The sequence below is a fragment of the Neltuma alba genome, unplaced genomic scaffold (assembly GCF_004799145.2).
Source record: "Neltuma alba isolate B1F8T4 unplaced genomic scaffold, ASM479914v2 tig00012402_pilon, whole genome shotgun sequence".
Lineage (NCBI taxonomy): Eukaryota > Viridiplantae > Streptophyta > Magnoliopsida > Fabales > Fabaceae > Neltuma > Neltuma alba.
In genome coordinates, this window is record NW_021636895.1 from 385,349 (window position 1) to 448,486 (window position 63,138).

General features: G+C 33.0%; 5 protein-coding genes across 10 annotated transcripts; 3 read left to right on the forward strand and 2 right to left on the reverse strand.

Moving 5' to 3' along the window:
- Positions 1-9,640: 9,640 nt before the first annotated feature.
- On the reverse strand, positions 9,641-14,674 carry LOC114726770 (1-aminocyclopropane-1-carboxylate synthase-like). 2 transcript variants are annotated; one of them, XM_028913469.1, is made up of 5 exons: positions 14,666-14,674; positions 11,708-11,857; positions 11,452-11,583; positions 11,198-11,358; positions 9,641-10,637 (listed from the first exon to the last, which is right to left on the reverse strand). In XM_028913469.1, exons 2-5 carry the CDS (start codon positions 11,834-11,836, stop codon positions 9,641-9,643), a joined length of 1,419 nt encoding a protein of 472 aa, XP_028769302.1. In that variant the 5' UTR covers positions 11,837-11,857; positions 14,666-14,674. The 2 variants fall into 2 exon arrangements, with proteins under 2 accessions (XP_028769302.1, XP_028769301.1); XM_028913468.1 differs by lacking the exon at positions 14,666-14,674 and having other exon boundaries at positions 11,708-11,878.
- Positions 14,675-22,551: 7,877 nt separating this feature from the next.
- Positions 22,552-31,358, forward strand: LOC114726772 (1-aminocyclopropane-1-carboxylate synthase-like). 2 transcript variants are annotated; one of them, XM_028913472.1, is made up of 5 exons: positions 22,552-22,568; positions 28,783-28,930; positions 29,036-29,167; positions 29,266-29,426; positions 30,344-31,358. In XM_028913472.1, exons 1-5 carry the CDS (start codon positions 22,552-22,554, stop codon positions 31,356-31,358), a joined length of 1,473 nt encoding a protein of 490 aa, XP_028769305.1. The 2 variants fall into 2 exon arrangements, with proteins under 2 accessions (XP_028769305.1, XP_028769304.1); XM_028913471.1 differs by lacking the exon at positions 22,552-22,568 and having other exon boundaries at positions 28,763-28,930.
- Positions 31,359-38,533: 7,175 nt separating this feature from the next.
- Positions 38,534-40,737, forward strand: LOC114726771 (1-aminocyclopropane-1-carboxylate synthase 1-like). Its single transcript, XM_028913470.1, has 4 exons — positions 38,534-38,701; positions 38,835-38,966; positions 39,084-39,244; positions 39,738-40,737. Exons 1-4 carry the CDS (start codon positions 38,534-38,536, stop codon positions 40,735-40,737), a joined length of 1,461 nt encoding a protein of 486 aa, XP_028769303.1.
- Positions 40,738-43,117: 2,380 nt separating this feature from the next.
- Positions 43,118-46,982, reverse strand: LOC114726777 (E3 ubiquitin-protein ligase TRAIP). Of its 2 annotated transcripts, XM_028913478.1 has the most exons (9): positions 46,813-46,982; positions 46,346-46,616; positions 45,716-45,817; positions 45,547-45,629; positions 45,335-45,451; positions 45,068-45,170; positions 44,327-44,990; positions 44,035-44,228; positions 43,118-43,551 (listed from the first exon to the last, which is right to left on the reverse strand). In XM_028913478.1, exons 1-9 carry the CDS (start codon positions 46,935-46,937, stop codon positions 43,435-43,437), a joined length of 1,776 nt encoding a protein of 591 aa, XP_028769311.1. In that variant the 5' UTR covers positions 46,938-46,982; the 3' UTR covers positions 43,118-43,434. The 2 variants fall into 2 exon arrangements, with proteins under 2 accessions (XP_028769311.1, XP_028769312.1); XM_028913479.1 differs by lacking the exon at positions 45,716-45,817.
- Positions 46,983-48,033: 1,051 nt separating this feature from the next.
- Positions 48,034-58,428, forward strand: LOC114726763 (exocyst complex component SEC10a). 3 transcript variants are annotated; one of them, XR_003738527.1, is made up of 26 exons: positions 48,034-48,260; positions 48,533-48,836; positions 48,989-49,088; positions 49,164-49,421; positions 49,500-49,574; positions 49,859-49,960; positions 50,205-50,255; positions 50,337-50,442; positions 50,716-50,835; positions 51,499-51,590; positions 53,037-53,205; positions 53,290-53,366; positions 53,478-53,576; positions 53,677-53,767; positions 54,173-54,258; positions 54,341-54,514; positions 55,229-55,282; positions 55,370-55,492; positions 55,614-55,706; positions 55,781-55,927; positions 56,179-56,276; positions 56,458-56,510; positions 56,615-56,679; positions 57,151-57,209; positions 57,383-57,481; positions 57,575-57,593. XR_003738527.1 is itself a non-coding variant. In XM_028913460.1 (26 exons), exons 3-26 carry the CDS (start codon positions 48,993-48,995, stop codon positions 58,025-58,027), a joined length of 2,502 nt encoding a protein of 833 aa, XP_028769293.1. In that variant the 5' UTR covers positions 48,035-48,260; positions 48,533-48,836; positions 48,989-48,992; the 3' UTR covers positions 58,028-58,428. The 3 variants fall into 3 exon arrangements, 2 of the variants coding, with proteins under 2 accessions (XP_028769293.1, XP_028769294.1); XM_028913460.1 differs by lacking the exon at positions 56,615-56,679 and adding an exon at positions 57,958-58,428 and having other exon boundaries at positions 48,035-48,260; positions 56,458-56,542; positions 57,575-57,652; XM_028913461.1 differs by lacking the exon at positions 56,615-56,679 and adding an exon at positions 57,958-58,428 and having other exon boundaries at positions 48,071-48,087; positions 56,458-56,542; positions 57,575-57,652.
- The last annotated feature ends 4,710 nt before the right edge of the window (positions 58,429-63,138 follow it).

The window sequence follows — 63,138 nt, forward strand, 5'->3', positions numbered from 1 at the left end:
GATTAATTTTAAATTTTGCTTACAATTGTTACATGAGTCCACTTAGATTTTAACAATATCTGAAGCTTTTCTCGTATAGATAAGTAGAAAATATGTTTACTGAGGGTAGTATTTTTTTTTTTTTAAAGTGCATTTATCGAATCAGGCAATTTCACCATGCGTCTAATTAACTACAAAATTGACGGCATATCCGTACAAACATAATTACGACAGGGTTTAAAATTCATGCTTTTTCACCAATTACCGGTGAACTGTAAAACTTTGTGAGAAAACCCTTAAGTATACATTTTTTAAGTTGCTTTTTATTTTTATTTATTACTGGGAAGGTAATTGATTCTCATAATTTATTCAAAAAAAAAACACATCGCTGTTTTGCTTTTTAGCTTATATCGTAAATTTGAAGTTTTTAACAATATTTTCTCTTTGTTCTTTTTGGGGGGTGTTGGGCTATACTTTTTATTTCCTGCGGTTTTTTTTTTCTTTGGTTTCTTTGTCCATGTAGATAAGTGGGTTGTGATCTGTTAATTGGCTTTTTACCCATCTTGTTTGGGGCACTCATCATGGACTGGTTATTTAAAACAAGGCACGGTTTCTTTTCATAATTCCTTACGATGTAGTGTGCATGGCCTATTTGTACTTAGAAAAAAAGGCAATTGGTCTCTCCATAATTATATTTACATCGATTACCAAAAAAAAGATAAATATATTAGAAGAATTTTGTCTTATAATATACCTAAAGATGTTTTTTTTATTTCAGAACTCTCCCAAGCTGGCAGTGTAATAATTGATAAATTTTCAAAATATAAATTTATATGTATCGTTAAAAAATTGATGTAATGGGTTGAAAATTGAGAAAAAGGGATGTGTAGATTAATTCAATGTTTTATTTTGACTGGAAAACATTCCAAATGGTCATGACAGTGAGGCGTGCGTGGGCTTACGTTGAATTTTGATATAAAATTAAGTGCCAAGTATTTTAAAAGCTCTCAAAAAGCAAAAATAACCCATAATGCATAAGATTAATTTAAAAGAGGGAACAGTGAAGCCTTTGCTGGATGATTAAGCTAATTAATAGAAATATAATACCTAATGTCGTGTAACTTATCTAATTAAGCCCATGAGGATCACACCTTTTGGCGCGTGTCTCATGAAAATTAATCATCTGCTTTTTAATTAGTCTAAACTTTTCATGTTTAATTTTCTTTTCTTTTCTTTTTCCTGAACCATATTTCCCGTGGTTCACACTTCTTCTTCTTCTTCTTTTTTTGGGACCAGCCCGGGGTTCATACTTTCATCTTCATAGGTCCACTTTTTTTTTTAAGGAAAAAAACTCATTGGAATATACATTAAGAAAGTCAGATACATTTTAATTTTTTATATGTTATTTGATGAACGCAAATTAAGATACATACGTTCATATATTTTAACTATTTAGTCTTCTTTTCGGTCAAAAAAAAAGAAATATTTAGTCTTCTTGACAAGTCTAATTTTGAAAATAATTAATCAAAGTAGGAAAAATACGTACCAAGTGTGTAATATAAGAAATGCTGATGTTTTTATTTGTGCGGCTTTTTTCCCTTCTTTTGAAGGGGAAACGTGCTTTCCGCCAAAATCGGGTCCCAGGAAGTTTCCTGTCTAAAATTAAACCAGTTAATTATTAAAAAATATGGCCTTACCTTTATAAAATTATATATAAACTTATAAAATTAATCGATAAAAGCAAAATCTTGTGCATAACTAAAATGACTGAAAGTGTCACAAATATTGTGTTGGGAAATTTTAGGAAAGGGACAACTAATATTAGGTCCAAAAAAAATATCAGTTACTCAAAAATTTATTAACAATTAAAAAGTTTGTAATAACAAGTTTAGGTGTAAAAAATGACAACACATGTAAATCGCTTACTTGTGATTTGGAATTTTTAGTAATTAAATCTCTTCTTTAAAACTTTATAATAATTCTCTCTTTTATGAAATACCATTGATGTTTATACTAATTAAAAGCTAAGAAATGAAGCATACATATATATTCTCTTTGATCCATAATATAAGATACTGGTTAGAAGAAAATTGTGATTCAAAATACAAGATATTATGCAAATAATTAATATGATTTTTTTTTCATTTTTTACTCCTATTAAATACAGGAGAAAGATGAGAGATAATAAAATTTAACATTAAGGATAACATTGTCATTTTCTAGGAGTAAAACAGATTTTTTTTATTTATTTTAAGACAACTTTAATGATAAGAGAAAAGTTAACCAATTTCACGAGGAGGGAAGGAGTAATAGCACTGGTGTGGGGATTTGCTACGGGGGGCCGTTTCCCAAATCTCTGTGGTTTGAATTTGAAGACATGAGGAGAATTTTTCAGTACATTGGATATAGTGCATGACCACATGAGTGGGCGTTCCCGTCTTGTCGTCTTCCTTTGCACAAAACCGACCAAGATACGGAAATTGAGGATTCATGGCGCCCAGAGTGAGTGACACAGACAAACACGCATGAGACACAAAGTTATGGGCCTCAAGTCCCCCGACTGTTATATAAGGTTTGTCTCATAATGAATATATATGTTGCTATCTTACGAGATTTTATTTGATTTTTATTTTAATTTTAAATATAAGATTCTAATCTATTTTGTCTCTCATATTTATATGTTTTTTTTTGTTAGTTTGTGTGATCTTATTTAAGCTACTAATTAAAAATACTTTTTTTTTTTTTTTTCATTTCTAACATTCCAAAAATTTTGGCTTGTTGTCGGTGAGTTTTTGATCCATTACGCTGGGTATCTACAAACTTCCCGAACATAAGAGTACGTAGTGCCCAACGTTAATCATTGTCTCATTAACTCTTATAAGTTGTCCAAAATAATAATAATAGTAGTAGTAGTAGTAATAATAATGTGACAAGGACACGTAATTATGTACTTTTAACGAGGGGAAAAAAACAGCTATTCAATGCTTACAGATACTCCTCCGGTCCTAATTATAAGACCCAATTGACTTATTTGAGGAGATTAAAGAAGTAAGTTAAGTTGGTTATTTATAATAAATAAGTGTTGTCATTCCTAAAATATCCTTGCTAATTAAGTATATTGGCTAAAACTATCATTATTAAAAGGATTATCTTGGGAAAAAAAAGCATAAATATAAGAGACAAAATGGATTGGGTCTTATAATTAGGACCAAATAAAAAGTCAAATTAGGTCTTATAATAAGGACCGGAGGAGTATATATATTCGTCAAGGTATATGGTAGACAATGATCTTATTATGATATGCCAATTATAGTCAACTAATTATAGTTGCACGCATGTTTTTTCTTTATTTTTAGCTGAAAGTTGCACACATGTTATAACCCAATCTACTTACGGCTCTGGTTTAGTGGAGATACACACACACAGATATATATATATATATATATATGTCGATTTGAAAGATGAGAATTTCACTTGCACTTGAGTTCTCTCCATTTCCAAGTTTGGTTGAATCCATACTTCATTCATTTATGTTATTGTGTGTGTGTGTGTGTGTATTATGTCACGAGATCCATATCCAAAACATGATCCTGCCGCTAATTAAATTAAATTTAAGTTTATATAAACGCATGGTTATTAGCACAGTACAGGACACTTGATGTGTGCGCGTGTGTCAACTTTTTTAGCTGAAAAACTAATTTACCAGAAATAAAAACTACCAAATACAGAGCATTTCGCACGCATTGAAAGAATAAATTAATACACTTGTTCGGTGTTGCAAAGGTTGTCTTTAAGGAGGAAAATATTCCCAACCAAATAAAACTCATTTGAAGAGACACAGCAAAAAGTTTTTGAAGAAGACACCTTAATTATATTATTGTCACATGTTATATATATATAAATGTTATCCCTCCATTTCTTAATATAAGACCTATTTAGCTAATTTGAATAGAATAACAAAATTAGGTAAGTTAGTTAATTATAAAGAATATGACATATTTTTTCTAAAACACTATAATCATCTTCATTAATATTCTACCTTCTTGTCCTACTTAATTACGACTAAGGGACTAGCAATAAAAATAATTTAGAAAAAATTTATAAATATGATAATTAATTTTTATATTTATGATCAAAATCAACTTGAGAATGAAGTCATAAATTAAGAATCGGAAGAGTATTAATCAGTTGATATTTACGTGACTGTGTCACGCGAAGCTCCTTTGTTAATTGGTGAAGCGATGAAGGATGTCACCACAAGGGAAAATAATTTGAGATTAATTATTAAGGGCTGAAAAATACGTTGTGATTGAGAATTTTCCAGGTCAAATACGTAATTAATTAATGGAAGATTATGGTTTAATTTTTCTTTCCACATAATTATGATTAATTCATCTTGTGATATACTATGAATTTTAATTTGCAGATCAAACACATTGAAGTCCCAATACACGCGCGCGCATGCCTGGCTGGCCGCACCCAATCTTCTTCCTCGATACCTAATAATTAGAATCCAATTAAGCTAAGTACTTTTTAATTAATAGTTAATGAAAAATATATCATGTCATTAAAAAAAAGTGCTTAAAGTTATGATATCGCCAAACAAGTTTTCTTCAATACTGACAATAAATAAGCAGAAAAATTGAGTTTTTCCTTTTTAAAATAATCCACAAAATTTTATTTTGGCGGGTCAAACTTTTCAATCCATATAAACTGTTTCAAAATTCATTGATGGCAAGAGCTAACTTAGTCCGAATAAGCCGATAATTTTATAATTTAGTGGCATGAATAGTTTCCTATAAATGAAAATTTGTGAGTTTGATTTTTCTTATTATTCTCAGCCCAGTAATATCTATTCCTCTTATTCAAAATAAATTTTACTTAGCTGACTGAAAAAAATTGGTTTTGGGGACCTGTCTGTATTTAGTTTTTTACTTGAGATGCTTGAGTAATTTTTCAACTATAATATATATAGTCTATAATAGTGTAGGATGGTGGAAGATATATGAGGAAGGTTACAGACATTAATAATTAAAGTTATTCTGAGAAACAAATTTTGCCTATCTCAATCCCTCTGCTAGCCTTACCATAATAATACGTCACTCATTAATATTATTGATTATAGTACTAATTAAAGGCAGGCTTACTCACCTAATTGGAATTTACTCATGTTTTAAAGACAAAACGACTTATTAATTATCCTTATGCATGTATTGAGCAGAGCAGCTTTTTAAGTTGACTAACTTGCGCCCAGCCAGATTATTTTACCTTTTAAGATTTTTTTACCGAGGATTATTTTTTTACTGTTACACACACTCTCACATACAAGAGATAAATAGGAGATTATCATTCTTCACTATTACACTTCGTTCAAATAATATCACTTCAATAGTCAAAATGCCTTCTCTATTAGAATCAAATTTATTTTGATTTATCTGTAAAAGTCTGTGCTCCTTCTAGCTTGATGGTGGAAATTTTAGCCTGTAAGCATGCTCTCTCTTTAGCCTTTGATTTGACGGATTACTCGTTCATTATATTGAACTTGACTGCTTTGAACTCTTTAACTCTATCTCTAGGATGTATCATGGACTTATTGATGAGCTTTTGTCAAGCATAAAATCCCTCACTAATGTGTCTTTCTCTTTCATTAAGCGTTCCAGAAATGCTGCTGCAGATTGGCTTGTTGCCATAACCTCAAAGGAGATGGATTCTCTCATTTGGTTTCACAACCCCCATCCTCCCTTCATCCTATTCTTAAACAGCTACCCTTTTTCCCCCTAAATATATATATATATATATATATATACATATATAGCTCTTCATCATCACCATTTTGAAAATCTACAAATATTTTTCATATATATGTTTGCGCATGGTCAAAAGGAAAGTAATTAAACATGTGTCTGAAATTAAATAAAATAAATAAATGATAGCAAGCCGAAGCGCTGGGTGACAATTAATCAATACATCCTTAGACTTATTGCAACAAGCATATTCTCATCTAAGGCGTTCAAACTCGCGAGTTTAAGCAAATTCATAATAGAAATGTAAACTTGAATCAAAAACTCGTAAATGTTTACTTTATTAATAAATTGGTATTAAAAATACATAATTAAATAATTACAATTTAAAAAATGACAATAATTTTATTTTAATATATTTTAAATCTAAATAATTGAAATTAAATTCATCAATGTTCATAATTTACCATATTCAACTAATAGATTCTTATGAAATTCATATATAAAATCATAAACATAACTGAATCCAAAAATTTAACATGAGTTTAATGGTTAGTTGACATGATTTTGCAAGGTAAAAACATAAAAATGATAAACTTGTTGAGTGAACTCATAAGTACAACCGAATTTATAGCTAGCACGAGTTTAAGAGTGAATCGACACAATTTTAGAAGTTGAAAATATAAAAACATTAACCTACAAAGTCAACTAAGTGATTTTGACAATAATGTTCTCATCACAATTTTTAACGAATACCGACAGATATACCTGATTCTTCTCGTCAAACATGCGTGGGACCCTTTTTCTTTCAAATTAATGAATCTGATCATATAAATATATATATTTTATTCACCAATTATATATTAGACCTAAACTAATAGAGACTAAAGCACTGAAGGAATTAAATATAATTAAAACCGAACAACAGTTGCTGAGTTAACTGAGACACCACCATACCCTTTTTTGTTGTATAATATCAATTCAACATTATTTAGTTGCAGAAGGTTGCGTCTGATGTGTCTGTAAAGTGTATCTAGTGTATTTTAGCGGAAACTTAGAATTTTTTCAAGTCACTTTGAATTTTAGACTAATTAATCTTTGCTAGGTTGGAATCGTTAAGATTAAACCCCTCCCAACAAGTACGTTTCTTAATATTTGAACTTGTATACTCCTTCACACGAGACGAGACCATTTACCATCTCAACCAACAACTTATTGGTAGCTAGCTAGCGTATTTTAATTTGTTAAGCAGTTTTTCTTTTTCATTTAACAGAAAGAACTTACACATCCATCATATTTATAACAGGTCAAACTTACAACCCATACATACTTAGAAAAGATTTGAGAAGATGCTTGGTGTCATTATACTAGAAGACCCTTACATTGTTGAACAAATCTTTGTTCCTATATTAAGATCATAATTAAGGATTAATTAATGCTTGCATGTCGATGGCCTGAAGACCACTATTTGAATTGATAGTTTGAGGAAGGCACACCAAATTTCGATTCTTTGTCTGCTCAAGGAGTTAATTAATTAGTAGAATAATTAACTCATGGTTAATTGAAGCATAACCAAAAAAGTTTGAACATGATTTGAATAAATGATACTCAGCTCTAAGCAATATGCACAATCAGCCTGAAAAGTTCTGGTGGTGGGTTTGATTTGATTAATCAAATCAAACAGCTTCGAGAAAGTTTTGAATAAAACACAACTGATATAAAATACTGAGCAATCAATTATCATGAAAGTGGATCTGACAAAAAGTAATTTTCAAATAATATAATATCGTGCTCATCAGACCTGCCCTAGAATGATTAGTAGTTTAATTCTTTCAGAGAATAATCGGTGGTGTTTGGATTTAATGTATATTCTAAATTCAAATTGGAAAATTTTAAATTATTAATCACTTCATAATAAGTCTTACACATATGTATGAAGTATTCTTGCAACAATACTAGCCTGAAGCACATAATCAGGCAGTAATATTAATTAATCAATCAATCAAAATGCTTTGAGCTATCAGTACTATCAAAGAATCTCTGCCTCTGTCTTCCAATAAAAAATTATTAAATTATTCAAACTTCGACCAAAATGCATATAAAATGCTGATGATAAGCTAACGCACCTGGGCACACACCAATATCACACACACACACACACACACACACACACACACACACACACAAGTGGATACGCTTAATTCTGTCTATAAGCTGGCAAGTAATTATATATGTGCGCGTGTGTGACCCGATATTTCCTGTTTGCATGTACTGTAACTTACAGATAACTATATGATGATCCATATTGAATTTTTTTTATGAATGGTAGATTTTGTTGCCTCTGATCTGTTCTATAAGATTATACTGATTACTTCTTCAACATTAAGAAAGTTAGTTAAATTTAATTAATAATAGTTAATACTACCTCTGGTCCTAATTATAAGAGTCAGTTGACTAATTTGAGGAGATTAAGAAAGTAACTTGAGTTAGCTATTTGTCCTAAATAAGTGTTGTCTTTCCTAAAATATCCTTACTAATCAAGTTTATTGACTAGAACTATCATCGTTAGAAGGGTTATTTTGGCCAAAAAAAATATATAAATATGAGAGACAAAGTGGACTGGGGTTTATACTTAGGACCAAGATAAAAGTCAAATAGGGTCTTATATTAAGAACCGAATGTAGTACTTTTTACAACTTCCCAAAATTATCCTCTAATTCACAAGGGAGAAAAGATGGAAAAGGCATTAGAAAGAGAGAATGGCACTTTCGAGGATAATTTATATGTATGTATGTATGCATGCATGCATGTATATATGTATGTATGTATATATATGTGTGTTTTATTAAATTTGTAAAAAGTCCTGTATTAAAGATTTTTGAAGTTGATGCTCTGGAACACGAATCAAAAGTATTATGAGTATAATAAAGTCACTAAAAAGGTTGTCGTCCAAATAAGGTTGCCTCCGAGAGCGCGACAGATTCATGAATTAATCATAAAGGGAATTCAGAAAATAAAGCCACCATTTAAGTTGAATCACCATCGTGTCATGTAGGGTCTTAGTGGGTTGGCATTAATCATTATAACTAGGTTAATTACCTTATTATTATTATATTAATTGTTTTCGCAATTTGTCCAATAATCCCGGATCAACACACCATCGTGCTTGTAATATCCAACAGTACCGTCGTGGTTAACTAAAATTGTTCCTCTATAACATTCTATTTTTTCACTCCTTTCTGGCTTTATATAATACAAGCACCTTCAGCATGTTTTATAATATAATATATTTTAATTTGTTTAAAGCATTCATTCTTTTTATCTAACATCCTTCACTAATTAACCAAACTCCTCTAATTAATGATTTTATTGAGGATAATTTTGATATTTTACAAAAATTAAAAGAGAAATAGTCTTCACTAACTTATTAAATTATGTAAAGTTATTATTAGGTGTTTATAATCAGAACTGGAAGGATAGTTATAATGTAAAAACCCTTATAAAATTTAATAAAATACTTGTTCCTTTCTTTTCATCCCCCTCTCCCCACAATCAATTATATGAATCAAAGGGTGAATTTGGAAAGGTGCAGAAGTTTTTCGCATTAAACTAATTTTCATTAATTTTCTTAATCTGATCATTAAAAGTTGTTAGTATGGCCTTATTATAAAAAGAACTAGACACGGGAGCACGCAATTGTTAATGATTAATTTCATATAGATACTGAATTATAAAATTAATATTGCTCATACAAAAACTACAATATTAATATAATACTGTTTTTCATATGTTTCATATCGAATAACATTTCAAGCAAATTTAACTAAGAAAACTATATGGAAACTTTATTCAATCTAATTTCCAGTAACAATAGAAATATAAGAAACATGATTTATAATAAATCTGATGTGAGCCTTAAATTAGGCTTTAACATAGGAGGAGTGAGGGATTGGTGAATGTGGAGACCTCAAAGAAGGTGACATAATAAACTCATCGAATCTTGCGGAGAAGTTCGCCCTCAAACTCTTAATAATGTTTTGCATATTTTTCATTACTTCCACTGCTTTCTTCGCTTCTTTCCCCACAAATGCTCTGATCCTTCTCAGTGCTACTTCCATGGTTTCGTCATCCATGTTCGCAAAGCAAACCCTGTACCACCCAGCCTCACTGCAACTGAAAGACGATCCTGGAGATATATTCAGCTTCACTTCATTCACTATCACACGCCATAGCTTCATTTCTCCTTCAACTGTTTGCTCTTTTAACAGACTTCTCAGGTTCATCCAGCAGAACAGGCCCGCGTTGCTTGGAAGGCAAGTGATTCCCATCTTCTCAAGTCCCTCTGTGAATAAATTGTGCCTCTTGGCTAACCTTCTTGAGCTTTCTGCTAGAAATCTGTCCACAAAATCATCATCTGAAAGCATCGAAGCGAGCACGTGTTGAGTCTGTGAAGAGACTAATCCAAAGCTTGACATTTTGCGAGCACAGCTCACCACAGTGTCGTTGTATGAGTAAACTATCCCGACTCTGAAGCCAGGAAACCCCATGTCCTTCGAAAGGCTATAGACTATGTGAATGAGATCTCTGTTGCAGAACTCCATTTCTTGGATGATCTCAGAGACACTTACAAAGCTTGGTGTGCTGAACACAGTGGCTGCATATATTTCATCACACACCAAATGGATGTTCTTTTCATTGATAAAGGTTACTAGGCTTTTCATTGTCTTTCTGTCTAAGGTGGTGCCTAAAGGGTTTGATGGGTTGGTTATAAGCAAGCCCTTCACATTAAGGTTGTCTTCTTGGGCTTTCTTGTAGGCCGTTTCAAGAGCTTCTTTCGTTATTTGGAAGTTGTTGGAGCTGTCAGTGTGGACAGGAATTATTTGTACCCCAGTTCGCCAGCACAAGTCACGGGCATATCTGAAATAGGATTTGAACTACATGTGAGCAAAATCATATATCTTTCTAACGAATAAAATCAAATTGATCGAACATATCCAGGTTTTAGTCGAGCAATATCGACTATATTATATTAATTTGCGGGTCTTAATAATCCACACCACAAATGCAATCCTTGCATGAATGGATGTGATAACAGGACAGGGTTTTAGAATTTTAAGAAATATCAGGTAAGGGAGCGAGGAGTTTAAAGTTAATTGAGCTCCCAAGGTCAACGGCTAGTAGGGTCCACTGGTCAACTGCTCTTTAATAAGTATTTTTCTTTTGATGAAACACTGCTTTAAGTTAATCAGTGATTCATTTGGATTTAAAAAAGAGACTCCATTCACATGCTTGTTGACCTCTTTCTATTGCCCTAATTCATTGAATCAAATGCGATTTGAAATCACTCTTAACAGACATATCGCGTGTCATGACTGCGTAAGTGTCATTCAGTGGAGTTAATAATTGAGGCGCACTGAACATGAATACTGAATATTTATAAAAAGAGAGTGAAAAATGAGGAAAGAGAGGGGACATACGCTGGATAATAAGGAGAGGGAATCAGAAAAGCATCTCCAGGATCAGCCAAACAGAACATGATGACCTCGTTTGCTCCTGTTGCTCCTCCACTCATTACTATCCGATCCGCTTCGAATTTCACCATCCCTCCATTCACTTTCGACATGAATTTTGCCACACCCTGCACATAGCACAAACAATTATTCCTCCACTTCAAGTCATCTCATGTTTCATTCAACATACTGATAATCAGTAATAATTCATGGTCTCATACATTTCGGAAGCGAGGGAGGCCATGATAGTCCTGAAAGATGGCGACATCTCTGAAGTTATGAAGTCCTTGCGGAGTGCAAATGGAGGCCTCTGGATTGTTCCTAATCCACTCTTGTATCAGGTCAAAGCACAGCTGAAAAATAAACCAAATCACACACACACATACACACACGACCGAGTCAGTCGACCAATCCATCAAACACCTTGTAATCAGTTTTGGTGATGGATGGATGTTGGTGAATATATAATATAAAAACCTGATTTTCAGCAAGGCCCATCTGGATGACTCCTTGAGGGTTGTGCGTGGGATGAAACGGGTCTCGGTCGTAAGCCTTCCATCCATCAAAATACGGAGAGTTTTCCCCGTGTTTGTCATTGATGGCCATGTTAGACAGAAGCTGATGGCTCTCCTCATTCCCCAAACCCATTCTTAAATTTACAAGTGAAAAGGAAAAAAAGGAAGCTAAGGTTCAGTTACTAGGAGGTGTTGTAAAATGGCGAGAAAAGAAACAAGAGAGGTGAAGAGCCAGGAATTAATTGTGAGTTGTGGCGATGGGATGCTGATGCACTGATGCAGAGGAGTGGGAGGGAATGGGAGAATTTATAGAGGAGCACTAGTGGTGGATGCTATGTACGGTAAAGTTCACTTTCCAGTCGCCCTTTTGAAAATCTCATCATATACGTCACCGGCCTTCGTGGAAAAGTCTAAATTAAAAATCCAAAATCATGCTGTAAAATTAACAAAAATCACTTGTAATTTTGACATGCACTGAATGATAAATTTACTTAATCCAGTAAAAGTACTGTCAATTTATATATGTTTTTTTATAGGCACATGTATCTTTCTATTGAAGATAAATTTTTTTTGAGGCACCCTCGAACACTAAATATGGACACCACTCTTAGCGAGAATTCAAACTTTAGCTCATCATGTATGAGCACTAAATGCGTGAAGTAAATGTGTGAACCAAAGTTTGAATTCTCACTAGGAGAGGTGTTCACATTTAATATCCAATAATACCTTAAACAGGATTACTTTCAATAGGAACATATTTATACCTACCAAGAAAAAAAAAACGTTCGAGATTTAGAGAACTCTTATCTCATGCGGGCTTGGTCTAATTTCCTCCCTACTGCTTTATCTGTAATTTTGTACTATAAAATATAAGATAATTTTGTTTTATCACTGTAATAAACACCACACACACATATATATAACAATGTTATCAGCAATTTAAAGGTATAATTAATAATGATTTCTCGTCTTACAGGTGACTTTGGTATATTAAAAAAGTACTTAAAAAGTGTTTTCATGCAACTCATCAAAACAAAACTCTTTCCATATAATTATACCTTGTATTTTGTAAAATTATTTTTAAAAAATCTAATAAAAAAAACCCTCTTAGTTGTTTAAGGTGCTAATAGCCGTACAATGCTAAGGTTACAAGCGTGTTAGGTCAAAATTAACGGCACATGTGGTCACAGCAAGTCAGTAAAGCAGAAATTTTTCACTAATTGCAATGATGCACAATTTCTTAATATTCACGGGAGAACACGTACGCGACTACGCGTTAAGAAAATGCATTTGTTTTTTTTATTATTATTTAAATTTTTTGTGAAAAAAATTTAAATATCCGACTAATTACAAATTAAGAAAAAACATATTGTATATCCGAACTAGGTGCTCCCTCCAATTAGCTAGTTCTGATGTTTATTTTGGTATTAGATATATCTTATTAATTTATTTTATCTCCTAAATTTATAATTTTTTTAAATTATTCCTATTAATTACATATATAAATGGAGTTTTTATAAATAGAAACATTTTAGAAAAATTAATATACATTTATTACAAATAATTAACTTAAATAATTTTTTAATATTTATAAATTAATTACCTACCTTCGTATTTTAATTTTTATCAGGCTGCGCATAACAAGCTTAACTGCGAAACTGAATCCCAGAGTGACTTGCCAAACCAAAAAAAGGGGGAAAAAAGAAATGAAAGAAAGAAAAGGTCGCGGATCATCATCGTCTTGGTATTTCTTGATTAGTAATTAGTACGTCCCTTACTTAATATAATAATTAATTAGAGGTTGAATTTGGTCATAGGTATAGGTATAAGATCTTAATCTACTTTGTCTTTTATTTTTTTTCAAAATATCTCTTTTGATTATAAAGGATTTATACTAAGAGGTAATTCTAATAATCTAATACACATGATTGAAGATGATAGTTTAAGAAGATCAACATATATTTATAACGAATAACTAATTTAACTAATTTCTTTTAAATATCTTCAAATTAGTTATTTTATTTTTATATTCAGTATTAAAGGTAGTATATTGAGTTGGAAATTTGGTCGGAGAGATTTTGTAACATTTTAAATAACTTACTGAGGATGACATATAGAGTCGAGAGCTGTACGTCCTGATTATTAAATACTATTAGGTATGATGTGATGATTTTTCTTTTAATTTTACATGAACAAGTTTAGTGTGAACAAGTTTCCTTGATGACCTGAAATATTATTCTTTGAATTTTCAAAATGCAAAGTGGATCTGCAGGCTTGTGAATTGGGAATAAAATTTTCGGTAAAAAAAAAAAAGAATTGGGAATAAAATCGACGATTAAGTACAATACAAGATTATATTTTGAAGGTCAGATTGTAAAAGTCAGATATGGGGAAAAAATGTCAAATGGATGCGTAGGTGATGGATGGACTAGGAATTATTATTCTTCGACAAATCAACATGTTCAGACATAGTCAATGGTTTATATTTTCAACGTCAAAAAGTTTATTTAACTTGCCAGATATGTATCGACCCCATTACATATTTTTTTCCGAAATAAAAATGTACGTATATGACCTGAAAATAAGTATAGCACGTTCTTCATGATTTTGAAAAAAAAATTACACACGGTTCTCCTGTTGCAATTTACCAGGTAAATTTCAAAATAAACTATTATTGTCAAAATATATATATGCATATTACTTCATACTAAAAGAAAAAATTGGGACTATAATTGTGCAATGTGAAACATAAATTCATTTACGATATATTAACCCGTTCTTAATATAAGAGCTAGTTGACTAATTTGAGTAGATTAAAAAAATTAGTTATGTTAGTTATTAGTAATAAATAGGTGTTATCTTTTCTAAAATATCTTTACTAATCAAGTATATTGATTAAAAATTTTATTATTACAAGGACTATCTTGAAAAGAATAAATAAATATGAGAGGTAAAATAAATTAAAAATTTATATTTAAAATTAAAATAAAAATTAAATTAGTTTTTATATTAAATACTCCGGAGTGTGCTGGAGAATATATGGGCGTGACGCGCGTGCGGAAGGTAACGTCTCCCATTTTGTTGGACAACTCGAACGTGTTTCACAGGCTCCCATCACTCCTTGGACTTCAAACCCTTCTCTCTTCTTTCATATTCACCTCCATGTACGGCTAGTTGCAGTGTCTTGATAATGATCCTGACTTTTCATTACTGTCCCGTGCTAATTATAAGACTCTGTTTATAAACTATAAATAGAGTCTTATAATTAAGACTAAAGGTACTAATTAACATCACAAAGTAACTTATGCTACCCTCCTCATTATTAATTTAAAAACTACTTAATTAATTAAATTAAATTAATAAAACTAAACGAATTACTTAGTTCTAACAAATATGATATGATTCTTTTAAAATACCCCATGTCACGCTTAGATTATACCACCTTTAGTTCAAAATATAAGCTAAATTTTGTTAGAAGAGCTTCTTTTTTTTTTTTATAAGATGACGTTCATTTTGGCTAAGCATTTAATATGTTTTTTTTTTCAATTTTACTCCCATATATTCTCTTTCTTTTCTGATTCATTTATTATATCTTTTACGTATTCTCTTCATTAATAAGGGCATATTTTGAAATATATATATATGCATTACATATTTATTGTTTAAAATTGATTTTAACTAATTTTTTTTATAAACATAAATGGATAAAGTTTGGCTTATATTTTGAACCGAAGGAAGTATATAAGTTTATAAATCAATCTAAGTCGCAGACGAAAATTTTTGGGAGACTTTTAACAAGGGAGGGAGGCATGTGCCTTGCCTAATTGACCCTGGTGCTGCTTTTGTGTTAAGCGTGAGCTTGCCTTTGTAATTAAAAAAAAGGTTTATAAATTAAATAAATTAGTTTAAATTTTTTTGATAAATATGAGATATAAAAAGTTGATTATGAGATTTTGTATTTAAAATCAAAAGCAACTCTCCAACTAACTCATACATTCAAAACAGGAGGAATATTGTAGAGATTATGACACTAGCTTCCTTCATTACTCGCTCTTATCAATTACTCCTCCTAGTCCTCTTTATAAGAGCCTAATAACTAAATTATGTGATTTAAAAAATTAGTTAAAATTAATAAATATGTAAGAAATGAACTTTTTTTTCCCAGGCATGCCCGTATTTATAAGGGACAAATTAAAAAAAAAGAAAATATAAAAAGGAACGTAGTAAACATTTTAATTAATATAATACACGAGATTAAGTAGGCGCAAAATAGTACAAACAAATTAAACGCTGAGACAATAACAAGTGCATGGGATCTTATAAAAAGAATCAAGACAACTCAAATTTCAGATTCTTATTTAAAAACCCAGAAGGAATAGGCTTTAAAAGTTACAGTACTAAATCATTAGATGTATTATAATAAATGGATTAAAAGATTTTAAACAGAGCTGGTGAAGCGAGTTGGCTTCAACCCGCACCTTGGTAGCTTGATATTTTTTTCAATCCGAACCCACCTTTTTGGCGGATTGAACTTCCTTGTCCAACCTGTATTACCAGCTATACAGTTTTAAGTATATTTAATAAGGATTTACGAGTCGAAGATAAAAACAAGTCGTAAAGTAAAGCATGAGAGTTTGAGTTGCTCTTGAGTTGCTCGAGTTGAATCAAAAGTTTGAGAATTAGGTGATGGTCAAGTTGGGGCACGCGGTTCATGTACGAACGGAAGTATAAGTCCATATGCATGCGAAACATGATTCTTTAATTTGCATCTTCGTCACCTTCTTTTAACCCAATAGAAATAGGAAAATATAAACATCTCTTTTACACCTCACACCCCATCACTGCTTTAGTTCAGAATTAAACATGTCTATACATAAATTACGTATTTTTCTGATTTTTTTACCTCAATTATACACGTGGACAACGATTATTATGGGCTTGTTTGGTCCTATTCATTCTTTTATGTTCTCAGAAATATTTTTTAAACTGGTTTTGAAAGGAAAAAATTAATTGAAAAATATGTACGAATCATTATCTTGAAAAAAAAATTATAAATAGTAAAGTGGGGAGTGACGCGACAGAATAAGTTTCTATATATTTACATAGTCTTTTAATTAATAAAAATACAATATCCCCGCGTCTTTTCTGATTTGGTAAAATAAAACGTAAACATTTAGATAGAGATATTTTAATATTTTTGTTTTTAAGAACAATTTTTATTTTTTTTAGAATACGTAATAAAAACATATTTTTATTTTTTTAACAAAAACTGTTAAATCTCTTGTTAATTAAAATAGCAAGCAAAGCAGGCCTATTTTTTTTTTTTCACAGCCTATTCTTAAATATATATATGTGTGTGTGTATGTGTGTGTATATATCTCGCTTGCTGTACATTTGTTGTCGCATTATGTCGATGTAAGAAGATATCAAAATAGATGGCGGACGCGTCCTGATTATGGGAATTGGACTGAAAGGAATTATCAGCGAGAGATTAAAATGATCTCATTTTAAATAAATTAATTACTTGTAAAGGATGATCACGCAGTAAAAAGAATAAGATCAAGCACACAAAGTCAGCGTAAAAGATTTGGAAAGAATTTCATATGACTATGAGAAGCATGCAGCACAAAAAATTAAATTACATTGAATTTGAACCGCCGATTTGTGAAGTGACAGAGATCGACTAGGATCTAATTAAAATGACATTATTAGTTACAAACATGTTGCAAATTATAATTATGTTATAATTTACTAAGAGTTAATAAGAACTTTGATCTTTCAAGTTTAACTTTATTTTGTTTTGATCCCTCAAATTTCAAATCATAAGTTTTGGTCCTTTAAGTTTTTTTTTTAATTTAAAACACTTGTCCCTACATTAAAACCTATGATCTGAAACTTGATGAATTAAAATTAAAATGAGTACAACCTTAAAATTATGTTAACCCATTGACTGAAGATTGGAAGATGTAAATTTTGGGGGAAAAAAACAGCTTGTGAAAAAAACTTAACAAAAATGTTTACCGACAAGCTGTAGATTGCAAAAGATTTTTATAATTAATTAAACTTATAAAATTTAAGCAACTTATAGCATATTTTTAATTATTTTTTATACTTATAATTGACGTTAATAGATTTGAAAATAAATTTTTGGAGCTTAAAACAAAACTATTCTGATTACGGGGGTATATTTTTATTTTCCACAAATCCGTGGTTATTGATTGTTAATTAATTCATGGTTTAAGTGATAATTTCATTCCGAGTCATTTTCCGGCAGATTTGATGTGACAAGCCTCAAAAAGGCTAGTAGCTAAGCACGGGGGTTGCTCAAAAACACGCGCCATCGGTTAATGAATGACCCCCCTGGTTTTTTTTTTGGGTCAAAAAATGACCGCCTGATTTGTTTGGTTATTGGCCACGACTTAACAGATACTTGAAAGTCAACGGAGACACAGAGACCGGGGGCGGGGAATAACTTTTGTAATATGTACTACCTACGTTTTAATTATAAAAATCAGTTGATTAATTTGATAAAATAAAAAAATAAATTGAGTTAGTTATTTGTTCTAAATAGACGTTGTTTTTCTTAAAATATCCTTGCTAATCAAGTGTATTGACTATAATTATCATTATTAGAATGATTCTTTTGAAAAAAAATGTATAATAAACAAAGTGAATTTGGGTCTTATATTTAAGACCAAAATAAAGGTTAAATAAAATCTTATATTAAGACCGGAGGTAATATAATATCTTCAATATTTTTAGACAAAATAATGGTCTTAATTATATGCATGCGTAGTGGAAAGCGATTAAAGCACGTGCATAATTAAGAATTTTGTTAGCCAAATTGCATAATTAACATCTAGAAACAACTAAAAATGAGAGAATTAATGCAGAAGCTAAAAGAAAACGAGTTTGAGTTGCACAAAATCGATGATTGTAATTTAGAATTAGAAGCATTGCAACAAATTAAAGAGACTCTCTTATCGAAACTTTGACTGATTAATTAATTAATGTCGACAAATAATAAATATCTTTTTTCAAACTTACAGCGCTATACCTTTTTATTTTTTTGAATGCACTTTGTGAGTCTTCAATTCAACCTAAGCCAACGTTATGACTAAAGCACTCAACAATTAAAATAATCAAAAACAACAAAACCTTAACACTTTGCCGAAGCCACATACATTTGTTGTAGTATATATTAATCCAACAATATTATACTAATAATAAGACCATAGTGATTAATTAATGCTTGCATATCGATGGGCAACACCACAAATACAATTGAATAATTTATAAATACTTTTTTTTTTTAATCTGTAGTGCGTTTGAAAAGGATGCGCCTGGATTTTGTGTCTGCTAGTTATGGTATATATTAGTCAATTATTAATTAGAAAAAGTATGTCAGTTATTGAAGCCAAACTAACACAATTTAATTAAAATACTGAATGATACTCTACTTACATGCCCAGGCAGCCTTAAAAGGAGTAATTTAAAAATAATTTAATCATTAGCTTTATTTGAGAAAGCTTTGAATAAAACACAATTCATAGCAAACGATGAGCAATTGAGTTCATGAAGGTGGATCGGTCATAGACTAATCGTCAAAGTTTTTTGTTTTTGTTCTCGATAGCCTAATCTCGTATTAATTAATGTGTTCTTTAGTAGTCTTCGATTTATGTGAATATTCATATTACATGTTTTTATGAATTGATAATTAATAATTCTAATTGGAAAGCCGAAGTTTTCAATTTGGGGGAAGAGGATAAAACATTGAACATTCCAAAAAAAAAAAAAGCTAACTATTTTTATAGTTTTTAAGAGAAAAATATATATAAAACTGCAGAGGAATGTTAATGTTGAAAAAACCAGCACTATATTGGATGGATAAATTAATAAATCGGTCTTAGGATAAGAAAAGAGAAAAAATGGTCAAAGTGCGGCCGTGAATATCACTACAACCTGAATAAAAATATTTTCATTTGTGCTGCCAGCACGTGGGCAGCTGTGCCATGCACATAATCACTCACGCACGTACTTACGTCAATTACCTAATAAAAATTAAAATTTAATGGCTGCAGTGAGATTTACATAGTTCGAATTAAATTTTCAACAGATAATTTCTCTTTGAGAAAGTGAGAGTTAAAAGATAATTTTTATTTTAGATTATACACATTAAAATATCAAACTCGTCCAATTTTAATACTCATCACTTGAGTGGTAATTAATCCATCAGCTTCTCATTCATTACTCATGAGCTTATGGTTATAATAAAATAAATTTAGTTTATTAAGGAGTATTATTTATAAAATCATTTTCATTTTAAATTCTAGATATATTAAAATAAAAAATTATTTAAAATATAAAAAATTTAAACTGGATTCGGACTATCCAAAATCAATCCAGATGATATAAATTAATATGAGTATTCCACGTTTATCTTTTTTATGGGCATGAAATATGCTTCATAACCCATCTAAACTGAATCCTAAAATTTCTAACAATATTCAAACTTAGACAAAATATAACGATGATGAAGCTGCCAAAGTTATACAAGTATATATAAATGCAACATCAATATGCATGCTTGCTCCTTTTCCTACCATAGGCTTAGTTATGTATAAAGCTAGTGCGTGATGAGTGGGTTAGCTTTATTAGCAGTATCCATCTCTTCTTATTAAATTTGTCTTTTGAAGTCTGCCAGAATGAGCCATACCCCAACCTTCTCTTTCAATGAATCTGAATAACTTACTAATTAATTTAATTACCACCACAACAAAAAATGTATGGCAGAGTCTCAGCCATTCAGACCAGAAAAAGAGTGTGTGTGTGTGTGTGTGTGTGTGTGTGTGTGTGTGTGTGTTATAGAGTAAAGGTTTTAATTATTTGACCATTATTCCTATAAACCATTTTGGTTCGATCTCGTATGGTTTACATTGAAAGGGACAGTTATATCTATAATTTTAAAATGAGTGGCAAAAATGAAAGGCTGAAGGAAAGGCAATATGTTCCTGCAACTCTGAACAAGTGCCATGTCCATTAAGGCAACAAATTAAATGGGTTGGCTATGCTCATCTGTAACAAGTTCTCTAATCCTGTTCTTAAAATGTTAGTATTTAATAGAATTTAATTGTAAATCCATATGAAATAAAAAAGACACATGACCATGTGTGATTAGAGAACTTGATGTAATAGATATAAACATAAGTTTTGTTTTTAACTTAATGCAAAAGGAGAAATCTCACATATACTCCTCCGGTCTTTAATATAAGACCCATTTAACTAATTTGATTAGATTAAGGAAGTTAGGTAAGTTAGTTAATTATAAAAAATGTGACATGTTTTTCCTAAAATACCATAATTGTAATATCCTTAAAAAAAAAAAAGTAATTGAAAAATAATATAATATAATAATTTTATATTTAGAAATTGTTGAAAATCCTTTTTATTAAGGTAAATAATTTGGAGGTGGTAAATAAATAATTTGGGGTTGTTAGAAATTTTAAATTGTTGCTAAAATACTTAATAATTTTTGGGTTATGAGAGTTGTGGGAATTTAGAGTAAAAATTTAAATAATATAGAGAAGTTTAATTAATTAATTAATTTATATTAATATGTGGTTATATTAATTGTGTAGATTAATTATTGGTTGAGCAAAGGATTGACCTTGTGGTAATCCTTAGTATTGCTTTGGCGAGAGGTAACCACTTTCCACTTGTTATATGTGCTAATATGTTGTTTGTGAGTGTTTTGCTATTTTTAGAATAATATTTGATATTTGGAACTTGAGTAGATATGTTATATCTTTTGAGCTATGAAAATTGTCTTGTGGGATTTTTGGATTGTGATTGAGAAGTTTGGAAAAGATATATGATTTATATCTTATGGATTATACTGAGAAAAGATTGAGACATTTTTATTATATTGTGAATGATTGGTGGTTATTTGGATTTTGGATTGAGTCCTATCCTACCACGTGGTAAGGCCACCATTGGTGCACATTGGTTGGCTTCTTCTTTCGTCCCCCATAGTGAGGGATAGGCCTTTGTGGCTTCTTATTCGTCCCCCAGAGTGAGGGATAGGCCCATATGTTTGATTGATCCCCCAGAGTGAGGGATAGACTTATGTGGCTTGTGTGTTGGCCCCATAGTGAGGGTTTGGATGATTGAAATTATATTTCTATGGATATATCTATAGTTCTCGAGAATTTATAACTGTCCCACTTGACACCTCACGAGCACGTGTTAGTATGTGTGATGAGTTGGAAAGTTGGTTACTGAGGCATTTGTCTCACCCCGTGGTTTAACATTTTCAGGCGATAGTTCAGGTGGTGGCCCATCAGGGAAGGCTCCGGAGGCATAGTGTGCTGTTATAGCTTGTATAGCCTCCCTGCTTTTGTTCTATGTGTTGACTTGTTATATATTGCCACATAGGGCTCATCTACTATCATGATGTAAAATAATACTTTAATTACTACTATCTGGTATGATAGGGCCGTGAGGAGGTCCGAGACATTTTAGACTCTGCATGTAATGCTCTTTTGAGTGTGTTGACTTTTGACTAATGAGCTCTATAGTTTATATTAAACTGATTTATCAGTTCGTATGGTTGAAAATATAAGTTTGGTTTGGGCTAATGGTGGAATGATATTTCTGGACTCTGGAAGTCCAAGGCCCAAGGGTAACGATCGATGTTACTCTTATTATAAGTTTATTTCTTTTAACCATGATAGCGATTTTAAAATTTAAGGTTTATTCTTTTCTATCATGGTTAATCATCCAAATAAATTGTTGGATTTATCGAAAATGGTTTGGAAAGAACAGTTGTCACAATAATCATTTTTCTTAATACTCATTTTTCATCTTCTACTTGATTATGGTTGAGAGAATATTCATAGGGGTAGTTAGAAAAAACTGATAAATATAAAAGTGGGTCTTATATTTAGGATCAAAACCAACTCAACAGTTGGATCCTATATTAAGGACCAGAGGAGTAATTAGATTTGAGCTAAAAAAAGACAGACACACTCAATGTTTTAATACTCTTCCCCTTTTGGGATGATCAACCTCTATCACACAATCGTACTCTTGAAATTACGAAAACATTATCCAAAGTCAAACCTCTCAATATTTAAATTTCTGCAAATAATAAATAATCTCTTATTATTGATTAATCTATTTTTATTTAAGAAATAACAAACTATCCAGATCTTTTATTTTTACGCGTATAGTCCTACCTAGCTAACAACATATGGCTCGTGACACTCTCACACGACCTGTAAATTAAGCCTAATCACCAGAAACAAAGTAGCTGAATGAAGAAGATATTGAAATTATGGCAGACAACATTTGGAACCAAACCCCCCCCCCCCAAAAAAAAAACTGTGATGTTGCAGTGCCCATCGGATAAGTTAGAGTGAATTAATAATACACCTAAAATTTGAAAAATGTGATTATCATAAAGTTGATCGACGTCTTCATATGGATAGGTTGAGACTAAAGATATTAGAGGTTTAAGAGTGGGTTTTTCCTGGTTTGGCCGTCGGCAGAAATATCTTTTAATTTATAGCCCTTCCAATTTAATAAAACAATTCAATGTCGACAGACTCGATCTAAATTAAAAGGAAAATAATGTACTACTATATGGTTATTTATATAATATTTTTTCGGGTAAAAAATATATGTAATATTGTTACTTACTGGTATAACGTTTGCTATAGACATATACCAGTTAATCTATGTCATATTTCTTATAATTAACTAACTTACCTAACTTTTTTAATCTAACGGGTAAAAAATATACATAAGATATGTTACTTACTAGTATAATGTTTGCTACAGACATACACCTGTCAATCTACGTCATGATCATTAACTAATACGAAGCTAATAATGTATGATCGCCTGCAGACATTGTAAGCCACAAGTCAGTTTCATTTGACTTTGTATCATCATTTGAAAATTAATTATTCCGTCTAAATATAATTATTATACTACCTCCGGTTTTAAACATAGGAACTAGCAAAGGATTTTTTTTTTGGGGGTTGGAAGCTAAGAAATTTATTTTGATTTGAAAGACAATATTTTAGTTCAGTTCACCTCCCAAACCAATAATTTTTTTTCAAAGTGTCCCTATTGATTAGATATAATTACTGAGAAAATTTTCATCGAAGGATATTTATAATGTATATGATTAGAAAGTGTATTCTACAAAAATCAACACATTTTTTTATAAATAATTAACTTTATTAATTTTTCATGATACTATGATAGGTTTTAATTTACAATGGAAACTGGCTCGATCCTTACGTGACAGCTTTGAGATGTTGACATCTTGCAAATAGGGGCATATTCATATTAATATTGATTGAAATTGATAATAGGATGAAATTTTAATTAAAATAAGCATGTAATATTATCAAAAGATATATATATATCTATCGTTATTTCATTACAAAATTTAATAGTAAAAATAATGAAAAGAATTAGTAATTTTTTCCCCTAAAAATACGTTATTTCTTGCTGTACGTGAATAAAGAGTGTCAAATTTCCCATGTGTCACGTCTGAAAAGGGGGAAAAAGTATGGCATGCACGAACAAATTAAGCATAGACATGTTTGAACTAACATTGAATGAAAGCATCATGAATGAGCTGTGCTGTGTTATATATCGCTATTGAAGAGTATGGGTTGGTATAAATTAATTGATAAGATGATCATCATCATCATATATTATATATATATATATGCATGTATGTATTATACTATTGAATATTTATAACTATAACTACTCCCTCCTAAATAAAAATCTAGTTAATTAACTATGAAAAATAAAAAAAATTGGCTAAATTACTCATTTATATTTATTATATAAAAATATGCTTCATTTTTTAAAAAACCCTTCTTTTGATGACGATATTATGAGGGTAAAGAAAGTGAGAAAAAATATGAGGTTAATAAGAATCGTACGAAAGAAATATTTTTTAATAAAATTAAAATTTTATATTTCAGACCTATATTTACTATAGAGGTAAGATAATATTTGTTTGGGTTAATATAATCTTTAGTTCTTCAAAAATATTCTCATTTTAGTTTTGATCCTTCAAGTTTCAGATCGTAAGTTTTGGTTCCTCAAAGGGTAAAATAGTTTAAGTTTTTATTGAAATATAAAGACCAATATTTTAAATAGAAAAAAATTGAAGGACAAAAACTAAAATAAAAGTAAACTCGAGAACCAAAAATTATATTAATTCTATTTTCTATTTGAAAAATCAGACCCTAACAACCTCAAATTGGAAATAAGATCAAACCTGAGTGATCTCTCATTTGTTGCTTTCGTGTTACTAAGCTACAAGTTCACCCGCAAGGAGTAAATACTGCCAGTATTGGGATTATCGATAAATATGTTTAAAAAAAAAAAGAATTTGTCTTAATTTATATAAAAATATTTTTTTCCATAAATGTATTTTTGGCGGCTTACCAAACACCTCAATTGCGCGGAAGGACGTTAAAGTGAGGGAAAGAACATGAGAAGGAAAAAGTTGGCAATGAAATCATGCATAGCGTGTATGAGTTCAGCGGTACGCGGAGCGTGTGAGACGGGAAAACCTAACACGCATGCAGCATGTGTGCCCTTCCCAATTACACCTCTGCTCTAATCATAGCCTTCCCTTTCCGTCATTTTCATTTTTTGCAAGCTCTTGTTTAAAAGAGAATTAATGTGAATGACAATTACCAATTACTTTTCCGATCATTAATATAGGACCTATTTAACTAATTTGATTAGATTAAAAAAATTAGGTAAGTTAGTTAATTATAAGAAATATGACATGTTTTTCCTAAAACAACATAACCATCTTTCTTAATACCCATTCTCTCTCTTCCACTTGATTATGGTTGAGGGAGTATCTATAGGAGTAATATATAAAAAATTAATAAATATAAAAAATGAGTCTTATATTTAGAAGCAAAACCAACTCAACAATTGAATTCTATATTAAGAACCAGAGGAGTATCATATTAGAACCCATTGATAATTAGTTTTTTTTTTTAACATCTCGTTATGATTTTCCTTTAAACCAAATCATTCTTTTTTCTTATCTCTCTTTTTTTTGGATGAAATAAAATACAATGGAATCTCTCATAAACATGAATACCATCAAAATCAAAATATGAGATACACATTACTAAGAGTGATGTGTGTGATTTGAATATGCGATGTGCCTCCCTCCCCACGAGATGGGAGGCTTCCTTTCCATGCATGCCTGCCACGTGTCTCCCCATACTCTCCTTCCAAAACTTCACTTTTAGTTTGTTCCCATTTTCCTATCAAGTCTTTGCCACCCCGGCCGGCCGCCCCTAGTGCTCTGCTTGGATTGAGTGAAATGAGAGAGGAAGGAAAAGTGGGATAGAAAATGGGAGAGGAATGGACTTTTCCTTGCTTGGATGAGAAAGAAAATAGGAGAGAAAAGAAAAGTGGAGAGAAAAATATGGTGGGTCCCATACCCCATTTTCCTCTCAAAATTTCTCTCCACAAGTGGAGAGATTTTCACCGCTTCGGTTCATTTCCACATTGCCCCTCCGCCAAGCTCGCATCGTTCATCTTCTCTCCCGCGCCAAAAAGCTCTCACCGTCGCTGCTCCAGTAATCACATTCATCCAGTCGGCTGCATCTTCCCCCCCCCCACTTTTTTTTTTAAACTCTCAGGGGTAATTTCTCATGTTATTATGATCTTTAATTTTATTTGATTTTTATCATTTTATTAAAATATTACATAATGTATAAGTTATTTATTTCCTTTATTTTAATTAAGTTCAAAAATTATTTCCTTTTTATTTTTACATAGAAAAATAATTTTTTGCTAAATTATTTAGTTTCTTGCCAATTAATTATAATAAGAGCATTTTAGTCATTCTGATATTTATACATTTTCTTTCTTTCCTGTTTTCTCTCACTCATCCAAGCAGAAAGAGTGATAATATTTTCCTTTCAGTTTTCTCTTTCTTCATTTTCTTTCCTCCCAACTTTTCTTCTCATCCAAGCGGGGGGGGGTAAGTCTCATATTCTTCGATAGTTTAACCTAGCTTACCTCGTTACCTAGCTCCTTCGATCATACGTAGCACTGGATAACGCTAGATTAAAAAAAAACATGAATTATACTAATACATCAGATACATTGAGAAAAAATATTAAATATCCTTTAAATTTTATAATTTGTCTTACAAACAGAAACAAACACGTAATGAAAGATAGTTATTAGTCAATTCATTAAATTTATTGAAAATACAAAAAATGCCAAATTTATTTATACTTGAAATCATGAAAACATATTGATGAGAAGTGAAAAAATTGTATTTAATTTTAAACAGGAATGATGTTGGAAAAATATAATAATATTTTACTTCATGACTTATAACGGAAGCTTAATTTTTCCTTTTAGAAAATGAATTAGGAAGTACTCAGTAATATATCGTAATGGACTAAAATGAAATTTGGTTGAATTAATGAGTGGCCAGAAAAGAATTAATGTGTGGGGCCAAATGGTGTAGCCGCCCCATGAGGACAAGGCTGGGGCGCATTCCTCGTATGGTAATAAGTTGAGTGTCTTTGACTCGTGGGCCCCCTTTTTCTTTTCTTCAAGGCCGACCATTCCTTAATTACTTTTCCAACTCTTTCTTCTTTAGTATTCGCTTCCATATTCCTCCAATTTACGTATTCTTACAATCTCATCATGTTTTTTCAAGGTCCCAAAATAAAAAAAAAACACTTTGATCATATTTTACATGTTTACCATCCTCGTATTTTTAAGCTCATCATCTCTAAAATGAGTAAATGACCATTCCTTACTTGCATTTTTTTTTTGGGCGCTTAATTACATTATAATTGAGGATAAGATGCTTCCAAAAAAAAAACTAGGCTGATGTTGCGTTAGCAGGATAATTAAAAATAAGATACACGTCTTCTTTTAATCTGGCTATGCTCTTAATAAATATATAATTTTTATAATATGTAACTAAAAAGTTAGGCTGGCAGAAAAAAACTAGAAAGTTAATTATATGTTTTTACACATGTCATTATTATTAGGAAATTACATACTATTATGCTTTTATTAAAATATAAAATGAGGAACCCAGAAACTACTGGATATAAGTTTTTTTGGCCCAAAAAAAAGCTTTTTATTTTTTATTTCCTAACTCTTTCCATTTTGTTACTTCAGGTTAGAGTTATAATTAGTCTTTCAGTCAAAGACACACACACCCAGGTAACTTCCGACCAGTGTTTCCCTAGAAATGTTCCGAATCTATTGCTTCCCCTGTTAAACAAGTCTTCCAAGCTCAAAGGATATACATAGGACCACTTAACATTTAGGGGGGGAAAACAACGTAACAAAGCAAGTCTCATAAATGTCACAGCTTTTAATATCCCTTTTTACACACATGGGAATTAGAAAGCTAAAGCTATTCACCGCGATACTATTCTTTCACTCTTTATACTTATTTTCAAATATATAAATCTTAAATGAGAGAGGCCGTGGGTTCAAAATCTAAGAGAGTATGTGATGGATATGTGAGTGGGTTTGTGTTCGCGTTTTTTTTTTCCTTTAACGCGAAATGATTAGATCGGTGTAAAAGTTAAAAAAAAAAAAATGTAAATCTTGGAGGGGCAAAAAATAAAACTTGAAAATATTTACATAGAATTCAAACGTGTATATTATATTTAGAATTGGCTGAGTCAAACATTGTCACGTGACACGCAGGATGGCGAAGGAATTCAGTCAGTGATTCTTCATTTCTTTCCTCGATGGTCGGCAAAAGAAGGCTTGGAACTTCAAAGCAGACTTTGCCATTTATGGCTTTCTCCTCTGCCTATAAATTCCCACCCTCTTTTCTCCATCTCTGCACTTCATCGCTAACAACTCTATCTCTAATATCTTCTTGATCTTTCCCTCCTTAACACACAACACTGTGACCCTTCAACTTATCGTCTTCTTCGTGTTCTTTTTATTCAAATATTGAAAGATGGGTTTTGGAAATGAGAGCCACGGGCTTCTTTCAAGGATGGCAGTGAATGACCAACACGGAGAGAACTCTGCTTATTTTGATGGATGGAAGGCTTATGACAGAGACCCATTTCACCCCACACACAATCCTCACGGGGTTCTCCAGATGGGTCTCGCAGAAAATCAGGTTTATACAACCACAGTTCCGATATTATAGAACACTATGATTGCAAGGTGTTTGATATGTTGACTGACTTGTACATATGGGTTCTTTTCATTTTTTCCCTCTCAGCTCTGTTTTGATCTGATACAAGAGTGGATGAGAAATCACCCGGAGGCTTCCATTTGCACTCCCGAAGGGCTACACCACTTCAGCGATGTTGCTATCTTTCAGGACTATCATGGCCTCCCCAAGTTCACAAAGGTATAAACATATATCTATATATATATATGATATATATCAACTATATGGTATAGGGTTGATACTGAGAAATGGGCTTTTTTACTGTGTGCGATTTGCAGGGTGTGGCAAACTTTATGTCAAAAGTGAGAGGAGGAAAGGTGAAGTTCGATGAAAGTCGTGTAGTGATGAGTGGGGGGGCCACGGGAGCAAACGAGGTCATAATGTTCTGTTTGGCTGATCCTGGAGATGCTTTTCTCATTCCCACTCCTTATTATCCAGCGTATGTACCCTCTATTTTCTATGTCCTTTCAAATTCAATGTATCTTCCCGTCCCACTCACCTATAGTTAAGAAGCAAACATATATATGTGTGTGTGTTAATATTCTCTCCCTTTGAAATTGGCGTTAGAAACACAATATCTTTGTCTTGATCAAAGAGGAAATTAGTGACTACAAATACTTAATTAAAAATCAACAAGTAATTAAAGTCCTTTTGCAGTTGGCATTATTGAAATCTTATTTGTACAGCTAACTGCTTCTCTGTCGGAATAAGAACTAAAACAATTAACTGTTCATTCGACCATGAAGAGAAATATACATTGATCGTGATAAATAAGGTTTTTTTATTATTATGTCATATATTTAATGTGTGACGAAAATTAATACTTTGACACGATTCATTTTATTTATAGTCAATTTGTGACAGTAAAAAATTCTTCATATGATTACTAATTTCTCATCTACGGAACTCCGTCAGCTCACGGTCTCAAGACATCATATTGTCCAAAAGATATTTTTCAAATGGGAATCGGTTCAATGAATTATTGCATACATATAGGTCAAAAAGATTTGGGTTTTCATTTTTTTTTAAAAATCCAAAAGAGAACACTGAATTAACAAAAGCTTAGTGGACCCTGCAGCTTGCAACTGACCTTTGGAACCATATGAAAACCTCCATGAATGATCTTTTGCAATTGTTAATCTTGTTAAGTGTCTAAACATCATCCCTTTTGCTCTTTCAATGCCCCAGTAATCTATTATGGACCCCTATTGTGCATTAGTCAAAACAAGAGACTTTGTCAGGATCATAGACGACAAGCTTAATTAATTATCCAAGTCCAATACGTTCGTTGGTACATATTTATAAGAATTATGATATATATGGTTTTACTCATATATATTTCAAATTCAATTTCAGATATGCTCGTGACTTGTGTTGGCGAACTGGTGTACAAATAGTTCCTGTCCACTGTGATAGCTCCAACAACTTCCAAATAACTAGAGACGCTCTTGAAAGAGCCTACAAGAAAGCTGAAGAAGACAACATCAATGTGAAGGGTTTGCTCTTAACCAACCCATCAAACCCTTTGGGCACCACCTTAGACAGAGAGACGATGAAAAGCCTCGTAACCTTCATCAACGAAAAGAACATCCATTTAGTATGTGATGAAATCTATGCAGCCACAGTGTTCACCACACCAAGCTTTGTAAGTGTCTCTGAGATCATCCAAGACATGGAGTTCTGCAACAAAGATCTCATTCACATAGTCTATAGTCTTTCAAAGGACATGGGCTTTCCTGGCTTCAGAGTTGGCATTATTTATTCATACAACGACATTGTCGTCAGCTGTGCTCGCAAAATGTCAAGCTTTGGATTAGTGTCTTCACAGACTCAACACATGTTGGCTGATATGCTCTTAGATGATGATTTTGTTGATAAGTTTCTGGCAGAGAGCTCCCAAAGGTTGGCTAAGAGGCACAGTTTGTTCACAATGGGACTTGAGAAGATGGGGATTACTTGCCTTCCAAGCAATGCCGGCCTGTTCTGCTGGATGAACCTGAGAAGTTTGTTAAAAGAACAAACAGTTGAAGGGGAAATGAAGCTATGGCGTGTGATAGTAAATGAAGTGAAGCTGAATATATCCCCAGGATCATCTTTTAGCTGCAGTGAGTCAGGGTGGTTTAGGGTTTGCTTCGCTAACATGGATGATGAAACAGTGAAAGTAGCACTGAGAAGAATCGAGGTATTTGTGGGAAAAGAAGCAGAGAAAGCAAAGAATGTAATTAAACGTAGGCAACGCATGACTGGTCTGAGGGTTAATTCCTCGTCATCGAAAAGATTTGATGAGAGTTGGCTTATGTCACCTCACAGTACTCACATTATGTCTCCACATTCACCAATTCCTCACTCACCCCTTGTTAAAGTCACTTAATGGTCAAATTAGATTTAATCATTAATGTATCAGTGTATCAATATTAATCTCACTATCATCATTATATGAATGTTATTAACGGTTAAAGTTTAACTGCTGATAGATCATTTTATGAATAGTTACAAATTGTGAAGGTTCTAATATTTTTAGCTAATTTTTAGCTCATTAGTGCAATTTGGTTAGTTAAATGGTTAACTGGTTGTTTAATTAAGTAACTATGTGCTTCGGTTCAGTTTATTCTGCATATCTAGCTCTTTTTCTTTTCTTTTCTCCTTCAAAGATAAAAAAACAAATCAGATGTATTATATTCCCATGGGGTTTCCCTTCTTTTTTCCTCTTTCCTTTATTAGACTAATAGAAAACAGAACAAAAATGAAAAGCAAGAAGAAAATAAACAAAGGAAACAAGAATATAAATAGATAGAAGAAAACGGAAAGGAATAGACAAGCTAGGTAGGGAGAAGAGAGAGTACAAATTTGATGCTTATCACTGTACTACATTCTTGTCTAGATTTTTAGTAATGATTTATAACTAACATTTTGATTTCAAGACGAAAAATAATTTGTGTATTCTTAAAAAAATTCAAAAGAGATTTGTGAAATTTTAAATATAATATAGTAATAAGGTTTTCTTGAAATTTAAAATTTAAAATAATATCAACCACATGTATTTACCTATATGATCTTGCACACATGAAGATTGCGTGAAAAGTGCATCAAATAATGAATTCTTAAAATAAAACAAATTAACTCTCAACAATAAACAAAATATTACATGTTATTCCATTGTGTATTAATTAGAAGTCACCGATATATATATAGTCCAAATAATACATGTAAACCCATTGTACGTTAAGACAATAGAAAATGAATTATTGGTTGGGCCAATATATTATACTCTTCCGGTCTTAAATATAAAACCTTTATACATACTAGTATAAAAATCTTATATTTAGGACTAGAAAAATACGTAAATATATAGATGATGTGGTGGGGAACAGAGGCGAATGTGATGGAAGGAGAGATATATAATTAACGAAGTTACAGATTGAAAAGGGTATTAATGAGATGAGATTGATCGGATGTTTGTACTTGTGTTTGAAAAATGACTCCACCACAACACGAACTTTCCGACTTGCTCATTGTAGTCGTAGATATGACGGTGACCCCCCAATTCATTCTCAGCCATGTTAATTACTTCCTACCGATATAATCTTTTAATTCTTTAAACATGATTAATTAACACAAATAATTTCCTTAAGGTTTTAGTTAAAATGTTAATTTCTTGCATTTTTACGGGGGTTAATATAATCTTTAGTTCCTGAAGTTTATTCTCATCTTGATTTTAATCCATCAAATTTTAAACTATAAGTTTTGGTCCTTTAAAAAGTAAAATGATTCAAGTTTTTATTAGATTATAGAGACAAATATTTTAAATAAAATTTTTTTGAAAGAATAAATCTTATGATTTAAAATTGAAAGAACTAAAATCAAAATAAAAGTAAACTTAATGGAGCAAAATTTGTATCAATCTTATTTTTAAGTCATGTTTATAATAAGCAACGTTCAATATTATATATTCCTCCCTCTAGTGAATGAAATATAATAAACTAATTATAAATACGTACGAACATATATATATATATATATATATGTTCAATTATTAGTTGCGCACGGACGTAGGAGGCCCTTGAGAAATTGGGATGATTTCAACATCTAATCTGCAATAAAGACTGGAGAATCAAATAGACCCACGTAAACCCAAAAAAGAAATATTGAACACTCAAAGATAAGGCATGTGAAAGTGACACATGCTGTTGTTTCCTCCAAGGAGCCAGTTCGTACGTGCGGCATTACCAATATACTATAATCAAAATAGAATTATAATAAGATCTTAAAAGAAAAATAATTATCAGTAAATTTCAATAACAAGTGAGTAGTTGTTATTTAATATTATTTTGAGATTTATCATTATATGCTGTTCTCTTATTATTAAAATTTTTTAATAATTATATTTTTTTTAACTTGGAACTTCATAATAATTCTTCTTATAATCAACCTTTTGAATGGAAAGGGAAGGAGAAAAGAAGGTGATTTTTTCAACCCCCATCTATATATATCATCAGATCACATCCATGAGATCATAACTAAGATCCAATGATGAAAATCAGAAAAGACATATTGATTAGTAACCCCCTAATCAATAAAGCTGGGATGGGAGTTTGAGTTCTCTCAATTTCTTCTAGTAGGAGTTATGAGTTGCTGGGGCTGTGGGATCAGAAAATAATTAAGGAAGCAAACAAATCAAATGATATAAAATCTTAATAATATGTCTTATATTAATCTTTGATCGCGGTGACTTATGAATGTGAAAAGGGGAGAGGGGGATCAAATTATTGGATTAGGTGTTAATTAATTAGTCGAAGAGCTGGTTCGCAAAATCCCAAAACGAAATCGAGCCAGCTGCCTGGCTACTTTATAGCTCACTGTGATGTGTGACTGAGATTTATTTGGAAAGGCTGGCCAAGTGATGAAGGGAGAAAGCTTGATTATGATGTTTGACAATAACACTTCACCAAATTAAATTCGTTTGGTGAGTACTCTTATGTCATACATATATATATGCGTGTGTGAATGTGTATGTGCAGCTCAAGGTGGGGACAAAATTAGTCGGTTCGAGATCTAGGTATATTATAGGTAACATGGAGGATTCTAGGAAATCTAAAACGTGGGTTCGTACATTCCATGAAAAATTAATTCCATGGCCTTAGTTTTTAGAAGGGTCGTAATTTTTGTTTTAAAAGAAAAACTGACTTTCATTACCCATTTATGCAAACGAAAAAAAAAGTCTCTTTCAAAGCTTGACACTTTGGCAAAACCTCTTTCTAAATAAAAAAGGGAAAAAAATTAAATTCTTATTATTTATATTGTAAAAGTTTGGATAAGTTGAGTTATGAAAAATTGCTACTAGAGTTATACTAAAATGTGCTTTTAAACTCAGAAAACACTAGAGATTACTATTCAATAAAGTTCTTATATTGAGAATGAAACTAATGGAGTGTTTAGGTAAAAATCAAGTAATAGTTTTAAAAGTGATTTTATGATATACAAAATAAGTATGTGAGAAGAATTTTATCTTTACTTGTGTGGGGAAAACCAAACACTCTTTTAAGCCTATAATCTTAGTTATGAGTTATATAAATAAACTTAATCAGACCATCATTTGTATCTGTTAACACTGGATTTCCTCATTTTTTATTAGAAGGGAATTGTTGACACTTTGATCCCCAGCACACGTTTCAATGATCACCGCCTTAAACTGACTGGGTTGGACTGGGCATTAATCATAGAGAAAGCACAACTTGTGGGGACCTTATTCGAGACCACAGCAACTACTTGATAAAGATTTTTTTTTTGGCAATAAGTTTTCTTCCCAGTACTGCCTATGAGCATATATTTTGAAAGGCTTAAGGCTATGTTGAAATTAAGGAGGTGAAATCAATATTTTCAGTGCCTTTCTAAGTTCTAAAGAGCTCACGTAGAATGAATATTCTCTAAATATGATAAATATTATTTAAATTATGTCTCACAAGTTTTGTATTTTTAATTTTCTTTTCTTTTCTTTGCCTCGCAATACCAAACATATATATATAACAAAAATCAATAGAAGATTCAACAATTATTTGTTCAAAGTTGGGATTTAGCTGTCTTTCACTTTTGAGTTCAATCATTGATACTTATTAATAATTGAAACTACCTTAGCATCATCTACATATATATGCAAAGCATCAAATTGATTCAAATTTATAATCATTATCTAAAATCCATCAAACTCACACCCATAAATGACACGAGAGCGTTCTCTTCTAGATTTATAATCATAATCTCCTTGATGTGTTTGTATCCACATATATCTCATAACTATCAATAATTTTTCTTAAGTTTTCGATTTATGATATATATATCCGAGGCATGGAGATAATAATTTTATGGCAATCTAGTGATGAGTCAATGTTTAAATTCAATAATTTTTGTACTTGGATATTTGAAGTCAAGAGCAAACTGGTCTCTATTATTGACAGATTAGATTTATATGACAATGCAAAGAAAAGGCCAAACGTTAAACTCCAAAGTCGTAAAAACCCACTTGCAGAATAGATAAAACCTCTCACCAATCAATGTTGTTAGCCTTTCATTTCATATATATGTGATTGCTAGCCCCTCTCTTCTTTCCTTTTCAGATTCAATATTTCAACATTTCGGAACTCTCTGCAAAATCTTCTCATTTTTCCACAAATTATCAGCTAGACAGAGTTATTAACATTACCACAAATGCACACACCCCTTATATATCCTATGTGCTAAATAATATATAATTTATTGTTATTCATGAATCATGAATATATATATATAGTTGACTCATTTCAAACCATATATATGACACAACCTGAGACAGAATTTAGTTTGAGCACATTTAATGGAAAGTCGATATAATGTACTCATTTCTTCATTTTGTGTTCCTTCTGTTCCGAAATAATGAGATAATGCAGAAGAATGACATATGATAAGAACAAACCAGTTCAAAACTAGTAGCTACTATCCAGGCTCTAATTAAGGCTCTCAATATGGAATTTGTCTTTTCAGAAAATTTATTAGTGATAATTGTTTATTTCTTTCTTTTTTTCTGCCGTCAGAATCTGTCATAATCCAACTGTTATTCAGTTATTGTTCTGTTGATGATGAATGGCAATTAATTAATTATTTTAATTGGTCATCAAGGCTAATTAATCAGTTGATTAAATTGCACATTAACAAATTGAGAGTGACGTGAACGATTGACCCTGATTATCAACATCGAGCCCTTCCATTCCATCCGAAAGTGACACAAAAGCATATCACAATCATAGATCTTAACATAAAGGTTAAAAGATTTTTTTTTTACACAACATATATATATGTGTGTGTATATAAATGGTCCATGCATGATTATTGATCAAGAACATCATCAGCTTAATTAACAATAATCCTAGAGAAAATAAGCTTTACAAATATTCTTTATTCACAAGATCTCTTGCTAATATTGCCATTAATTAACTACTCTGATTAATAGTTCTAGGTTCTAACAACTATCCTAATGATTATATAGAAATATTTTTCAAATGGAATGGATAGCTTCCAATATTCCTTCAGTCACAGGATAATTATATTAAAGAAAAATAGACACATTCATGTTAAATAAGGATCGATGTTATTACTTCCGGTCTTAATGATAACATCTCATTTGTAGACTACAAACTACAAACGAAGTCTTATAATTAGGATCAGAGATAGACTCAAATGAGAACTTATAATTAGAATTGGAGATAGTATATGTGTATAAAATTCATACCTCTTAATTTAATTACCTCTCTCCAAAAACTGAAATAACTACAAACGAGATCTTATAATTAGGATTGGAGATAGACTATAAATGAGGTCTTATAATTAGAATTGGAAGTAATATATGTGTATAAAATTTATACTTCTTAGTTTAATTACCTGTCTCCAAAAACTGAAATGATTCAAATTCCCTCACCACTCAGCTTAATTTTCTTCCTCCAAAATTTCTTTTATGGTTCTATTTAGCAAATAAAATTTTTATTTATTTTTTAAAATTAAGAACGGCCACCTCAATTGGCGAGCCCATATATATAGTCAATGTCAACACACACGTGGGAGCGCAGAAACAGCAACATTACCTGCAGACAATTATTTCATAGTCCAAATGATTGACAATTATTTTTTTTCATTATTATTTTTTCATTCTGTCAACATATACCCCACTGTTACTTTGATCTGATGTACTTCATTTTCCTTCATCACTATTGCAGGAAGCTACAGTCCGGTTAATTTCTCTCTGCAAATATATTATAAAACCTCCACTTGAATTTATCATGAATTTAGTCCCTTGAGATTCTTTCCAATAATTTAGCATTTTGTAATATCGCCAAACCCCTGGTGCCCGAGGGGCATATATACTTTCCTATAAACAGGACATCGCGCGCGGGTTCAGTCCATTGCTAACCTCATTTTAACTTCAAAATGTCTTTTATAAAGTTTATGGCAAATTGTACTGCCTCTATTACTTAATATAAAAACTTGTTTAATTTTTATTTTGATAACAAATATAAAATCTCAATCTACTCTATCTTTCATATTTATTTATTTTTTTAAGATAGTCCTTGTAATAATGATAGTTCTAGCCAATAAACTTGATTAGCAAGAATATTTTAGGAAAGACAACATATATTTATTACAAATAACTAACTTAACTGGTTTTATTGATCTACTTAAATTAGTCAACTAACTCTTATATTAAGGACCAGAAGTAGTATTACTTATATATACTATCTTTGATTCTTAGCATAAGAGCTAATTGATTAATTTGAGTAAATTAAGAAAGTTTGTTAAGTTAGTTATTTGTAATAAGTAAATGTTGTCTTTTTTGGAATACCTTGCTAATTATGTGTATCGGCTAAAACCGTCATTTGATAAAATCTTTAATTTGAAAAAATAAATAAATATGAGAGACAAAAATAAATTAGGGTTTTATATTTATGGTCAAATTAAAAAAAAAAACTAGTAAAGACAGGAGGTAGTAATTCTTAAGCACAACAGCTTTCTATAGTTAATATATTGGTGTACCAATTAATTCAGATTCAACCATTATCAAGTCCAAAAGTTCAAATAGAAGCAACTCCCTCTGGGTCTCATTATTTCTATATAGTATACAGTTTAAATAGTTTTAAGTTGATAATCTCCGTTTTTTTTCCATCCATAGGTGGCTCATTCCAAGTTTTATATATATATATATATATATATATATATATATATATAAAAGAAGCTTACGCAAACTATGTTGATGATATGACCATCGTCACTGTCATTAGTTTGCTCATCACCACAAATGTAAATTGTTGAGTTATTTACCTTATCGAGTGTCGGTCACCATGAGCCTCCAACTTTGAAAGCAGTCTTTTCACCGTGCATAGCTCACACGACAGCCTATAAATTCCCAGCTTCTCTTGCAATTCACTCATCACATTTCTTCAGTAATCTTCATTATTATCACCTTCTTCTCTTACTCTTACACCTAATTAAATACATAGACCCTTCGCTACACTTCAAACTTCAAACATGGGTTTGGCAAGTGAGAAGCGTCAACTTCTGTCAAAGGTGGCAATGAACGAGGGACATGGAGAGAACTCTGCTTATTTTGATGGATGGAAGGCTTATGAAAGAGACCCATTTCACCCCAAAAACAATCCTCACGGTGTTCTCCAGATGGGTCTTGCAGAAAACCAGGTTTATATTTATATACACACACGTCATGCGGCAGAAATCATTATATATGCATGCATAGCACAATGATTTGCAGGTGTTTGATGAGTTGACTGACTCATATATATGGTTTTATTTTCATTTTCTTTACTGTCAGCTCTCTTTTGATCTGATACAAGAGTGGATAAGGAATAATCCAGAGGCCTCCATTTGCACTCATGAGGGACTTGATCACTTCAAGGACATCGCTATCTTTCAGGACTATCATGGCCTTCCCAAGTTCAGAGAGGTGTGTGTGTGCGCGTGTATGCAAATTAATGCCCTTACAGCTTACTCATCAGAGATACTTCAAGCTTATTGATTGACTGAGTTTATATAAAATGGGTTACCTTTTGTGATTGTGCAGGGTGTGGCAAATCTGATGTCAAAAGTGAGAGGTGGTAGAGTAAAATTTGACCCTGACCGTATAGTGATGAGTGGAGGGGCCACAGGAGCTAATGAACTCATCATGTTCTGTTTGGCTGATCCTGGAGATGCTTTTCTTCTTCCCACTCCTTATTATCCAGCGTATATCCCCTCTCCGTCCTAATATTGACAAAGTGAATATATATGCACACACAAATATAATGAAAAATATGACCCTTCAGTAACATAATTGGAGAGAGAGAAAATAAAGTAGCAGGGTACGATTGAAAAATACAGTTCATACACACACATGTACGGTTCTGTTCTTTCATGTACCTTGTCTTAATGCATGATATCGGAACGTAGAAGATTCCGTAATTAGGTAGGACCACTTTAATTGAAGAGACAGATATGGAGAAGTGAGATCTATCTACTTCATCTCTGTAGGTCTCAGATTGGTGGGCTCTACTTTTTCATCTCTTTTTCTCTCATCTTAACTTAGTTACCGGCCAACTTGGCTGTGTCGAGAGAAGAGACTTGAGAGTTTAACAGAGTTACTAATTATGGCTAAATATTTATGTTTACTGTGTTGAGTGGGCCTGTCATGACTTGAGGATGATATAATTGCTCATAAATACTTCATGCTGTACTGCAGATTTGTACGTGATTTGTGTTGGCGAACTAGGGCACAAATAGTTCCAGTCCACTGTGACAGCTCCAACAATTTCAAGATAACCAGATCAGCCCTTGAAGAAGCCTACAAGAAAGCCCAAGAAGAAAACCTCAACGTGAAGGGCTTGCTCATAACGAACCCATCAAACCCTCTGGGCACCACTTTAGACAAAGAAACCCTGAAAAGCCTTGTCAACTTCATCAATGAAAAGAACATACATTTAGTGTGTGATGAAATCTATGCAGCCACTGTGTTCAATCCCTCCAGCTTCATAAGTGTCTCTGAGGTCATCCAAGATATGGAATCCTGTAACAAAGACCTCATCCACATAGTTTATAGTTTGTCAAAGGACTTAGGCCTTCCTGGTTTCAGAGTTGGGATTGTTTATTCATACAACGACACTGTCGTTAGCTGTGGCCGCAAAATGTCAAGCTTTGGGTTGGTGTCCTCACAGACCCAGCACATGCTGGCTGCAATGCTTTTAGATAATGATTTTGTCGATAAGTTTCTGGCAGAGAGTTCCAGAAGGTTGGCAGGGAGGCACAGTTTGTTCACAGGGGGACTTGAGAAGATGGGGATTACTTGCCTTCCAAGCAATGCGGGGCTGTTCTGTTGGATGAGCTTGAGAAATCTGTTAAAAGAACAAACACTGGAAGGCGAAATGATGTTGTGGAATGTGATAGTGAATGAAGTGAAACTGAATGTATCTCCTGGTTCATCTTTTAGCTGCAGAGAACCAGGGTGGTTTAGGGTTTGCTTCGCCAACATGGATGATGAAACAGTGAAAGAAGCATTGAGAAGAATCAGAGCATTTGTGGGAAGAGAAACAGAGAAGAAAGCAGCAAAGAAGATGAAACGCAGGCACAGTGTGAGCATGAGGGGAAGCTTCTCCACAAGAAGATTTGATGAAACTGTAATGTCACGTCACAGAATGTCCCCACACTCACCAATTCATCACTCACCTCTTGTGAAGGCCACTTGATCAGATTTATCATGCACACAACAAATCAAATCATTTTGCCTCTTTCAGTTTGTTACTGCAAATTGAATTGCTTCAATGATAACAATTAACTATAATTATTTGAATGTGTTCACGGAACAGAGATGCCCACATGCAACGTGGCCCTTTTGTTTATCTGGCATTTTTGTTTTAAGCATATGTATCTTGGTGATATCAGAATATCCCCTTCAAATTATTCAGCTGTTTTTAATAATGTGTTTCTTCTGAGAATCAATCAGAAATTAAGTTAATGGTTAGAAAAAGTATTGACTCTGAAGTCAGCCTTCACTTTCTTTAAGGGAAAAAGATGATACCTATATCAATGGGAATTTCCTTATAATAAAGAAACACTGTTCTTATGTAAACCACATAGATCAACAATTTTTCTTTTTAAAAAAAACTGAAAACGAGATCAGAACCCACTGCCAATAATCTTGGAAAGAAAACGAGACATGCACTATAAAATTTCTTGACAATAGTAAGTCAGCCTTAAACGCAACCTTAGTTTCTTTAAAAAGCAAAAAAATGAATGACAATAGAAAAACAGCAAATTAAGTCAGCAAAATATATTATTCAAATATAATAGAAAGACATAACAGGGATATAAATCAGACACAAGATAAACAATATAGCAACTTGTTGATTTTCTTTCTTTTTTTTTAAAAAAATTGGAATTTTATTGTATTGAATACTTCCGGTTTTCCACGTTATATTTATTACAGGTTGCTTTAATTTATTCAAGGGATGATGCATGATTGGGTGATTGATCAGAGTAAAGTTGCTCAAAATACAAATTATTATTTTGACATTCAAACCCAAGATGGCTATAATTTATTAATTATTGTACTCTAGCAAGTAGCAAGGCTTAAAAAATGCACCATTGGCAGCCAAAAAATTTTTGGTGATTTTGCACTAATCATTGGAAGACAGACATTCGTCGGCCTTGTTTGGAAAGGCGGGATGAACCCATCCCAAACTCTATAGTGTGGGGAAGAAGCCATTGTATTTTGGAAATTTTTAAGAATAATTTTTAAGTTGTATAAATGTCTTGTCTTTCTAATTTTATAAAAAAAATGTTTAAGTTAATTTGGTCTCTTAGTTCGAAAGTAGACAGTGTCGTCTTGTATTCTAATAAAATAAAATAACGCAATCCGCTCATCAATTTCAAAAGTCAAACAAAATTTTAATATTGAATATAGATACATAATATTATTAAAAAATAATTCGAAGTCAATTATGATATATCCAAGTCAACATGCTTCAAATTTGGTGACTATGTACGTTACAAGTTCTCAATAGAAACATAACTGCTAAAGCAAACATTTTTTTTACAGACACGATCTCGGGACGACAGGAAAAAACAAAGGTAGCTCGTTATATTTTGTTGTACCAACTAACATTTATTATACTTTTTTGGTCTTAAATATAAGATCCATTTTATAATCTAATTGATTACACTATAAAATGGGTCTTATATTGAGGATTGAGGGAATATTAAATTATATCTAAATTTTTGCTGTAAACAGTATTTTTGTAGGGGAAGCAATGTTATGTTATCAATTGAGAAGAAGTATAGGATGCGTAACTTGTTCAGAGACCAATCTTTCATACTTTTGGTTTGCTACCAAACATTGAAAATGAAAGGTAAAAATTAAAATTGGGTTTGAGAAATATCATTTAAGAGTATGTAATATAAGCAATTTCTTATTATATGGAATTATATAATTCCATGTAGGTGGGATTAAAGAATGCCATATCTCCTCATAGCATTCTCCAATCCCACATATCGATTACTCATACTAAATATTTTTTTAATGTATTTTTTTAATCTCAATCCCAATTCTTACCTTTTATTTTTCATGTTTCGTACTAAACAAGACATATTAAAGACTAGGAGCAAGGTTACATGAATTATGAATACATAATATAAAATAAATACCAACCATTTATAAATCATTAAATAAAATTCAATTTATATGATATATAAGAAAATGCATCTAATTTATAAACATCCTTTTAGATGGCCAAAAAAAAAAATCCTTTTAAATTTTAATCCTTTTAGTAAACAGTTGTCTAATTGCACCTTTTGAAAGAGCCAACGATGTTGTGCAATGCACGAGCATTGGCAATTTTCTTTACCCACTCCGTGAAGAAAGAACTTCAGCTTAAAGATTTCTCGGGTTGTTCACCTTTTACATCCTTCATTAGTAAACCGTATATATGGTGATTTAAATATACATTATTTGGTTGGGGCCTCACTCTGGTCTATAAGACGTTTCATTAATCACGGGATGCTTCTTCTACTTCAGTCGGTGTACATTGTTGGAGATGAATTCGAAAAATTAGAGTTGTTTTTAAATACTTGGAGGTAAATATATCTTCTCATTCACAATAAGATATCAAGAATGCCGTTATGGTTTCTATAAGGCAAAACAGGGCTCATTTAAGTTACATGCTTCCACCTCTTTTTTGCAGAAAAGAACCAGAATCAAGCCCAAGTGATAGAAAAAGAAGCCACTTTGTGCATCGGTCAAAATTTTCCAAGGTGAGGAAACGAGTCTTTTCGTCGTCCATGAATTTTCTTGAGGCAGTGCATGTAGCAACTAATAGATGGAACCTCTGCACTTCTCGGTTAGAAAAAGCACATCACAAGTCAAGGCCAAGACAAAGATCGATAAATTAGTGACTGATCCTCCCAAAGAAGTGTTCTATCTGCAGGCACCCCTGGGACTGCATGCTATTTGCTTTAGGTCCGAATTTCAATCTTTTTGAACCTATTGAATTCTCCTTACAGTCCTGCAATTGAAGAAATAAGCTCAATCAGTTAATCCATTCTTCTTGCCAGAATTTGAACCATCTGATGCAAATCCCAATCGATCAAGCTTGCATTAAATTGATTCCGTCATGTTCAATTTGATTGATTTTATTCGGTTGGCTTTTTAGCCCACCAAATTCAATTGTTTTCCCTGGATAAGGGGTCCCAAATCATTTGAACCAAACAATGAACGTTCCGTTGCATACAGAACTGATTAAAAAAGGTTAAGAGATGCAATTATCAAACTTTTTGCGAGTTCAGTTTATCAGAATAACAACACCCCAAAAGTATAATAAAGAACTCACGTTTCAACCAAGCATACTATTGCATAGGTAACAAAAATACAGAAGGCGACCAGCAATTTCACTGGGTAAATGTAGTTTTATGAAAATTGCAAAAATAATGATCCAATAAACAATGATACATATGGGCCAGAAAGAATTTAATGAATGTGGTGAACCCACCTGGAAGGTTTGGTTTGGAGATCTCAGAACTTTAACTTTACCACCTCTACCATCAGCCCCTACGGCTATCAAATCACCACTGATCGAAGCTTTTGGAGTGACTGATTCGTTTTTCTGTCCACGCTTGCACCATCTCCCCAAGTATCGATTAGTTCCATCAGGACCAAGTAAGCCGCCAGAAAAACAAATATCACCTGGAAGTCAAGAAGAAAGAGGTCATTTTTTTTTTTTTAATCTTTCTTCCACAAAAGCTACCTTTAGAATGGAACCCTTTTGACAACTAGCAGCACACCTGGACTGGAAAGTGGCAGTGGAGATAGATTTTCTTTTCGAATATTAACAATGGTCTGAACTTGTTTCACATTGTCTGGCAATGTCACGTCTTCAGGCATAGTACCAGCAGTATTTTTACCAAATTCATTGTTAACGTCAACTCTTAAAGGCTCCGCCCGGTTGTCTTCTTGCATTGCGGTTTCTCTCGCTACAATAGAAGCTGCCTCTGACTTTGCTATGGGTTTCCTAAGAGCAACACTATCACTGTCATGGTCATTACCGTTGTATTTTGCAGATCCTGGCAAAGCTTTAGCAAATTCTGAATCGTCTTCATCAAGTGAGATGTAATTTTCCTCTCCATTAAGAGACATCCAAGTTGAATTTTCTTTGCTGAAATTCACATCTTTATTTTCTCTAATTTGCTTACAATCGATGTCCTCCATCCTTGCAGATTGCGTCACGTTATTGTTGACGTTCGCAGAGAGATCAGCTCTGGAATGGGGTGTCAAAATTTGCTTCCCGTTTTCCTTTGATGAAATTTTATCTGCTGACAATAGATCAGAATTATAACTGCTATTGTTTTCAAGATTCTTTAAGCAACCTGCTTTCTTTGAAACTTTCAGAGACCTTAGGATCTCATTCTCTTTTACTTCAGCTGCTGTTTCCAGTTCTTGTATCCTTTCCTGCCAATGCCCACAAAGATAAGATTTAGGACCCACAGAAATGTGTTAACAATGAGATAATAAGCATCAAGTGGTACCTTCAGTTTCTTTACTTTCTCTTTAGCCTTCTCAAGCTTTCTACTATAACGTGCCTCCGCTCTTCCCAGAATATTGCACTTGGTCATTAATTCTTTGTAACTCCTATTAAGACAACGCAATTTCAAGCTATCTTCCGGGGCATGGCATAAGCTATGAAGTACAACATTAAGGGGAAACTACCAATTCTATGCTTGTAGCATGCAAGATATTAAGATAAAAGGCAAAAGGCCCTTCAAAGCCTCTTTATTATTGTCAAATTAATAAACCTGTTCCGCATGACCAAAGATCTTCGTAATGTGTCAATCGTATCTTTGCTGTTGGCACCATTGCCCAAAGTGGCAAGCTTCAAAACCTCATCCTCGTCAAGGTTGGGATCTACTACTCTGCAATGCATGCCACAAAAAAAGTTTAAAAATAAAGCAAAAGGAAAGAAAAGAAACAAGGGTAACTGTCTTTTGCTTGGAGCAACTCCACTCACAATTTGAATGCCACGAGTTCTTTAGCCAGTGCCATATTTCTATCTTGTAATCTCGAACACTCCAAAGTTGACTTTTCAAGCTCCTACACATCCAACAAAACATTATATGTTAACTCAATCTAAACAGCGAGATTATTGGAAATAAGACAACGCACATAGGGTAATTTACCTCTGATTTCATAAGAAGCTGGTTTTGTATGAATGCTCTTTGTTTCAACGCGTCGTTTTTTAGTTCTGCATCTAATTTTGCTTGTTCCTTGCAAGCGCAAAGCTGAAAGAATGTTTAAGAGCTAAAAGTGATCATTATGATTAGAAAGGAGAGCAAGAACTTTTGCGGAAATATTTGGTGACACCAAAGAAGTTTCCCTGACTGCATTCAGCAGAGATTATTGTTGTCACTCAACTAATAAATAATCTGATTGAGAATAAATTTGATGAAAATCATAAGCAACAGGGTTTTCATGTGATGGTATTTTTCCATCCAAATACGCTCAACCAATTAAACTCAAATTTCCTCCCATCGAATTATCGAGTTTTCAATGTTTTCTTGATATTTAGCTTAATATAAAAGTCAGGAGAGAGCATGAACCTTGAATTTCTGTACAAGTTATTGCTGATTAACTAGTAACCATTTCGTTAGCAGCGGCCAATCAACTTTACACATAGCTAGCCAAGAATACTGTTTTTACCTATAGCACATTATTTTTTTCCAATATATTTCCATCTAGAGCTGATCAGCAATCAAATTTCCATCATTCAGAACAACAGTTATCAATAACGGAAAAGCAAATCAGACCACCTCATCGGTAACATCTCCCAATTTCTTCCCCTGCTGCTCCAATTTTGAACTAAGCCCCGAAACTTTCAATGCCAACATTTTCACTTCTCTACGCAAAACCCCCGCATCTTCCTCCTCAGACCCAATGAGTTTCTCAGGAAGAACAGCATCCTTCACGTCTCCGAGAGACTGGAAATACAGCCGAGCAACATCGCTTGCTTTACAACTCTGCTTGCACACAGGGCAAGTGCATTTCTTTGCCGTTGAACAGTACTCGAACCATTGCTGCAAACTACAAGAGAAGCAAAATTAAATTAAATAGTGGAATAAATAACCCAAAAAAAAAAAACCGAAAGGTTCACAATGCGATATTCGATTAGCGCATGGAAATCACCGATAGTTACATAGATGTTGAAAAATGATGCAATAGGGACAATACAGCACGACAAAATGGGTATTAGTTCGAGGAAGAGGATTATGAGATTGACCAGAGCTCGTGGAAGACATGGCCGCAGATATTGATGGATTGGAGGTCTTCGGTAATGGGCTTAAGAACTTCGTAGCAGATTGAGCAAATGGTTCCGGCAAAGTCCCCTCCATCACAGTCGCCCATTTCTGGCTGACGTTCAATCTTGGGGGTACTTCTCCATTCTCTTTCGTCAAATTATAAAGCAGGGAAAATGGAGTGAAATGAAATTTGAAAATTTGGAAAAGCCTCGCTCGCCAAATTTCGCAAAGCGGGAAGGAAGTTATGTTAGTGGGAAAGAGAAAGGGCAATTTACGGCCAAAATCCCAAACTTCGTAAATTTTCGATTTGAAGAATTCTGAATTTTTATTAATTATTCTAACGATGAAGAATTTATTTAAAGAGAAGAGGCTTTAGAAATCTTAGGTGATAATATGATGATAAAAACGAAATTGTCGTTGAGATTAGGCTCCTATGTGGGTTATCATTTCTGCTTCAAACTACTAAGAATCAAAAGAAACTTGGACTGGTTGTAACGAGCTCCAATTATGTTCTTGTTTTGGATTTTTATGGTAATTAGGGAGCAATTAAGATTCAAATTATCTCTCAAATTCACTTTTAGTATTTAATATAAAAGTTAAACAATAATTTATAAATATTAAAAAAATTAGTTCACTTAATTATTTAGGGTTAATAATTTTTAGTCTATCAAATTTACCTTTATTTTGGTTTTAAGTTCTTAAATTTTAAATTATAGATTTTAATCCCTTAAAAGCTAAAATGATTTAGATTTTTATTGAGTTATAGAAATCATTAATTTAAAATAAAAAACTTAAAGGATTAAAATCTATGGTTCAAAATTTAAGAAACTAAAATCAAAATAAAAACAAATTTGAAAGATCAAAAATTATATTAAACTAATTATTTATTACAAATTATGTTGGGTTTTCTTAAATATTTTTTTAATCATACACAATAAAATTAACTATGATAGAAATTCTTTTTGATGTATACAATGAACATATGAATAGTTAAGAAAAATTATAAATTTAGAAAATAAAATAAATTGGAATACTATACGTAGAGAAATAATTTCTTGTTTAGTTGTTACAAGTGTCATAGGGGATACTCTCATTAGCTCAGGTTAAAAGGACCATTTGGGCTCACGGGAGTAATCCCAGCCGTTCAGATCATTCCCTCTAATCACCAGTAGAGATTGCTCCACAGACACCACACAGTGAATCCATTCTCTTCTCCGCAGAGGGAAAGGAGGGAAATTAGTTCAGAGTTTCAAGGGGTAGCTCTCGCACACTCCCATTTTCGATCGTCTCTTCTTCTCCAATCTTCTCTTCAAATCAAACGCACTGTCTTATCGCGTCTCTCCGCCAATCGCTTCCTCATAAGCTGCCGCTAACATTCTTCTTGGATTCTGGTGGTGAGTGGGATTTGGTGTCATCTATGAGCGATTTCGTACACCCCCTCAACCAATTGCTTGATTTTCGTTTTTCAGATTATGTCTGTTTTTCGTGCTGATTCGAAATGGGTCTTACGACTTTTGTGATCAGACATTGTTAAAAGTTCCAACATTAAAAGTTAAATTAACTTTTTATGTTTATAGCTTTTGGTTTCTTCTTATGTTTGAATATTTTAAATTTTAAAATTAACTTTTTAATATTACAATGACAGTGAAATTCTTAACTCGAGATTAATTACTTCTGTAAATTTACCTTCATGGCCGTCAGCATTGGACAGCAAGAGCGAACTGCGACGCGATAGACTCGACGGTTTCGCGGAGAACACGGTTTCGATCTCCGACATTTCCTGAACCAGCTTCCACGGCGCCGACGGGTCGACCCAACACTCGCGCTCCGGCCTTATCACTTTCCCGTTCCTCTTGAACCGGCCTCTCCCTTTTGCCTTGTTCACATCGCCTTTCTCTTTCCCCTCCACAACCTGCCACTCTCTCGCCACGTGGCGTGTATCTGGAGCAGCTACCAAAACTTGATCACCTCCTTGCAATTCTGATTAATCATACCTCAGTTTCACGTGAGTTTATCTAATTCTCTGTCTGTGAAATTGGAATTCAGCTAAAAGTGGGGCTTCAATTGCATTTGTGTTTTATTATTGCAATTTCTTATGACAGTGTATTCTAATGAATCACCTAACCTTAATATTTATGTTGATTGATGCTATGTAAGGGAGATGAGGGAGGCGAGAGGTGGAACGAAGAATGAAAGAAGTTCGAAATCTACATCAGCTAACTCGTTCCCCCTTATTATGGACATTGATGACTTTAAGGTAGATGTTGAAACCATGTAATGCAAATATATTCTTTTGTGATTTGGTGAATCATCTTAAACCTGGTGCATATAGGGGGACTTTTCTTTTGATGCGTTATTTGGAAATATGGTGAAAGAGCTCCTTCCATCTTTCCAAGAAGAAGCAGTAGATTCATCAGAAGGACACAGCAACGTCATTGGGGTTGATTCTTTTTCAAATGGACATAGGCGGGCTTCATCTGATGCAGCAAAGTATGCTCAAGCTCCTTCTACTCCCTTATTCCCAGATGTTGAGAAGCTCTTATCTTTGTTTAAGGACTCTTGTGAGGAGCTGGCCGAGCTTCACAAACAGGTTCCTCTCTGACTTTCCTAGAACTTAATGAGTTGCATGTTGATGTGTTAATCTTCTTTTTTGCTTCGATATGAGAAGATTGATGGCAGACTCGACAATCTCAAGAAAGATGTCTCTGTCCAAGACACTAAGCACCGTAAGACACTTGCTGAGGTTAGTCTGCTATACGGCTCATCCAACTAAAATTTTCAAGCATTGCATGGTATCCTAGTTGCTTTGAGTCAAGAAAATAAAGAAGTCTTCTTGTACACCTTAGATATAGCAAAAATATGATGATGTCACTGATATTGGGCTACTTCTCTTTTAATATCAACTAACTCCTTTTTTGACGTTTTCATTATTATTTTTCTTGTCCTGAGGGGTGTCTTACTTCCTTTATTGAATCTGATGCGTCCAATTGTAATTTTTAATCTCATATGTCTTTATACTCCTTTCAGCTAGAAACAGGTGTAGATGGTTTGTTTGATAGCTTTGCTAGGTTGGATTCACGTATTTCAAGTGTTGGCCAGACTGCTGCAAAGATAGGAGATCAACTTCAGGTAGAATTTTAAAAGCTTTATTCATTTTGCAAATGGACAATATATGTGAAGTTGTTGATAGAGTCTAATGGCGCTATGCAATCCATATAGCTAATCTCATTTAATGGGATTAGGCTTCTTGTTATTGTTTTAGTATTCATTTTGCAAATAGTTGATGATCACATATTTGCTTGTATAGGTAGTAGGTCAGGCATGCTTTTTCTACGAAATATAGTATCTGTCTGATACTCTTTTGACTTGGCAGAGTGCAGATGCTCAGAGGGTTACTGCCAGTCAAACAATTGAGCTGATAAAGGTATAACCAGTCAGGCGATCTGGTTTATATATGTTGGGGGAATCAATTTTTTTTTATTGATATAATTTCTTCTCTTTGCAGTACTTGATGGAGTTCAACAGCAGCCCAGGCGACCTAATAAAGCTTTCTCCTCTATTTTCTGATGAGAGCCGTACTGCTGAGGCTGCTTCGGTTGCCCAAAAATTACGTAAGATTAACTTCTTCTTCTTCTTCTTCTTCCTTTTTAAAAAAAAAAAAAAACTTTTAACTTCCAATCCTCTGATGTTTAGATCTATCATGTAAAGTTAGAGAACTGCATGCAAAGCCTCACTATAAGCTACTCTTTTAAATATTGGCTACACACCTTTATCTATCTGTCTCTCTCCAACTACATGAGAAGTTTACGCAGACAATTTACAGGATCTTGATTGTAAAGATTTTCCCATTTTTCATAGACTCTGCTAATTATGATCATCTTCAGGGTCATTTGCTGAAGAAGATATTGGAGGACGCGGCATAGGTGCCCCATCAATGATAGGAAACGCTACTGCAAGCAAAGGATTAGAATTTGCTGTTACTAATCTGCAAGAGTATTGCAATGGTTGGTAATTTGACAAAAACTTGGATAGATATGTCTGATTGATATTAGATAATACAACTGCCCTGATTACAAATAAAAAGAATGAAGAGGATCCTTAATTTAAGAAGATAAAAACGCTATTTGTTGTCAATTTATTCATTTAAAATTTTATTTGTTGTCGATTCCCTTTTTTCTTCTGATTGGATGATTTAACCCAATGACTTGACCGACATTATTTGACGTCAGCTATATCCTACCTTAGCCCATTACATAGGCCCTCACGATGAATTTTGTTTCTTCTAAGGGTGAAGGTGCATTTAGCTTCTTGACCTTATTTATAGTGCATCTAGTATCCTGGTCTTATTTCCTTGGTGTCTCCAAAACCCAGTGTTACTTTTTTATTTCCATCCAACACCCTAATCTTTAGGGTGTTGGATGTACTATAAATAAGATTAGGGTACTAGATGTACTAAAAAATTAAGATCAAGGTGCTTGACGCACCTTTACCTTTCTTATTATTTATAAGAAGATAAAAACAAACAGATTTGCCTTAATTATATGCTTTTAAGTTTAACTGTTACAACCTAGACAATAGTTCAAGACAAAAATGTATTGGGCCATACCATATATTAAACTTTGGTTTTCATGGTAAAGTGTGTCTTATTTATTTTTCTATTTCTGCAGAATTGGAGAATAGATTGCTTGCTCGGTTTGATGCAGCATCGCAGAAAAGAGATTTGTCCACAATGTCTGAATGTGCCAAAATTTTGTCACAGGCAATTAAGCTGTGTTCTGCCTACTTACACATTTCTTTGTCCTTCTTCTCCCACTCATTTCTATATTTTTAGTAGAAGATTGGGCTGAGTTTAATTGCAATTTAATTAATAGAACGAATGGCTTCTCAGAAATCACCCTTGTTGAAGCCTTTTTACTTGATCTCATGGTACAATCTTATATGGATGGTAGTGGCACTGATCCGTGAGTAAATTACAGCATCATAAGCGAACAGGCTATATATAGGCCCCCTTGACAATGTGTACCCCAAGAGCAATACTGAAAATCCAAATGCTACTGATATGTACAATGGAAAACAATCACTTCATTAGACAAGAGTTACCCACTCAAGCTCATGCAAACACGCGACAGCTCATAGCAGCAACAAAGAAGCTCCATAAAAATCACAGCTACTCAGAGTACTGCACAAACAAAACAGTTCATACACAAATACAAAACAAAGGACAAAGACCAAGTCCTAGTTTTTGAGAGTCTAGCTTTCTGCCTAACTTTCCTCCTAGAAGCTCCCTGTCTCTCCTCAGGTCAGTCACCCCCTTAATACACTTCCAACGGCTCTCTGCTGTCTCTTCTACTTATCCCTTATGAAACTACTCTTTGTCTCTCAGCTCCTCTGGTTCTTTCAGTGTATGCACTTGAAGCTTCTATTAAACCAGCAGTCCCAGCTTCACCTCCCCTTTTCTCTTCTTATCTACTGTTGTAAATTCCGGTAGTAGTGGGTGGGGCTAACCCTTCAGGATCAGAAATTTATAAATCCCAGAACCTGATGGCCAGATCCTTTTATCTGGCAAAGTAGAAACTCTGAGAGAGCCCAACATATTAAATAACAAAGCAAGGTCATCTACAGCTCCATCTTTAAGATTTCGAGAAAACTAGAAGTTCCAAGAAAAATGAGAATCCCATGATGCATACAAATAAGATAAATCTGAAATCATGGTATGGAGTAGAGTTAATAAACAATAAGTTCTGTAAAAGAGGAGACTCCAACCCAATGGTCCTTTGAAGACCATAAATGAGTTTCATTCCTAAAATGAGTTGGAGAAGAAAATGAAAGATATGCATGAGATATGTTTGACACAAATCCAGGAGTTGTTATCCCAGCTATTCTATTACATGTGCACTGGTCACTGTTCCTGTGGTTGATGGAGTGGAGATTGGAAAGTCAGAAGCTTGAGCATGTAGGATAAAGTCAACGGCAGAAGAGGAAGGAGAAAGAAGGAAATAGAAAGAAGAAGAAAAATGAACTTCATTTGACTACCAAGATTTACTTGACCTCTTCAACCTGTTACATTTAAATTGTCGTTGGTTTTAACTAACCAACTAACTCACTAACTACCCCTCTGCTGATTACATTATACTAGAAAATAATGTAGCAGTTAAATTATTGGGGGAGGTGTTCATTTGTGTCAAATACCTGTTTTGCAATGCAGTTCAATAGGGGTACAAGTGCCATGCAACATTATGTAGCAACACGTCCAATGTTTATTGATGTGGAAGTCATGAATGCTGATACTAGATTGGTTCTTGGTGATGATGGCACACACGCTAGTCCCGGTAATGTTGCTAAAGGGCTTTCAAAATTGTACAAAGAAATCACAGGTTTGAATGTTTTAAATATAATGACTTATTAGTGAAATGCTTAGTTCATCATGGAATCGGTAATAGCGTGCTGAATTGTTTCAGATACTGTTCGCAAAGAAGCAGCAAAAATCACAGCTGTATTCCCTTCACCTAATGAGGTTATGTCAATTTTAGTTCAGGTACCAAAGGATATGGTCTTCCCCTGATAACATGGCTTTAAAGAGGCCATTTGTGTTGGTGTATTGTCATAACCATTATTTTTATTCTTTTTCTGGTAATTCTCCATGTAGCGGGTTCTAGAGCAGCGAGTCACTGCCCTTTTGGACAAGTTATTAGTAAGGCCAACTCTTGTAAATCCACCTTCAATGGAGGAAGGTGGACTTCTATTAGTGAGTGCTACTATCTCACCACCTTCGTTGTTGTTGCCCAAATGTCAAATTAGATAGTAAGTTGATATTGATGTTATTTGTACCTAACTTGAGGCTTCAGTATCTCAGAATTCTAGCAGTAACATATGAAAAGACGCAAGAACTTGCTAGGGATCTACAAGCCGTGGGATCTGGAGACTTGGATGTTGAGGGTAACGATTTAAGTTCACTTGCAGCTAGTTCCTTTTGCCTGAATTTCTTCATTTTGGTGAATCTCTCAGAAGAAATTATTTTAAACATGACATATTGTCTATTCATTTGTGGTAATATCTGGAAAACTCTTTTTAGCCTGGGCATGTCACCCATGTTATTTCATGGTTTAGGCATGTTATGGGTGGTTGTCGGCCTGCAGTATGGTATGCTGCAATGGTTGTGTGATCCTCGACATTTACTTGCTTAATTTATTTAAATTAAATTATTTTTTCATTGCTCTGAATTACGAATTTCAGCTATGGCTTAAAGTTATTAGAAATTTATGGATTTGAAGGTAACATTTTTCAGATATAAGTAACTTATTCTGTGATCTCATGCACTCTTAAAATTCTTCTATGGTTCAGGCCTCACAGAATCCTTGTTTTCAAATCATAAGGATGAATGCCCCGACTATGAGCAGGCGTCTCTTAACCAATTGCATCAAGTGAAGGTTTGCGTTTCTTTTCAATATTCCCCTTCCATTGGTTTTGGATTCGATTGCTAAATGTTTTAGTTGGGACGATGCAATGCAGATGGAAGAACTGCGAGCTGAAAGCCAGCTGATATCTGATTCACCTGGAACAATTGGACGCTCAAAAGGAGCTTCAATTGCTTCTCCTCCACCGCAAATATCTGCCACAATTGTGTCAGAGTTTGTGCGTTGGAATGAAGAAGCAATTTCAAGGTGCAGCCTCTTTTCTTCTCAGGTAATAACTTACTTTTGCTATTGGAAAAGCATTGGCGCCCCATAATATTGTCTGCAACCTCTTCTGGTACAAGCCCATTGTATCTCTGGTTCTTTACATGCCCATTTTCTCCCCCCAAACGCTGCAACAAGAAGAGGTAACTTGAATTTGGAGCCACCAATTGGAATGTCTTGAAACTACCTGGGATGGTTTCAAATTATATGAATATGCAACTGCTCATCAATTTCCGTACATGTTTTCGTATTTTATTTGTCCTTGTTTATTTAGTTTAGTCTGCTTTATCATTCTGTATTTTTCTCCTTTAGTTAGGTGATATTATCTTCTAATTTTAGATACACAGTTATCTAGAATCTTAGGAGATTGTCTCTGGAATCTCAGCTTATATTAACCTATTTATGTTTTTGGCAAAGTGGGATTACCAAGAAAATAATCCAGTGCACTTCTCTGAAAATCTAAATATTTTTACTTGCATTCTTTCCTTATTTTCTATGTAAGAATCTTTTTCATAATCCATAATCAAGGAAGCAAACTTCCTTGTTTTCAAAAACTTATTTTTTGTAATAAAAATACTTTTGCATTGCTTAGCCAATTATATGATATCTCTTATGTGCATCTGATGCATGAACAATTTGAGGTGATGAAAGGGTAATATTTCAATATGAATATGATGTTTTAATTTCTGTTATGCGCTGCTAACTTCTTGTTCTTGTCCAGCCAGCCATCCTTGCAACCAATGTAAAAGCAGTGTTTGCTTGCCTGCTGGACCAAGTAAGATATTATTTTTAACATTCGTGATTCAGATATACTTTGCCAATTGGAGCCAGTTGTAAGGGCTGTTACTTTTGCATTATACAGGTCAGTAAATACATTGTAGATGGGCTTGAGCGTGCTAGAGAGGTCCTGACTGAAGCTGCTAATTTGAGGGAAAGATTTTTGCTGGGTGTTGGCCGAAGAGTAGCTGCTGGTTCAACTTCTAACGTAATTTCAATAAATTTTTGTGAGATTTTGGTTTAAGTTGTCTGCGTTAAATTTGGTGTTTAGACAATATTAACTTTGACATTTTTTAATTCAAAACAAAACATTAATTACTGATATGCAGGCAGAGGCTGCCGCTGCTGCTGGTGAAAGCAGTTTCAAATCCTTCATGGTTGCTGTACAATGTTCTGTCAGCAGTGTGGCTATTGTTCAACAAGTATGATGGGGAGCCTTGATCTAACTTTGCCAATATTTTGTAACTAAAAAACTAAACTGATTACTTTTTGACAGTATTTTGCAAACTCCATATCTCGGCTTTTGCTTCCTGTGGATGGAGCACATGCTGCTGCCTGTGAAGAAATGGCAACAGCAATGTCCAAAGCAGAGGCCGCTGCTTACAGAGGATTACAACAATGCATCGAAACTGTGATGGCTGAGGTCAGTTGTGGTGTGTTGCAAGTCTATTGTCTCTTTTGGTGTATGGTGACCTTTTTTAACTACACATTCTGTGATCGCTGTTTCTCTTATGTTGTCATCAAATGAGTTTATTATCAAGACTAATGGATATCTGTCTACATCATTACCCCTCTAACTACAAATGGCCTATTTGATCTGGATGCTTGACAAGATATTGATGCTACAATGTTTGTGCCATAAAAATCACATGTTCTTGCTTCAAAACTGTGTAGGTGGAGCGATTGCTGTCGGCTGAGCAAAAGGCTACAGATTATCGATCACCTGATGATGGTATTGCTCCTGATTACCGGGCAACCAATGCATGCACAAGGTAGATATACATTGAAGAAGTAAAATTATTGTTTGCGTTGCTGATGTTTATGGGAATATACATTACTTTGTTTCAGATGAGGTGGCGTGTTAAACACATGGAGTTACATTTAAAAGAAAATGTTCTTTCTATTTTCTTTTTATCTCTGCGTCTAACTAGGATATTTGATTTTCTTGGTCAGGGTTGTGTCATATCTCTCTCGTGTGCTGGAGCCTGCATTTACTGCTCTAGAAGGTCAAAATAAACAGGCATTCCTGACTGAGTTGGTACAATATTATTTCTGATGCCCGAATTAGCCTTGCTTTTATGATTCCATATCTTCGATTGAATGGATGCAGCTCTCACTGCTGGCTGCTTCTCCAAAGTATATGTGCCTGCATTCATGGAAACGTGATTGATCATTGTATGGCCTTATCTAAATCTCGTCTTAAGACAAGTACTATTGACCTAAGTTGCTCTTTGTGGACAACAGCTTCTTTGATTAGCTCAGATTGGATATGACAATCTTTGTTGTTTTTCTCACTCGTTTCGCTTGTCATAGACTCAGGTTGAGTAAACCTCTTAATTGTAGAGTCATTGGTTAGGATTGTCTTTGACTCAGATTCTGACTTCATTTTTCCTGACAATTCAGTCTGTGGCTTAACAGTCACAACACGCATCACCCGAAGAACTAGAAATGCGCCAAATGTTTTCATAACGCACCACTTCAGTTATTACATGTATTACTTGCATTAAGTAATTAATGTTGTTGTACGTATAATGTGATGGGCGTGAGGATCAGAATGGTGAATATTAATAGAATGCAGTAGTTATGCTAAATCTTTATAAATTTTTCCAAATTTCGTTGATTGCATAATAGCTTTTGTCACTTTAGGGGAATCGGGTGCACAGGACATTGCTAAACCATTGGCAGAAATTTACTTTTAATCCAAGGTAATTTGTTCCAAGTCATATATTCCTTCAAATAGTGGAATAGGGGTCTTCTCTACATGATATGTGTACCCGATTCTTATGCTAAGCTGCTAACAGTAGTTCATGTTTTTTATATTCAAGTCAACAGGTCATATACCATCTTTCTGATTTTCTGATTCTTGTATGCTTTGTAGTGGGGGGTTGCGGTTGAAGCGTGACATAACTGAATATGGAGAATTCTTGCGTAATTTTAACGCTCCTTCTGTTGATGAGAAATTTGAATTATTGGGCATGTAAGTTGCGTGCTATATGCAAAAATGTCAAACCTCTGCCGTTTCCTCCTCGTCTCCCATCTTTCCCATCAACTAATTTCTGAACTTCTGTAGATTGGCCAATGTCTTCATTGTTGCTCCCGAAAGCCTTGCAACTTTGTTTGAGGGTACACCTAGTAGTGATGCACAAAGGTATGTTACATCGGATCTATTGATTCCTCTATTTATGATTCAAGCATAAGGTTAATATTCTAATTTATTACTATTTCAATTTTGAGATTGCTTTATTTTTGTTCCATATAAAGGCCACTAGCGAGTAGCGATACGGTTTGCATTGACCATAATTGAAGGAAAATGTCCTTCTCTTAAACAACGTACGAGTGTGCATTTTTGAAATTAATTTTAGAAACTTATTCATCTTCTTCTCTCTTGAAAGTTCTTGCCTGGTTGTTCACTATTCACTTGTAGCAATAAAAATTGTGTGTTCTGCTATACAGATTTATTCAGCTTAGGGACGACTACAAGAGTGCCAAACTTGCATCCAAATTGAGTTCCTTGTGGAGTTAACAGAATCTTCTTTGGCTTGGGCACGGACACACAACTTGAACCTTTAGTTTCACAAATAGTTTCATCCAGATAAACTGCATGTAGGCTATCCGCGGCCCAATTTAGTACATTGGAATATCTTCCCCTCCTGACTGAATATTTGAAGGTATGATTAGCAAGACCTGGTTGATATTCTTTTTTGAAAGCCATTATTCTTTTCGATGTTTCATTTGTTTATCCTGTCATTTGTCACAATGTTTAGAAAGGAAAAATACTTGATACCTTAAGTTACCGTAAAGTTAAATTTTAGGGACCAAGGAACGACGTGGTTGTTGATTTTCTTGTGCAACTTATCCCATACTGGTGAATGCTTTGACTTTATTTATAAAAGACGTATTAGTTTGATTGGGCCGCGTATGAAATGCAACATTTCTTGGTACGTTGTGTCAGTCACTATCAGCACCTTCTCTCGTTTTTCCAGGAGAACTACGAGCAGTTACTCATATTAGTTAAGTAGGATTTTCATTACCAAATAGCTTAAAATTTAGATTCGGCATTTTTTTCAATATTTAATCACAAATAAATCGTGAATAAAGTTATGTACGTGATTATTACTTGATATTCTCTAAAAATAATTGGGAAAAGTGGAAGAAATTTTTTGCTATCCTAATATAGAGTTGAGATGTAAGTAAAATTACAATGACAACAAACATTATCCCATTGAGATTGATTACAAGTATGTACTTCATTATCAATAACCACTCTGTATATGTATATTTGTTAGCCTTCCTCTAACTTCTCTCATAATTGTCTACTCAACCCTCGTTACCGGCACTTTCATCAAACTTTCATTCATCGAATTCTTATCAAAAAAGAAAAGTATAACCAGTACCTAAATATTTTGCTGATCAACAGTGTTAAAAATGTGGCTGAACTAGTGTTGTGTGTGTGTGTGTGTCTTGCATTGTACGAAGAAATGAGGAGCACTAGTTGTGACCCATGAAAGTGTGGCTTTTTTTTCGCCCCAATCTACCTATCCTAGCCCTCCCAATAGAATGGGACCCACTCACATACCCAACTCAATACACATTGGCACCCCCCGTGACCACATGGGGACCCACAACCTTCTCAATAAGAGGGGTTGTGGGTTGCCAGTAGAGCTAAGGCTCTTGGCATGGAAGTGTAGCTTGTTAGAGAGTCAGGATGCATAACAAATTTATATCCATATTATATAGACCGATTCTTTGCTTGGATTTTCCTAGCACAATAGCCTATATAACAATTCAAGCCATATAATGAGAAAACCAACTGATTGGGGGTGGATGGTGATTCACTGGCCTCCATTTATTTCAACATTTTCTACTGATTTTGTCTTTGTAGCTTACTGTGTTATAGCATTAGCATTGTAAGCATCTAGGCATTGTATATATGCGAGTAATGATTAATGAGGAAGGGGTTATAGAGTTCAAATTCAGACGTGCTGCTCTGTTCCAGTCCATTGGATACACATGGACTGCTGATTGTGACACTTGTGGTGGAACGCTTTTTACTGAGACCACCTTCCTCTCCCATTATAATTAGTATGAATCCTCTAAAGTGAAAAAAACAAATCTTTCCAATTGAGGATCTGTGAATTCTCCGAGTCTGAAAAAATGAGTCACACTATTTAGAACAAAGTGGAAGAAAATCTGAAAAATTGATGAAGCGGCAGGTGGGGGATACGTTGATTGCATCTAGACCTTGAATCTGTCAAACCTTTTTAAGGAAACGGACTCTGTTATGTTCCGTGTGGGTTACCCATACTCTTCATGATTCACATCTCTTCTGATTGACTGCATATGTATCTGTCATTTGCATGTTCCTCTGCCAGACTCATTATACCTCCATTGGTATTGGCATGGACCTCTCTCCCTGAAAAAATAATAAGCCATTCTTGTGCAGGTCACCTGGTTTTTATTAATTTACTAATCCCCCTCCCAGAAAAAAATATACCTTCTTTTATAAATTAAAGATATATACTTAAAAAACCGAACAACTAGTTGGGTTTTTCATATATTGAACGAAGTTTAAGCAATCGGTTGATTTGTTTATAATGAGAGCTTAAGGGGTTGGGCTTGGTGAGCTTCATCTCATCTGTCTCTATCCTTTTCCTTCTTTTTTTTTAATGGGGGTCCCTATCTTTTTTATAATATATTAATATCCTCTCTAGAATATAAACCAGTCACAAGCAATTCAGAGACTCCTAAAAATTATTTTTAAAAAATAATTGAAATTTGGAAGAACCCCCATGACAGGATCCCCATGTTCTTATCTGTAGAGCGTGTGAGTCAACGCACGACACTTTAGTCACTAAGCTCTGAAAAGGCCTTCGTGGTTGTGGTGTGGATTGACCAAATCCAGTTCATCCTTTGGCAAGCTGTCCTGTCATCAAAGTACTCCAATCTTATCGTAAAAAAATTTTTTCTTTGGGAAAAAAAAAAAACCTCATCTTCTTAATCTTTTTCTTCCATGTCACATTTGTTTTGAGGATAGACATTTCATAGGATATCCATGTAATGTTGACTATGCGATTGGATTAGATTCAGGTCTAATTAAGGATGGCTTTCTGAAAATTATTTTTTGTATTCACACAATTCAAAATTTTGTGCCATCTCAACTTTTTTTAACTAGGATTAATAGCTGTTGATGATATACATATATGTATATATTTATGAAATTTTAAACCAAAATATGAATTGCTTGCAATTTTCTTAACTCGATTTTTTATTTTTCATTTTAGAAAACATGATTTCTAACCAACATGAATAATCCAAATTTAGTCTAAACTGTTTAAATTAAATATACACTTCACGTCCCTAGAGATGTATTGGAGATTTGGGTCTCTCATCTATTAAGTTAAAAAATGGGGAAAAAATGGAGTTAAATAATTTAGAATATGGAGGTAATAAATTTCTTTTTAATGAGAGTCATGTGAAAAGTGAAAATGTACGGTCAAACTTTTTTTTGGCCAAAAAAAATGTATGGTCAACTTTATTTCCTCTTTTCTCCATTCTCTTTTTTTACTTATTTTCCTCTGTTTGTAGAGATAATTTACAATATTTAAATTAACACGGCTGAAAAACTGATTAAAAAATTTATATTAGAAAACTTCAATTTAAAAACTATTCTATAAGATTTGACATTAAAAAAAAAAAGTTCGCGTGTTAAAATCAAATAAATTATTACTTCAGACTTCTGACATAATTATTACTTCATTAAAAAATTTTAGATTGGGCTTTGTACATAAATTTTGATATGCTGAGTTGCTGACAGCAAGGGCCTCTTTTTGTTGATTTAAAATTTTAAACTACAATCACATATTTTAACTCAGAACAATAAACTTAATTTTTCCAGCAAGAGGTATATAATAGTGTGATTGCATGTGTGCTCCTGGCTTAGTGGTATATATGTTTCTCCTCCACAAATGTTTCTTTTCCTCTTCAAAAAGTGGTATCATTACAAATGCTGACTTTTTCACCTTTTACTATTTTTTCATTCCATCAAATATTTTTTTCATTTCATCAAATATGATGATACCTACCAACCACTAACTATACTTGTTCCAATTGGGAGATTGGATTCATATTTTATATGGATATGAATTAAGGCCAATAATCGGTAATTCCTCCTATCCTTAATAAAGAAATATAGAATCTAGTTACATAGTTGCATATGATATTAAGAATAAGATATTACCCCCAATTCTATTTATAAGATCTCGTTTGTGGACTATAAACAAAATCTTATAATCATAACCAGAGGTAGTAACTTACTTTCTCTTATATTTATTTATATTTTTCTCAAACTAATTTAGTTATGTCAAAAGGATCGAAATTTTGAGAAATTGATAAATTTGTGAAAAAACAGGCCATCTAAATCTTGATTGTTTTTTATTTAAAAATATTTTTTCCGATGAAGAAAAATCTAAAATGAAAACAGTCATTAAACTATGAATTATTCTTCTTTTCTTGGCCAGAAAATTATTAATTCTTTTTACAAAAAAAAAACATGCTAACAACTAAAATATGAATTATTAAATTTGAAATGTTAAAATTTCTCCAGTGGACAAATTGAGAAGATTATTCAATTAGAAAAATTCAGATTGAAGATTTCTGTTGTGAAGAAATAAAATAAAAATTGCAAATGCGTGGGCGATCACTAATCCATGATGAAGCTGGAATCCTTCTCCCAACCCCAGACTTAATTTTCAGAATGAGAGTATCTTCTCAAACATAATACTCTGTGAGTCAATATCAAAGCTTGATGTGGCAGACATCGTACGTTGATGCGAAATAAAGTTTTAAAAGTGACTCTATTTTTTTAATGAGGTATAAAATTCCAGCAAATCATATTTTTTAATGAATTATTGATAATTTTATTATTATTTAAAATCTGCGTGATGCATGCATGGCCAACCATGACTCATATAAAAAAAATAGGTGCTATTTCGATCATAAAAAAATCATAGGAAAATTTTGTGAAAATTTTCTGTCAAAAGAAAAGTTTTTTAGTGAGATAAGTTTCACCAAATTTCGCGATTATCTTCCTATAAAACTAAAATTTATCCTTATATCAAAAACAAAGAGGCCCATGATCACAATTGTTAAATCTTAATCTTGCCTATAAAACTAACATAGGCATACAGCAAATTGCTTGAACTGCTTTAAATAAAATGAATATAATTGTAGCCCTAATTATAATTAATTTGGATTAAGTGTCATCATTACCTAAATTCCCCCTAAGGAGAGGCCTTCGTAACTTACCATTGACAATGGAAGGCAATGAAGACATCTATTAATGTAATCATCCATTGGTCAATAAATCATTTAAATGTCTTTTAGTACACAGAATTGAACGAACCAGAGAAATTAATGGACTGAACAATATCACTAATTTACAGATAAAAATGTCTTTCTTTTTATTTCTTTTTTAAATTAAAAAAAATGTACCACTGCCATTAATATTCTTTCCGTCCCCAAAAGAGATGCATATTAATCTTCCGATCTTTAATATAAAACTTATTTAACTAATTTGATTAGATTAACAAAGTTAGGTAAGTTAATTAATTATAACAAATATGACATGTTTTTCTT

Coding starts and splice junctions, on each gene's coding strand:
- LOC114726770 (XM_028913468.1), bottom strand. CDS start 11,878: ATGGGTTTGGGGAATGAGGAGAGCCATCAGCTTCTGTCTAACATGGCC. Junction 11,584..11,707: donor TGGGCCTTGCTGAAAATCAG/GTTTTTATATTA, acceptor TTTATTTTTCAG/CTGTGCTTTGACCTGATACA. Junction 11,359..11,451: donor GCCTCCCTCGCTTCCGAAAT/GTATGAGACCAT, acceptor TGCTATGTGCAG/GGTGTGGCAAAATTCATGTC.
- LOC114726772 (XM_028913471.1), top strand. CDS start 28,763: ATGGGTTTTGGAAATGAGAGCCACGGGCTTCTTTCAAGGATGGCAGTG. Junction 28,931..29,035: donor TGGGTCTCGCAGAAAATCAG/GTTTATACAACC, acceptor TTTCCCTCTCAG/CTCTGTTTTGATCTGATACA. Junction 29,427..30,343: donor CCCACTCCTTATTATCCAGC/GTATGTACCCTC, acceptor ATTCAATTTCAG/ATATGCTCGTGACTTGTGTT.
- LOC114726771 (XM_028913470.1), top strand. CDS start 38,534: ATGGGTTTGGCAAGTGAGAAGCGTCAACTTCTGTCAAAGGTGGCAATG. Junction 38,702..38,834: donor TGGGTCTTGCAGAAAACCAG/GTTTATATTTAT, acceptor CTTTACTGTCAG/CTCTCTTTTGATCTGATACA. Junction 38,967..39,083: donor GCCTTCCCAAGTTCAGAGAG/GTGTGTGTGTGC, acceptor GTGATTGTGCAG/GGTGTGGCAAATCTGATGTC.
- LOC114726777 (XM_028913478.1), bottom strand. CDS start 46,937: ATGGGCGACTGTGATGGAGGGGACTTTGCCGGAACCATTTGCTCAATC. Junction 45,452..45,546: donor GAACTCGTGGCATTCAAATT/GTGAGTGGAGTT, acceptor CATGCATTGCAG/AGTAGTAGATCCCAACCTTG. Junction 44,991..45,067: donor AGAAAGTAAAGAAACTGAAG/GTACCACTTGAT, acceptor GGGCATTGGCAG/GAAAGGATACAAGAACTGGA.
- LOC114726763 (XM_028913460.1), top strand. CDS start 48,993: ATGAGGGAGGCGAGAGGTGGAACGAAGAATGAAAGAAGTTCGAAATCT. Junction 50,443..50,715: donor TTCGGTTGCCCAAAAATTAC/GTAAGATTAACT, acceptor GATCATCTTCAG/GGTCATTTGCTGAAGAAGAT. Junction 55,707..55,780: donor GTGTGGCTATTGTTCAACAA/GTATGATGGGGA, acceptor ACTTTTTGACAG/TATTTTGCAAACTCCATATC.